Source organism: Peromyscus maniculatus, chromosome 15 (genome assembly GCF_049852395.1).
Source record: "Peromyscus maniculatus bairdii isolate BWxNUB_F1_BW_parent chromosome 15, HU_Pman_BW_mat_3.1, whole genome shotgun sequence".
Classification (NCBI taxonomy): domain Eukaryota; kingdom Metazoa; phylum Chordata; class Mammalia; order Rodentia; family Cricetidae; genus Peromyscus; species Peromyscus maniculatus.
Window position 1 is genome coordinate 39,558,803 of NC_134866.1, and position 72,089 is coordinate 39,630,891.

The following is a 72,089-nucleotide window of genomic DNA, read 5'->3' on the forward strand; positions in this document are numbered from 1 at the left end:
AGGAGGTGTAACTTTGCTGCAGAAAACAAATCACTGGGACTAGGCCTTCAGAGTTTATAGCCTTGTCACATTTTCAGTTGCCCTGCTTTGTAGGATGCTGCCATGCCTGAAGCTTGCTGCCATGACTCCCTGCCATCATGGCCTCATATCCCTCTGGAAATGTAAATCCAAATAAAATCTTTGCTTCCGGTTATGATATTTTATCACAGTTACCAAGTGTTAATCTAATTAATCTTTATCAATAAAAAATTAGGAGTCAAATATTGGGGTAGGAACCTGAAAGATCAGAGAAGCAGGGGAGCCTCTCTCTCAGCCCTACTTTACCACTTCCTGTCTTCTCTCTCTCTACAGTCCTCCAAATCTCTATGGTCAGCTAGTGGCTAGCTCCACCCTCTGACTCTAAGCAAGCTTTGGATTTGTAAGAACACAATCAAAATATCATGCAACACAACTACAGAAAATTAATTAACGCAGAAGTTGGTACAGGAGAGTGAGGTGAGCTATTGCTGTGAAGAACCAGACAATTTGTTTTGTTTTGTTTTTAATTTTTAAGCGGGGGAGCGTGTTGAAGACTTTGGACTGGGAAAATAAAAAGGAACAGCTGAAGTAGGTAGTGCTTAACAGAACATTCGAGTAGAAGCCTGAAAGAAATTAGTGCTGAGAGAAGAGAGAACCTAACACAAGATGTTTCAGAGGGAAGCAACTATTACTTTTCTGAATGTAGTTATGTTTGAGTTTTCTGGTGGAGTTTTTTATTCTCTAGAATTATATTCTCATAGAATCATATTACCTGCTATGAGGAGATTTTTAACTGCTTTTCCTGTTTGCATTCTCTCCTTCACTCAGCTTACTGTTTTAGCTAAGACTTCTCCCCCTACCCCTCCTGCTCTCCTGTGTAAATCTTGCCACTCTGTATTCTTTTCTCTATTTTCATATCACAGGTGTTTGTTCTACTATCATTGTTGGTTTAAGTAATCTCTCCACCGCCTACCCATGATCCCTTTGTTCCTTTCTGGTCTCTAAAGAGATTTTAAGGTAAACAAATATACCTCAAGGCTCAAAGCTATGATGTACGCAGGAGAGAGATCATGAGGAGCTTACATCACTAAGTGCAATACATTCCAGTGGCACCCTTTTCCCAGCAGATTTCATTTTTTCCTTACAGCAGAATAAAATTTCATTATTTCTGTATACCATGTTTCCTTATCCATTTATAACTATACTTCTTAGCTATCGCAAAGGGAGGAGGAATGAACTGGATGTGGAAGGATCTCTGTAGTAGGAAGAGACCACTGAGCCATCTCTCCAGCCCGCCCCCACCCTTAACGTGTAAACTGAGGGGTCATCTGGGAGTTCTAATTCTACTTCTTAAAGAGACTCCAGACTGATTAAAGGAAATGTTGCCTATTTATTTTTTATGCGATGTTATCAATTTTCTGATGTATTGTCTAATTAGTTCCAACAGTTTTTAAATTTAGGATGTAGAATTTTCTGGATAGTTTTATATCAGCAAAAGTTTTAATCCTCGTTTCTTTTGTTAGGTATCTCTATTGTGTTTTATATTTGTTGATGGACTAAAATATCTAAACTTGCAATACTCTTCTTAAATTTATTTATTCTTTAAAAACCTTTGTTATTTCTGTTTTATCATTAAACATAATATAAACTATTAGCTGAGGCTCTATGTGTGACTAAGGTAAGACACAACCATTTCTCTAAGGTTGCTAAAAGTTCCTATATTTTGTTCTTGGGCATAAAATGAAGGTAAATAAAACTTATTTTGAGTGGGTGGAGAGAGTGCTCAGTGATTAGAAGCCCTGGCTGCTCTTTTGAAGGACCCGAGTTTAATTCCCAGCACCCATGTGGCAGGTCATGACTGTCTGTAACTCCAGTTCCGTGGGAACCGACAAGGTCATGTAGACATAAACACAGGCAAAACACTGATACATATTAAATAAATAAATAAATCGCTTAAAAACTTTTTTGAATATTTATCAAGTTATTTTCCCCTATAACTCAACGATTCTATATACTACTTCCTGTCTCTGTTACCCAGCCTACTTAACTTGTGTGACTTGTTTAAAAGTTCATTCCTGTATTTAGTATAGAAAATTTCATGTGTGTAGGCAAAACGTAAGCGCAGCATGTAGCAGTTGTTACTCATCATCTCTGTTGCAGTACTTCCGTTAGCTGAAAGCTTTTTTTTTTTATCATGGGTGCATACGTGTTCTCTAGAAAAATGATTATTATAGCATAAATACACCTGATTAAAATTTGGAAAGAATTATCCTGAGAAACCATTTGGCAAATGCTTCTTTGCAAGCTAATTCTTCTACAATTTGTACACTTAAAATTTTCTTTTTCTTTACAGCAGACTCAGTAGAATAAGTAGAGGAAATGAACAGGGGTCAGGGAAAGAGTCTGTGGAATAATGTTTCAGTATTTTACTTAAAATTTTAAAGGCTGGTCAAGAAATTGCCTCAAGAGATCTCCAGGGAAGCAATAAATAAATAAATAAATAAATAAATAAATAAATAAATAAATAAATAAATAAGTAGATGAACAAACAAACAAACAAATAAATGCGTGCAGGGCAATTTATGCCATGAGTTCAGTCAAAGTTGAGTCCTTGCTTTTCCTTGTGATCTGGACAGTGGTGAGTTTGCGGAGCTGTAGTCATTGCTGAAATAGAAGGAGGCTGATGAGTAACTCAGGACAATAACAAAAGACACAGAAAAGCAAACAAATCACATTCGCACAAACAAACAACTCTCATGGGTCTCGCAGACTGAAGGTGAAGGCATTGGCTTGGTTTACCAGGTTCTGCATCCAAATTCTATGTTTTGAAGTGTCTTGCTGAGAACAGTAGGAAATATATCCAGCCATGCCCAGCTGTTGCCTGTAGCCAGATTTGCAAACCAGAGCCTGGGGTACTGCAGGAGCACCTTTGAACTTGGAGATCAGCAATAGCTCTGCTTATCAGATAAGCTCTGTTTGCAGGTACATTAGGAACATTACAATAGGAATTTTCAGTAAATGTCTGATGTTTTCCTAATTAAAAAGCAATTAAATTAAAAAAAAAAATCTCACTGGGCATTAAGAGTCCCTCATGTGCATTGACCTGGAAAATCTCTAAGGTTTTCAGTTTTATTATTCTCAAGAGCAAGTGTGATTGGCTACTGGCCAATCAGCGTTTTATTTATCAACCAATCAGAGCAATGCATTCACAGCACACAGAGCGACATCACCTGTCAGTCCTTGAATTTGATACATACATGTTAAAAGAATATTGTATTCATGCACTGCTACTGTTTTGGCCTCCATGGCATAGTACTGGAGTCTTTCCTGTGGAAACAGCTACCCTACTCTTTGCTGTCCAGACTTTTTTTGTGACTGATTTACATTTAATCTCGACCATTTAGAATTTTCAGTTGTGTATAATCATTTTATTTTTCAAGTTTCTGAAAAGTGATTTTTTTTTTGAGAAAAGATTATTAATCTTGTATTTAAAAGTAAGCTATGCTCCAGTGTAGCTATGGAGGTTTTATTAAGAAATTTTGTTGTGTACCATTTTTAGTAATTATTTTGTAAAGTGAATAATGCATATTTCCAATGTTTGACATTTCATGTACTACATTACAGACAATTTAATAATTGGTTTGTATATTATGTATGAAGGTCCTTGAATACAAAATAAAGATTTTAATGTCCATAATAACTTACTGATTGCTTGGTAGGAGAGTGAATGTAACAGATCTAGGATGATGTGATCAAAGATTTAGATGTTAATTTACAGTTTACCACAGTTCCACATACCATATGTGAAAAACCAATCTTATATTTTAGGCCACATGTATTTATGGTCAGAGGCAGGGACTTTACCTCAGCGTTGTTTCAGTCTGAAGAGAATAAACCATGAAATTGACAACTAAATGAAGTGGGTAGAAAAGGACACACATTGCATTTGTCTGTCTGAGACACTTGAGGGTAGCTGTGCAGGAAGTGTTAAAGTCAGTACATAAATATTTTTAGGAAATGGAGGCATTTATAGTAAAAATTATACAGAGTACTCAATGATGCTGTAAAATCATGACTCTTTAAAGAATATGATGTCTGTCCTACTACAACCCAAGAAAAACCATGACTTAATTGGCCGGATCCTCTTTTAGCTGAGTCACTGTTATTGTATAATGAATTATGACTTAAAATTTAAGCCACGCGAAATGTAAAAATTTAACCCTTCCAAGTTTTCTAACTATTTTCTGTAGAAATATAAATAGATGTTAAGTAAACACCAATACATGGTCCAGTAACTGATAAATAACAGCCTATCTACTGTAAAACTTAAGAAAAAGGAAATCAATGCCATGTATGACATGCTACTAAAAATGAATATTATAAGCTCAGGATATAATGATAAGCATTTTGTGCTTGTTGATTTTTAAAAATACTCTTCCAGATTTTGAATGCTCAAAAGACCAAATGGTTAGATATTATTATTTATCATAATAGTGAGTCAAATGTTTTTTAAAATCAGTATTTTTCATCACCTTTATCTACCCCTGCCTATCAAATTAAAAACAAATACATATTATTTTTATTACAGAAGATGATAAAAAATAAAACAACTCCATAGAACTCTTCAGTCTCAGTGTAGTCTCATTTTTGATATTTGAAACAGCATTAAGTGAAGAAATAACTTTTAATTTCTATTTACAATAGTCCTTAAAAACTCAAGCTTTAGTATTTTTTGAAAAAAAAATTATTATGTTACTGATATTAAATGAGCAAACATATAGTGTCTTCTGCTTTTGGGCTGGATTGCCTGGTTGTATTTTTTACTATTAATATGGGATTCAAACATTCTTTGCTTTTTATTTCATTCCATTTTTTATTATTTATCTGATTGTGATCTAGACTAAGATGACTAAATATCTTGGATTTAGAATTAAGGAAACTTAGGTGGGAGTATTATAAATATTTATAAGGGAAAATATTAAAGTTAATAAAAATGTGTAAGTGAACAGAAAATGTGATTTAATGTTCTATGTTATATGTTATGGCTTACTTTATATTTTACATTCAAAGATGAATAATAAAATAAAATTAAATAATTAAAAAATTATCGAAGTTACTTCTGAACTTCAAGCCTCATCTCTCAGTAATTGATTGATTGGGTTTTTCTACCTCCATTACTAAAAATAGCAATTGAAAAAGGATCAGTCTTTGAGACTCTGAAAAGGGATTTTTGTTTGTTTATGTTACTAAAGAATGGGAGAAAAGTGTGTACGTATATAAACAGCAAATACTCAAGCTGAACTTGAGGTCTTAGGTGAAATTTACAATGAGCATCATGATAAAGAGGCAAGCAGGAAAAAAAATACTTGGTGAGGAAAAAGTAGGAACTTTTATATTGCTGAAATTTTACAGAGTTTTCTGAGAAGATTGGGCTTATGAGGAAAAGTCTGGGTAAAATTTCAGGATTTAAGAGAATACCAATAAAGTGAAGATTGACATTAACCAGACCTGGCTATAAATACCACACAAAGAGACCAAACAAGTCCTCCCTTGACAGCCCCGACCACCTCTCCTTCAGACGGAACCTACAGGGAACAGCACTGCAATGAAACCCGTGTTCTTTTAGGAGCAGCGAAACTTAATATGCTAGCTAGTTGGAGACTCCAGTTTTGGGATGATTTCGATCTGTGTATTTATTATTGCCGTAAGTCTCTGAGACTGTACAGCATCATGGCACAGAGGGGAATCTTCCCTGCTGGCATTCACTCAGCTCCCCCACCTTCTTGTCTTATCAGTCAAACTGGTATCACTTCCTGCTTCTTAACTTCATTTTGATTGGAGGAGGAAGTCACTTTTATGCTTTAGAAAAACTTCTAGTTGTCTGTCCTGAGAAAAAGGAAAATACCAATGTGGATGTAAACATACTTCTTTTTTCCCTTTCTTTTTATACAGCTTGGAAAACAGTAGTAAACGGAGGTGGTTCTGCATTGCTGGCATTGACTTACATATTTCAGCTTTTCTTAATATTATAAAATATCATCATTCTAATTGAAATTTCATAATATGTAACTGTTACAAATACTGACAAATCGTTTATTATTGAATAATTAAATATTTTATTATTTACTGGTCAGTATTCCAACAATGATTTAAGAGTATCTGTTCTTAATTATTCTTTTTTTTTAAAAAAAGTAAAACAAACTTTTATTGTCAAAATTTGAAACTATCAAGTTGGAACAAAATATATTGGTTAATATACAAAAGTATATTATGATCCAGAAACTACACTAATTCAAATGAAGAACTGATAAGTACTTGAATGATAACAGATAGACTCTCATGGATATTTCTCAAGACTCCATATGGAAATTCCTCACTGGAGGATGTGATATATAGTTCTTCTAAAGATGTGTCATAAATAGAATTTTAATACCAAAATGCAGATTTTTCAGAACATTCTGAAACCTGTGGCTTTTTAAAAAAAATCAGTTCATAATAATTAAGAAAATAGAGTTAATTAAGTTTCCTGGATCTTACCTCTAAAATGTAGTAATTTCTCTCCTTTGTGTATTTGAATTATCCATCATTTATATAGCAAGATAGCAGAGTTCAACAGAATTATTAATTAAATCTTTGAGAATACTGTCTGTAAATGATCAGGATCAATATGATCAACTTATAACAGTAATACTTCAACATTTTTTTCCTTTTTTAAAGTTTATCTTTTTTTTTTTTTATTTTATTTTACAGTACAGTTCAGTTCTACATATCAGCCACGGATTCCCTTGTTCTCCCCCCTCCCCTTCCCCTCAGCCCACCCCACCCCCATTCCCACCTCCTCCAGGGCAAAACCTCCCCTGAGGACTGAGATCAACCTGGTAGACTCAGTCCAGGCAGGTCCAGTCCCCTCCTCCTAGGCTGAGCCAAGCGTCCCTGCATAAGCCCCAGGTTTATACTTCAACATTTTAGTTGAAAATAATTATCTATAATGTAGCCTGGTTAAAGTTTTAAATTTTATTTAAATTTTTTGATTTGGTTAAATAAATATTCAAATAATTGATCAAATACTTGCCATTTAAGAGGAAAATGCTTGTTACAAATGCTTTAAAAATCGTGTTAGAAGACACTGATACTATCATCTGTAACTTTTTAAATTACAATAATTTTCTGAAATGAACATTTTTTGGTAATGCATCAATGAGATGTGCCAATTTTATTAGTCCTTAAAAAGACAAATAGAGTTTTTTAAAGGAAAATATCCCATTATATTCAATTGATTAGTACATTTAAATTACCTTTAATACAACGTTTAACACTTTGTCCTTTGCACAGTACAGGGATGATGCACTGTATACACTATTTTTTAATGTTGTGTTCCAAGGAAAGCAACGATAATATGTCAGTAAGAATATTGAAAAGGGAGTTGTATAATAGAGAGTTTGAACCTCCCTTATAAAGATGAGCAAATATGTTTATCCAAATTGAAAGGAATTCACTATTCATCAATATTTCATTCTTTCCCTGGCAACTCACCCTCTCCTACTCTTTCTAGTTTCTCTGATTCACTTGCTGCCGAGGATATTCTTTTCCCCCCTATGAATCAAACTCTTTTTTTCCTGTCATCCTACAAAGTATCCCTGAGCCAGTTTGTCCAATTCATGATGGACTAGCAAATGCCTTCCTTTTGACCTTTATTAGCTCATATTAATTCCATCTTTTCTTTGACTCTTTTAAGTGACCTTGATCAGTAAGAGATGACAGCCTTTTTGTTTATTTACCCAGAACCTGCCTCACAACAAGTTTTCAGTTGTATATGAATCCACAAACAAACATGTTTGTGTTGCAGTGGTCTTAATTTCACAGAGGAATTTGCTGTTCTGCTCTGATTGTCATTGTTGTTCTGTTCACAAAACATCTGCCAGCATTCAAATTCAATGCAGAGAAGATGAGCTACCCAGAGTGGTGATGTTCAGCTTACTTACCTCCATGGAATGCCTAGAAGTATCAAACCATTGTTTTTGTGGGAAGAAGGAAGGTAAGATGCTAAGCAGATTAAGTGACACAACTGGAATCAGTAAAATATGTTTGAAGACAGGATTGTGCACTTAAGGCAAACTTGAAATTTGTGTACTCCAGTGGAGAATAGTCATTTGATTTAAATTAAAATCTTCGTGATGATAGAGCCATTTGCTTTCCTTGGTTCTCCAGTGTGTCACTATTACGATAGCTGCCTAGTTGGTATTTACTTAATGACAGATTGGCTAGTGGCTTATCCCAATGGCACAAAGCTTAGTCTTCCTTGCTTGATGTCTTATTTTAAGTTTCTGATTAGTTTTAAATTAGTAAACTTCCTGGGAGTTCCAGGTAAAGTGAATCAGCATGCCTTGAAACTTCATGTTTAAAATGTGGGTGGATAGAGAAGATACATGAGAGTTTTCATGCTCAAAATAAAAGTGACCTTTGGAACCATGTTTCTGCACATCACCTCCTCAGGTGGCTAATTGTCTTCTTTCCTTGGAAGCCTGCATCCAGAGAAAGCCACAGTCTGAAAAGTCACACAAAATGAAGGCCCAGAGCCATCCAGGATAACATTTTATAGGATAAAAATTACTGATGATCTCAATGAGTTGTTCAAATAAAACATTATATACAAACGTGTTTTCTGCTTCCTGCCAAATTATTTGAATCACAAAGAAGCACAAGAATGAGATTCTCCACTTCTGCATAAATAAAGCAACATGATGTCATAAAAGTTTATGTAGCAAAGTGTAGCTATGCTAATTAAAATGCATTTATTGAAGTATGATGACATTAATGTATGGGAATTTCACAGCAAGAGGCACTGTTTCATATTTTAATTGAAAATTAATGAGGCAAATAGAACCAATTAAAACACCTTTGTTATTTTTTTGAAAGAAGTGCATCAAATCCATGGAGAATTATGTCTGATTAGAAAAAAAAACGCTCATTAAATTTCCTGTGATGGACATTACAACAAGTGTGTAAAGGACACAGGGAGTGAGGAAAACATAGCTCAGTATTATTGGCTAACCGTGTAATACCATAGTATCCCAAGAGTGTATATTCCAGACTTGACTAAACTGAATTTTAACACGAAATCTTAGCCACCTAACCAGGCAAGGGCAAAGATGTTGAATGTATTTCCACATTTTTTGTTGTTGTTCAATCCATGACATGGGCCAATATGAAGAAATCCAATTATGTGTTGAGAGCATATATCACCCAAAATAGCTGGCAAAGTGTTTGCATTTCATTTCATAACTTGACTATGATCTAGTGCTGCCTATCATGCCCAAGAACAATGGCAAAAAATGCAGTAGTTGTGTTCACTTTCTCAATACTGCTGTGGGAAAACTATGTTGGGGTTTTATTTTATTCTATGGCACAGAAATAAATGTGGATATTCTTATATGAATATCCTATCAATCACAACTATGTTTATGGACTGATCTTTCAGCTGCTGACTATAATAATATTTGCAAAAATAGTGAGTTTTAAGGCTTCCAACACTTTTATGGTAGTTGACTCTTCCATGGCAAGATGTTAATATACATATTTCAAAAGGGAGAGAAGATTTTCCTTTTTCCTCTCTGAAACAGGGTTTCTCTGTGTAGTTTTTGGTGCCTATCCTGAATCTCTCTCTGTAGACCAGGGTAACCTCGAACTCACAGAGATCTGCCTGGCTTTGTCTCCCCAGTGCTGGGGTTAAAGGCGTGTGCCACCACTGCCTGGCTAGATTTTTCTGTTTTCAGATAACAATAATGTCTTTACCAACTTTAATCCTGACATGGTGTGGATTCCCCACTACATATAACATACTACTGTTTGGATTAAGTCAAAGATGAGCTTTTCAGTGTAATACTGACATAGTACAATTTTACTTGCTTAAAACTGTAGAAAAATGTCAGGATTCAAAACAGAGCTTTAAAATTTGTCTTGAAATAAATGGAACATATATTTACTGTTTTGATCCTTTGGTAGAGACAGGATGATTTGGCTAATTTTAGAAGTTGACATTGCTGAGCACAGAATGGATAAAACATATGTTTTAACACTATTTTCCAAAGAATGATAATTTGCAGTGGATGAGGAACTGTTCATCAACTAATTCCAACTTGAAAATTTAACAATTAAGGTTTGATAGCAGATGTTAGATAATGCTAGCAATTCAACCTTGAAACTGTTTTCTGCTTCTTCTCCTTTCGTCTTCCAGATAAGTTAAATTGAAGAGCATCATGAAATTGCAGGATGAGTTGTTTAAAAACTGTTATCATTTGCAATTGTTCTATGTAACACAGAATTGTTTTTATATCATGAAAGACAAAATAAAACATGTTCAAGCTTCTATACACTGCCATCTCTCATTTAAACATCTACTTAGAGATTTTCATTTTTAAAAATAACCATTCTATTTTCTTCCATTGCCTGGAAAGAAATATTAAGAAATAAATGCAAATAAATAAATTACTTCTTATGTGCTTAAGACTTACAGTTCTATGCCATTTTTTATTTAAAGGGAAGGTTTTAGCTGGTAAATATACTTGAAATGAAGGTTCTAGATGTTCTATTTTAAGTACCAATGTAAAGGATACACCTTTGATGTCCTTGTTTAAAATATGGTGATTATAGTAGCTGACTTCAAGAGTTGTTGTAACAATTAAGGACAATATGTGAAATGTTTACAGATAATTTATGAAGCCATGTTGAGATACTTAGCCAAGTGTTTGTGCTGGAATGATCATGCCATAAATTCCATCATTATTGCTTTAGGATGTGCCCTCTTCTTGAGCAAGAATTTCGTGAGCACAGAAGAGGGTCTGGCTGTCTCTGCTGTCATGGCTCCAATGCTGGTGTTGCTTAACTTACATTTGTGCTACAATTCCATCTGGGTACCTGCTATGGTGAGCTCTGGACCTAGGCTGTTCATGTAAACGTGGTTGAGATTTTCTTCCTTGTTCAGTTTCCTGTAGGGTCTAATCTACCAACAGACGTCAGACTAAGATCCTTTCTTCAGCTTAAAATAGTACAATCAACACACTCATCCCATTGCTTTAGTGTTTTGCTGCTTGTAAGGAACATTCCTGTGATCAATAAACTGACTTCCCAGTGATCCAAGTTCAGCTGTCAGCATCATCCTTTGTTGTAAAGGGGGAGATAGCTGTTAAAAAAGCACCTGACAGTTGACTTTTGTTCTTCTAGCAAGAAAAGTACAATTTAAAAATTTCCTTCTACAAGCCGTGTCTGATACCAGTAAGAGCAGAGGTATATATTATCATTAAGTAAACACTACATGAGGAATGAAAGGGAATGCAATGTGTGACTTGGAGGTGCTAGCTTGCATTTTTAAAATGATAAACTTTCTTAAATGAGCCACAGAGTATGAAATGGATTCTTTTTATATTTTGAATGTTTAAAACCGATTTGCAGATAAAAGGACTCTTCTTTCGTCTTTCCTTTAGAGAAAGAAAAGATGGGGTGGTTAATGTTACAGTACATCCGTGGGGGTCTCTGTTCTCTTCACAATATATCATATGTCAAAACTTCTCTCTTTAGAATAACAAGAGTGACCTTTCGGTGCCACAGGCTCCAACTGACCTTTTAGTAGCCATAACAGTGGCAAAGAAACAATAAAGATACATCAAGCAAGGGTTACTTTGTGCCACTGGGATGTTCAGGAAGTGAACCAAAATACTTTGCAGAATTTTCTCAACTGGTTTGTAAGTGCAGATTAACAAAGGGGCTTTCTATGAAAAGCAGCATTGTGACCTTGGAGTGGTATTTGACCATTCCAGTTGACAGAAAGCTTACAGAAGTCCATACTTTAGAGAGTGTCATTTTCAGAATACACTTGAGTGAGTGATGTAAATATCAACATTTGGAAGGCTACATTTATAGCTTTAAGTGAATTTATTAATGGAAAATAAAATTTAAACATAAGAGTACTGTGATTTAATTCAGATACATGCAATAGAGAATAATAGTTTTTTTATTTGACTTTCTCCCATTAATTAAAATGTTAACATCAGCTTGTCACAGAGGACCTATTTCTTTTCAAAGGATTTGGAACCACACACTGGCTGATGTTTGAAATCCTGTATCTATATGATTTATCTATAGGGCACCGTTTGAACATTTATTATCTTTGCTGTCCAGAGCTTCTAATTTTGTTTATGTTTTTCATGAAGTGTAGAATCACAATTATGAATTTATATAAACCCAGGCTCAGTAGTTAAATAAGATGAAAGACCTGAATTACTTCAGTACATTCCAGTGAGAGCAAATTGGGGTTCTGGTTACAGAGAGACTGCTCTGTGCAACAAAGTTGTTTCAGGGTCTGGGGAGGGGGCAGCTGGATCTGGGGAGGGGAATCCAGCCTACCAAAGAACAGTGAATTTCCTTTCTCAAAGTAAGCCTCAGAATTTCTTATTTATGTGTTGATATTAATTGATTGGTGGTTAGTGTTCCCTTAGTTATTTTGCTATGGTCTTTAAAACATGATTTTTATTCATTTTTCAGAGAACTTCATCCCATGTATTTTGATCATATTCACCACCAACTCCTCCCAAATCCCTCCTCTCCATTCTCTTCTCCCTATCCACTCAATTTCAAGTTTTCGTCTTCTACATTAAACAACAACAATAACAGCAACTCATTGAGTCTGATTTATGTTGACCAGCTTCTCTTTGGAGGCAGGGCTCTATCCTGGAGTGTGGTTGGTCTACCAGGGGTCACACCACTGAAGACAGGTTCTCCCTCTCACAGCAGCTATCCAATGCCAATAGGACCTCAGCCAGAAGGGAACTTTCACAGCCACCTCGCTCTCTTCAGTGTTGGGACCATGTTTGGCTTTAGCTTGTGCAGGCCTTGTCCATGCTATCATATAGGTTCATATGTGCACTTTCCCTGCTGTGTTGAGAACACCGGTTCCTTGAAGTTATCCACCACTGCCAGCACTTACAATCTTTCTTCGTTTAACACTGATGAGCCTTGTAGGGAGGAGTATGATGTGTACATCCCATTTAGTGTTGAAAACTCCATTTCTTATTGCCTACGTTGACCAGTTGAAGGTCCCTGTGTTAATTCTGTCTGCTTCAAGTAGAAGCTTCTCTAAAGAGATGGACTGATCAATGGGTATTTTGCTATAGTCTTTTATTGCTTTTTTTTCTTACACACACACACACACACACACACACACACACACACACACACACACATATATATTTTGGGTTTTTCAAGACAGAGTTTCTCTGTGTAGCTTTGGAGCCTGTCCTGGAACTCACTCTGTAGCCCAGGCTGGCCTCGTACTCAGAGATTCTCCTGCCTCTGCCTCTCGAGTGCTGGGATTAAAGGTGTGTGCCACCACCGCCTGGCTAGTTATGTATTTTTTAACATAACCAGTCTTAAAATCTATAACAAATTTTTTAGAATCCAAGTAATGAAATGATTTTCTAATGCTGAGGTTGTACTCATGCTGAGGTTGTACTCATGGTAAAGTTGTACTCATGGTGAGGTTGTGCTCATGCTGAGGTTGTACTCATGCTGAGGTTGTACTCACTCAGAGACCTAGGATAGAACCAAATATGACTGAAGGAAAAAGAATGGCAATGTAATGATGCCCAGTGATATTATACTATACTTATAGATTGGTGCTTAGCCCAATTGTCATCCGAAAGGCTTTGTCCAGCAATTGATGGAACAGATGCAGATCCACAGCCAAACATTAGGCAGGGGTTGGGGAATCCTGCAGAAGAGTGGAGAGAAAGGATTGTAGGAGCCAGAGGGGTCAAGGGCACCCCAAGAAAATTTACAAAATCAACTAAGCTGGGATCATAGGGGTTCACAGAGACAGAAATGACAGTCAGGGAACCTGCATGGGACTGACCTAGGCATTCTGCATATCTGTTACAGTTGTGTAGCTTGGTCCTCTTGTGGGACTCCTAACAGTGGGAAAAAGGGCTATTTCCAACTCTTTTCCTGGCTTTTGGGACCCTACTCCTCATACTGGGTCTCCTTGCCCAGCCTTAATATGTGGGGAGATCTTTCTGCAATTTGATATGCCATGTTTTTTTTGATATTCATGGGAGACCTGTCCTTTCCTGAATAGAAATAGAGGAGGAATGGATTAGGGGATGGGAACAGAGGGGTGGGGTAGGGGTAGGGACTAAAGGGAGACTAGGGAGGAGAAACTGTGGCTAGGATGTAAAATAAAAAAGTAAAAATGAATAAGTTGTACTCTTTTTTTGTATAGATAACTTGTCCTATTTTTTTTTTTTTTTTTTGGTTTTTCGAGACAGGGTTTCTCTGTGTAGCTTTGCGCCTTTCCTGGAACTCACTTGGTAGCCCAGGCTGGCCTCGAACTCACGGAGATCCGCCTGCCTCTGCCTCCCGAGTGCTGGGATTAAAGGCGTGCGCCACCACCGCCCGGCGATAACTTGTCCTATTTAAAGAACTGCTTATGCTAAAATGCATTTTAAAGTTGGTGTCCCCCCACCCCGTCTTGATGCTTAAGATTGAAACTAGTGTGTTGGTGTGTTGTGCACTCTGGGAAGTACCATAACAATGAGCTGAAGCCTTTCACAGTAACTATTAACCTAAAAAAATAGCTCTCATGAGAGTACAATGCATGCGATCAGAGGAGAGAAATGATAACCAGTTTTAACCAAATGTGACCCCTATGAACTACTATAATGATTGGACCAAGAATACATGCCACTAGTGCAATAGTGAGACAAAAATGATGGGAGTGAAAACTGCTTTCTGATTGGATTTAAGGTGATCTCCACGAGATGAAACCATGCCTGGTACCAATATTAGGCCAAGGAACTATAGATAGACAGGATATATGCCCTAGGAGTGACCCAATTACTATTATTCTCCAAAATAGCTATATTAAGCCAATCCCTAATGACTTATCATCACACCCATAGATTAAAGACCTTCTCAACCCTCATGAAAGATGTTTCTGTTTGCAGTAGATATGTTTAACACAGAGACCTACATCTGGCTAACGGGCAGAGCATGAGACTGCCTAGAGGGAGCATATAGAGCACATCCCCTCCTTCAAAGTTTCAGAAGTCAGTGTGGAAGAGGGGACAGAAAAAGTAGAAGAGCCAGAGATGGTGGGTGAATACAAGGACACAGTGTGTTCTGTGCATAGGAATTCACAGCAGTTGTGAGGGCATGCAGCCCAATCTGTGCAAGCCCAAGCCAGACCAAACCCCAGCACGAAGAGGGAATTTGGGCATGAAGTTCCACATCTTGCCAAGAAGCTACTGGCAATTGTTAGCTCCATGGAAAGGAAGGGCCAGTTTTCCCCAAGAGTGTAGCCCTCTATAAAGCCACTCTACTGCATCTAAGCCCCCACAACCAAGACTATTTGGTCAGTAAACATTGAGCTTGATGTACACAGAAAAATACACAGGTAGAGTGGGATGGGGAGGTGGGTGGGTCTGGGAACAGTTGGAGAAAATAGGGTGGATATGATCAAAACTCAATCTCAAAGAATTAATAAAAATAAAATTAGGTTTTTGTTACTTATACTTATTTATTATTATTTTTTAAAACAATGTCATCCTTTCTTAGGTCTTTACTTTTAGTAATTAATATTTGATTTTCAGTTAACAGCAAATTCCAATCAATTATTTTTGGCAACTAGCCTGTAGCTTCACTCACTTACTCATGACTATTCTATTAAATATACAGTATGTTCCAGGCACAGAGCTTTGTCTTAGAAACAACAATATCAACAAAATGAATAAATAGAGACAGCCTCCAGAAATAGCAAATCTTTTTGAATTGTGTTCCCACTTTTCCAGCTCTCTATGATCTGGTAGTGATTGGTGGCTTGAAACAACTTTTCATTAAAATACTTATTGCAGCTGGGGTAGGGTTTAGAGATGGGGACGATAAAGGCATAAAAGTTGAAAAGAACTAATTTTAAAGGCACCACTTGTCTCTCTCCCTCCAGGTTGCCTCTTCCATTATCACTCCAAAGAGCACCCCCCTCTTTCTTCTCCACTGGTCCTTTTAGGATTTAGATGTTGACACAACCTTATCCTAGCTGGATATTTTTCTTCTCAGTGAGTATAAGGTACTTTTAAGACACACACTGCAGCTATAACTCACCGAATGTTAGTAGTACATGCTACTATGGATTACTTATTGTTATTAAGTGTTTGCCCTAAATCTGCAATTAGGATTTAATCCTTCAAGTAAGGATTCTCTGTTTGGCATTTTGTATACCCAGGGAAGTCAAATGTTCGAGGTGTTATTGCAATGAGACTTTTCAATACACTTCTTCCACCCCCTTTCTAATATATATATATATATATATATATATATATATATATATATATATATATACTAGAAAATACTCTTGTATCTTTGAACAACACACATGATCATAAAAATGAGTTAAGTGAGTGAGTAGCAATATGTCAAAAAGCCTAAAGTGACAAAAATAAGGAAACCTTTCATATCAATGAAGATATGATGCATACAGCCAAGTAATGAATTCCTAATTTTAAGTGGCATGAAAAATGTAAACTACTTTCTTCCTAAAAATATCAGAAGGCCTGACAAGACACTCTTGCAACAAATGCAAACGCCTTTAAGAGCATAGTTTTCTAAATGGTGTTTCTTGGAAAGAAAACTCAATTGAAGAAGAATATACAATGTGAATAACAGAGATAAAGAATCATGAAGAAAGATAAATGGAGCCTCAGAGAAATAGGAGACCATTAAGCATGTCAACATCTATATTACATGATTATCAGAAGAGAAGGAGAGGCAAGAACATAAAAAGAAGACAAAGGGGGTTGGAGGCATGACTTAGTGGGTAAGAACACTTAGTACAAGCATGAGGACTTTAGTTCAGGTCCCAGCACCCATACTAAAATATGTGGATGTGGTTTTGTGGTTTTGTGCACTTATGTAACCTCAGCACTGCAAGGGCCAGAGATAGGAGACTCATGGGTATTTGTTGGCCATTGGCCTAGATTGGATTTAGGAACACTTTGTCTCAAAGGGGATAAGGCATAAAGTGATAGATCAGGACAACTGAACTCCTTCTCTGGCCTCCACATGCTCTCTCTCTCTCTCTCTCTCTCTCTCTCTCTCTCTCTCTCTCTCTCTCTCTCTCTCTCTCTCTCACACACACACACACACACACACACACACACACACACCTACAAACACATATGTACATATACTACACACATGCATACATACATTATACATATATCACACACATGTAAATGTACACACAGAGAGAAACAGACATGGAATTAATGACTTAAATGATTGTCCAACACTCACATACATAGCCAACAATCACAGCAAGCCCTAAAAGATGTTAAATGAAAACGAGTTTTAAAAATAGATCCACTGTAGTTAAGATACTAAAAGTCACAGATGAAAAGTAAATCATATATGCACCAAGAAATAAATCACCATATCAGAAATAATAATAAAATGTGAAGAGTCTAAGTAAACAATGGCAGGCAGATAGATGGGATAATAATCAAAAGCCTCAGAAGTAAGAAAGTAAATACAACCAAATAGAATGCCTTGTTGTTAAGGAAGATTCTTTTCTGTATTAGAGCTATCATACAAAATAATAGCAAGACAAGTATTCCACAATTAATAAAAACTGGGAGAACTAATTTTCAAAGAACCATTTATGAGAAATATTAGAGAGAGGTTTGAAGTTGAAAGTCAGTGATTTTATCAGGTACAAATTGATGCCCATACAAAATAGAAAGCATCAAAAAGCAAATAACACAATTATAAAACAGCTGAAGTATATTTTTTCCTTTATTCTCTTAATTTATTAAAAAAAATTTTGTAAGGCCAAGGCTGGAAGTACATGACTATGATCCAGCCATTCAGGATGCTGAGACATCAATATCTAAAGTTCAAGACCAATCCTACAAAACCCTGTCTTAAAAAAATAACATTTGTACAAGATAATCTGTCTAAGGTATACATCTGAGCATATAATATGTACAGATACTGCATATTTACAAAATGTTTGTCAATAGAGATAAGAAGATGGATGGAATTAAGCAAATTCTAACAATGTCATATTGGGTTTTTAGCACCATTACATGAAAGTATACATTGTTGGTTTTCTTATATAGAGAATATATATATATATATATATATATATATATATATATACACACATATATATATATGTGTGTGTGTGTGTGTGTGTGTGCATACAACATAATACTATAACAATATATTAGTATTATAACAATAATTTTACAAAAAATGACACAAAAATAGACAGAAATAATTTTAAAATTAAATATATCTTAAAAATTTCCCCACAGTGTATTTTGTTCATATTCTTTTCTCTCCATCATAAAAAAATCAAGTTAATGGAAATATGAATCTGATCCTGGTAATTGAAAATATGTATGCTAAGACTTAGAGCAACCGCTGGAAAATGGTTTTAAAATACAGTGAAAACAACCTTTAGCATTTTAAATGCTTGTTAGAAAACATTCTTGTAACACAAATGAAACAGTAACATATAAACGAAAAAGAATGAGATGTATTGAAAATAAGGCAACAATGGACAAAACAAACTCTCAAGAACTCTAGTTCAACACAGGTCTTCACATATTTACCTTCAAGTGACCAGGGCAGTCTCCAGCAGCACCCATCCCTGAACACTTCTAAGTCCTATAAAGCAGATTTGCATGCTGATGACGATCATTAGAACTTGCCAGAAATTCTACATTACAAAAATCACATCCCATTGCGAAACTCAGCAAAGCCACTGAAGAGGTCTCTGTTGAATTAACTTCTTATATGTCCATCCCATCACCATAGCATCATCAGGCTCTGAATTGGATATTGCACATTGCCTTTTCATGCCCAGTCCACTCTGGAAGGGTGGTCTTTGTATTGTCTTCTAGTTTTTGGTTTCATCTGCTCATGACCAAGGATCCTAAATGCTGGCATGAGTCAGTCAACCAGGGACTTGTTTCTCTCCCATGGTCTTAATCTATGCAGCTTTGGTGTCAAGGAGGGATGAATAATTACTTTTCTCAGTTTCTCAGCGCTCAGACTGGTTTTCTCTGCCTCAAAATCTCATCATCTAGAGTGTAAGGGACTCTTTCATTTTTTAGTTGAATGTCTTCTCCAATTCTAGTAGTTTAGATGAGACTATTTGGATTGTAGTAGTTTGCTGTATTGGGCCATTCTGAAGGCTCTCATCTATGTGTTTTCCCTCCATTTGCATTGAAAGTTGGGTGCAAGGAGTGTCTTTTAGCCTTCTGCTTCTATTGCTCGCTCCCTCCTCACTCTGATTCTCCCCATGAGTCCATGTTTTTGGATGCCAACTAAGGCCCCTTAACATAGAACTAATTTATACTCGCTTCCTGCTACAATTTGCGTGCTGTACAAAATGGCAGGCCAATAGCTCCATCTCATTTTCCCCTTTGCTCACTTTTTCTTCCTTATCAAGATGCTATCTCAGAGGCTAACATCCAGATGTCTCTTTCAATTTTGTGTCCTCTTTCATGTAGGCAAGTTCTGTCCAGGGAGATAGCTCAACCTCAATTGTGCATCTTATTACCCAGAGCTAAGGTCGTGCTATGGCTCACCATAGCTTGTTTACAATACTGTCCCTTGATGGGGGAATGTCTTTTTGTATGCTGTAAAAATATGTTGCTCTGATTTATTGATAAATAAAGCTGTTTGGCCAATGGTGAGACAGAATAGGGTTAGGTGGGACATTCTAACTAGAAAAGAGGAAGAAGAAAGACAGAACAGAGAGACACTGCTAGCCACCACCATGAGAAAAAAGATGTAAAGATACCGGTGAGCCACAAGCCACATGGCAAAGTATAGATTTATAGAAATGTGTTAATTTAAGATGTAAGATCTAGCTAGTGAAAAGCCTGAGCTAATAGGCCATACAGTTTGGAATTAATATAAGCCTCTGTGTGTTTATTTGGGTCTGATCGGCTGTAGGACCGTGAGGATATGGGAGTCGGGTAAGCACAGGAAAACTTTCAGTTACAGTCCCATGCAGGATTCTTTCAGCAATTGTAATATATTCCATAGTTCTTTAGCCTTTCTGTTCTGCTATTTCATTTGCTCTCTCTGTCTATCTACATCACTTCCTCTTCCCGCCCAGCTCTGTCTCTTCCTGTCTGTCTGTACAGACCTCCAAACCCTTATGGTTAACTAGTGTTGGAATTTAATGCATGTGCCACCACACCTGGCTCTATTTGTAGTATGGCCTTGAACACACGGAGATCCAGACAGATCCCTGCCTCCTAAATGATAGGATTAAAGGCGTTTGCTACCATTGCCTGACTTCTTCTATATTTAATATAGTAGCTGGCTTTTTCCTCTGATCCTCAGATAAACTTTATTGGGTTGCACAAATAAAATATTACTACATATCACCACAAACCACACATTGAATGGAAGTGCCTGTTTGATCACAGGCCGGCAAGCAGGTCATTACTGTGTTTTCTTTACAAGAAGAGGCTAAACTCCCTGAGAGGTATCAGGGAGTGCTAGGGAGTAGATAGTTCATTCCAAACAACCAAAACTTTGGGTCTAAAAGATCATTTGTTTCTAGTGGTATGCAAACACTGTAGAGGGAAGGAAGGAGAGAGAGGGGGAGGAGGGAGAGGAGGAGGGAGAGGGAGAAGAGGAGGAAGAGGGAGAGAAGGAAAGAGTGGAGGAGGGAGAGGAAGAGAGAGAGAGAGGGATAAAGAAGTGCTATTTTTATTTACATTTCACATGCAAATTTAATTTGGTTTGATGATTATTATAGGCTTATTCCAAATTTTTAGAATTTTTACCAGGATGTTTTTAGCAGTTGTTTGCTGTCTGGTTTTGTTTGTTTGTTTGTGTTTGTGGTTGTTTTTCTGTGTGAAGGAGCAGAGATATGTGGTATCTCCTATTTTTCTGTCCTTCAGATACCACTAGATACAAACTATTTACTAAGTTGAGGAAGTTTCTTCTGGGTTCTATTTTACTGAGAGCTGTTTAATCATGAACAGGGGTAGGTTTTGTTAAATGATTTTTATGCATCTATTGTTAGGTACATATATTTGTTTTCTTGGAATGTTAATGCTGTGGATTATATTAATTGATTTCAAATGTTGAAACAATCTTGCATACCTGGAATCCATCTCATTTTGTCCTGGTGTATAATTAATTTTATTTTTTGTTGGGTTCAATTTGCTAATATTTGTTGAGGTTTTACATCTATGTTCATAAGGTATATTGGTCTGTAGCTTTTCTTTCATTTAATGCTTTTATCTGGCTTTAGTATTAAGTGGCCTCATGGAATGAGTTAAGTACCGTTGGCTTTTATTCTGTTTTCTAGACAGCTTAAGCAGAATTGACATTTTTCTCCCAGAAATATTTAATGACTTCACTACCTACTGAACCTTTCTAGATCTAGTATTTACTGATTTTGAAACTTATTATTAACTTATTATTTCTTGTTAGATATCTATTTGAATTATATATTTAGGTTTGTGTTAATTTTGATAATTTTTATATTTTAAGGAATTGGTCCATTCTATATGTCACATGAAATATGTGAACATGAAATTGCTAATAATATTCATTCATTTACCCTTTTAATGTCTGAAGAATCAGTGATGAAAAAAAAAAAGAATCAGTGATGATCATTCATTTCAATATTTGCAGTGATTTATCTTTTTCTTCTTTCAGTATCTGTCAGATATAGTTTTATCAGCTCAACTTATTTTTTAAAGGATTGCCTCTTGATTTTACTGATTTTCTCTAATTGTATTCTTTTTAAAATTTCTTCCTTTTATTTTTAGATGTACTTTATTTTATTTATTTGTGTGTGTGTGTGTGTGTGTGTGTGTGTGTGTGTGTGTACGTGTGTGTCTTTATGTCTGTGTATACATGAGACCAGAATATATTGTCAACTAAAGTTGATGTACTCTGGAAGAACAGCATATGCTCTTCAAATCCAAGCTACATCTTTTCAGCTCTCTCTTCTGCCTATTATTGATTTAATTTAATTTTTCTTGTACTTTACTAAAGTACAAATCCAATGCTCTTGCATAAAATTCCTCTCTTGTATGTACATTTAAAATCTCTTGCAGTAGTGCTTTTATCTGGTTTATAGAATTTCGGAGCTTGTTTTTTCACTTAGTTTAAACTATTTTAAAATTTCCCTTGAGAAATTTTTTTTAACCAATTTATTATTTAGAATGTGTTGTTAGAGGTGACATGAAGGAGACAGAGTGAATGATGGGGAGGAAGGCTTGCGGGGGAAATAGGAGATTTGGATAAATGGAGAAGATGGGAGAAGGAAACGTAACCCTGAGAATATATGAAAAAGCTATAGGGAAGATTACTATTTCATTTTTCAACAAATCGTTCAATTGTAGTTATCTTACACAGGGGATAAGGCTCCTCCCAGAAGCCATTGCCATACATAGATTTGTCAAACAAAATTTCCCAGTGCCAGGTATTCCCATAGAGTTGTTAGTCAGGGATGTCCCAAAGAGTCTAAAATAATACAGCTTATTGCTATTGCTCTCAGCCCAGCTGCTCACCAGAACTTGATAGTAAGTCTTTATTGCACAAAACATTTCACAATTGACTCATAGGACATGTGGAAATCAAGTTGGTAATGACTCGAGAGTTTTCTCTCTACAGGCTAGCTTTCTTGGTATAAAGAGGTGCTATGGGGCAAAAAGTCATCAACAGTCTCACCCATCCTTGAACTCTGTGAATGACAAAAATGACTGGCATGGAAAGATATGTTCATTGGTATAACATTGGTATGAATGCTATGGGGTAGCTAAATGCTTTCTGACTTGATTTAAAGCCTGATAACAAGTCTGACACTAATTCTGGATAAGAATCCATGGTGGTGGTAGGGCCTAAAAGACCCTGCTGGTGAACTTACTACTATTATTCTGCTCCATGGACATAGTATAAAGCTACTTTAAATTATAACTCCACATGTAGATTATTGAACCTCTCAGACTTCATCAGAGCAGGTTCCTTGTGCAGTGTATAGTAGCTAATGCAGAAAATCACTTCTAGGTAAAGTGTAGAGAATAAGGGTCATTGGAGTGCTAGGTCACAAGTGTGACATTTGGATAGCTCTTCTCCCCCACAAGGCTTGGGAATCATCCCAGAAGAGGAAATGGAAGGGTTGTAAAAGCCAGAGGTCAGGGAGAACTGGAGCAAAAATGTGTCTTCTGGACATGACAGAACAGCTGTACACATGAATTCATAGAAGCTGTAGTTGCCTAAACAAGACATGTACAAGACCAAGCTAGTCAACATACCAGCATGGAAAGGGGGAGGAATCATGAGCTCCCACCCCTGACTGAGGAGCTATTGATAGTAAGTTGACTTCTAGGGGAAGAAGATTCAGTTTTCTTTAAGAGTGTGGCTTAGGTTGGCACACCTGTGAGTATATATGGGAAGCACAAATTAGCCTCCGTTGATTAAAAAAAAAAAAGAGATAGATAAAGTTGCAGGAAGGTAAGGGGTAGATTTACGAAGTGTTGTGGGTACTGGTGGGTTATTGTGATCAAAATACATTGTATGAAATTTCCAAAAACCTAATAAAAATATATTTTAAAAAGAAGTGTGTTTTTGACCTCTGAGTTTGTTATGATCTTCTAGTTAGTTTTTTTGGTTACTAATTTCTATTTTAATTCTGATATTGTCTAAGGATATACATTGCATGACTTATATTCTTTTAAACAGAAGATGTTTCATAAGGTCTATGTTATAGTCTATTTTAGAGAATAGTGCTTCCATGAGTCCTGCAGAAGAAAATATATCTAATGTTGTTGGATGAAGTTTTCTGTATTTATTACTTTGTTTGTTTTTTGTTTTTTGAGACAGGGTTTCTCTGTGCAGCTTTGTGCCTTTCCTGGAACTCGCTTTGGAGACCAAGCTGGCCTCGAACTCACAGAGATCCACTTGCCTCTGCCTCCCGAGTGCTGGGATTAAAGGTGTGCACCACCACTGCCCTGCTGTATTTATTGATTACATACAAATTACTTTTGGTATTTTTCTGTTCAACTTCATTCTTGAATTAATATAAACCCAAGAAGAAAAATATTCCACGTGGATGATTTCCTGCCACCCAGCTCTCAATGCCCTTATTTCACCTCATGGTCTTTTCCAATGATGATGAAGTGTAGCCAAAAGATTTTCTTGTGTCCCACCTGGCCCGTGGTCTGGACAAATCTCTCTCACTCACTGGTCCTGCAGCTGCTTGGACCCAAATAAACACACAGAGGCTTATATTAATTAAAACTCACCCATTAGCTCAGGCTTACTACTGACTAGCTCTTACACTTAAATTCAGCCAATTTCTGTTAATCTATATGTTGCACATGTTCCATGGCTTTACCTGTGTACTGTTGCATGTTGTCCCCTGGACAGTGCACTGGTATCTACTGACTCAGCCTTCCATTTCCCAGAATTCTCTTGTTTATATATTCCACCTATATTTCCTGCCTGGCTACTGGCTAATCATCATTTATTTATCAACCAATCAGAAGCAACACATATTCACAGCATAGAGAACATCTCACAGCAATGAAAATGTTCAAGCACATGCACATAATGCTTTACGCAACTTTTAAGTTTGCTTTGTAAAAAAATCCATCTATCTTAAAATGAAGAGTCCATCGGGGCATTGTATGGCACACCAAGGCAATTTGTAGCATCTTTTTGGAGCTAAAATTGATTATGTAAACATTTAATGAGATAACGTTAACAGAGCTCCTTGAATCCCATCTAGTGATTTTGAAAAATTCATTTGCAGCTGTCCCTTAGCAAAAAACTGTAAGAGAAGTGTGGTAAGGTAAAAATTTATTATAAATGAATAGAATAAGGTTGAAAATTTATGAGAAATTCTAAATGAAGTTCATCATTTTGCTCAGTACTTACAATGATTGCACAAAAACCAGAACAGGAAGAAACTGAACGTATTAAAAGAATCATTAAATAAAACACTAAACAACCCCAGCTTGCAAACTACTGTATCTAGATGGCTTTTTCCCCCGTGGGCACATAAAATACTTAGAAATGTTGATACAAACTTAAGAAACAAAATATTCTTTATGGAGCAATTTTCTTGACTCATTCGGCTTAGCTACCCTACTTTAAAGCAGTTTACATTATATTAATTGACCCAAGCAAGTATTTTAGGCTTCAGGACACATGCTACCCACATTTGAGCACAGATTGGAACATTTTTTAAGCAATTAGTTTTCCTGATTTCCTATTTTCATTTTCTTGATGACCTAAGTACTAGTAGCACACTTTATAAAAAGTACAACAGCACTCAGGTTTTATACAAAATTCTCAGAATTTTATTATGTATGTTTTTTTCATTAAAGCTAGATGTGTTTCTGATTTGAAACAAAGTTCTTCTAAGGGAAGGAACTTTGTGTTCCATTTCTCTCTCTCTCTCTCCCTCTCCCTCTGTCTGTCTCTGCCTGTCTCCATCTCTCTGTCTCTCTGTCTTTGTCTCTCTCTCATTCTCTCTCTCTCTCTCTCTCTCTCTCTCTCTCTCTCTCTCTCTCACACACACACACACACACACACACACACACACACACACACACACAAGATCTCAAGACTGTGCAAGATAATACTTAAGAAATTCATGAATTCAAGCTGGGCGGTCGTGGCACAAGCCTTTAATTCCAGCACTCAGAAGTTAGAGGCAGGCAGATCTTAGTGAGGTTGAGCCCAGCCTGGGCTACAGAGTTTCAGGAAAGGCACAAAACTACACAGAGAAACGCTGCCTCAAAAAAACCAAATAAATAAATAAATAAATAAATTCATTTCATGATTAATATCTGAATATCTCAGTTCATTTGGACTTAGATTTATAATTTCTCATAGTAACCAGGCATATGATATTCTGTCATACCAGCTCTTGATTTCTATTACTTTCTATTCAAACATTTATTCATTCATCAGCTTTTAAACAATGTATAACCAAACTAGATTTCTTCTCTACTTTAGTACAAGATTTAGAATATTTTTTAAAAAATGTCTTTTGTTTTCTGTAGAATTCTTGAAAGTAGCCTCCCTACTATCCCTGAAACTGTTATGGAATTCTGCATTGAATTAGCCAATGACACACAGATGAATGTTGGAGTTCCATGAAAACTTTATGCTTAACATCTAATCACTGGCTGAATTTGGCAATGGGTTGCAGTTTTCATATTTTTGTTCTTCAGTGCCTTTTTTTCCTTACTAACCCTCCACTTACACACTAGAATAGTGACAAGACAGTTGGTATTGCTCCCTTTCTGAAGCGTGTTCAATAGTGTTAGTGGCATTCTCCACCTGGGTTTAAAAACAAAACAGTCTTATTTGAATTTACCAAGTATCTACTACTCCCCATTGAGCCTGTCGGTTCTTCAGACTTCAAAGACATCTTCAGCCTCCTCAGCACATCTTGTACATCCACACCATTCAGTCTGTATTTTCAAGAACTATTTTTATCAGTTTCAGAAAGCTACTCTTTCCCTGATGACCTAGCAGAAAATTTTCTGCCTAGGATGTTCATTTATATAATTTTGAGGTAAGTATTATGCTGTTTATGCTAGATTCAAACTTGTTTTGTAGCAAAAATGTCCTTGAACATCTGATATATCTGCCTCTACCTCTGAAGGTTGGGATTATGGGTATGTGCCCTCACTCTTGGTTTATAGGTTGTTGGGTATTTAAAGATGGGGTTTGTAGACACAAGGCAAATATTCTAACATCTGAGCTATCACTCAGTAATTAAATTAACCATCTGCCTTTCCCTCAGTATTTTAGTTCATCCTTGGTTAAGCATAGTTTTAATTTAATCCTCTTATATTAGTTTTTGCTTAACATCTAATGTTTTTAACTAAAGCACAATCCTTGTGGAAAGAATTATGGTAAACTCAAGAATTTTTCCTCCTTCTACCTACACATTGACCAGGAAATAGATGCTTCGCATTGTATGAGCAGATAGAGGACTCTCGGCAGCATGTTCACTGAAATTTCTCAAGATGATATAAAAGATTGCAACTGATGATTGGTAAAACACTTTTACCTCAGAGAAGTAAAATGCTGCACCAAATATTTCTTCCCTGATTTCCTGGAGCCTACTCACCATTGGTGCAAACTCATTTTATGAAACTTTAAGCTAAAATAAACCTTTTACCAATGGTTCAAAATGTTACCTTTATTTTTTTGTCACAGCAACAGAAGTCTAAATAACAGTGCATATTTTATGAAAGTGTAATAGAAGAAAGAAATGCATGTCTACTGTGAAATTCCAATTCCAACAATATCTTATCCTGGTGTCCCTCTGTGCTATAGTTACATTCTGTTAGATGAATATCATGCATTTCCCTAGAATCATTGGTGTCTCATCTTTGCCTACACATTTTTGTGGGTGAAATTTTATCTGAAGATATTGTGAGCAGATGCATGACAGTCCTCTTCTCTGGTATAGTGCCTGGAATTTAGTAATGACTCATTAGATTTTAAAGTTTAATACATGCATACATGAAAAGACTAGGAGTTGAATTTGTCTTAAGTTGCATACGCTCTCTCAATTCTCCTTGCATATTTCCAAGAATCCATCCTATATTCACAGGACAAATAGAAGCAGAGAATGATACAGTAATGGTTTCTAAAAGACAAACATCCACTTTAAGTAAGGCAATATAATTAGTAAGGTTATTATCTTCAGAACGCATCTATTAATGTAAAACTTAGTGGGCATAAAATAATTGTTAGAAAGATGGTTGATTTTAAAAAAGATTCCTAACACTCTGCCTTAAATGCTATATTAGCTATCCATGGGCACTCTAACAAATGCCACAAATTAAATGGCTTAAAAACAACAGTAGAATTTGTCGTCTCACAATTCTTGCGATTAGAAGTCTGAAACCAAATTATTTTTTGTGGTTAATTCTTCCTTAGCACTACAGGGAAGAATCTAGTCCATGTTTTTCTCCTAGCTTCTGGGTACATTACCCAGCCCTTGACTTTCATTGGCTCTTAGACACAATGTACAGTAGTCAGCATGTGACTTTCATTGGCTCTTAGATACAATGTACAGTAGTCAGCCCTGACTTTCATTGGCTTTTAGATTCAATGCTAACCTCTGTCTACATCTATATGTGGTCTCTTTTCCTTTTAGAATACCAACCACTTCACAGTTTTAACTAGTGATATTAATGTTAAAGGTTTGATGTATGACAACTATTCTTCCTTAAGGTTGGGCATATTTTTGTTACACCGCATTTTTTTTTTTTTTGTAGTAAAGTTTACCTGTCTTTTCTGGAACCTAGGTAAGTGTTTTAGGGAATATATTCTTAGATGAGTGAAGTTATTGAAATATCTCAAACATGTTCAGAAGTGTAGATCAAAATATGAGCATTATTAGTGAAAGTTGGTGATTAAATTAGAGCAAGAATGTCCAGGTAGATTAGTTTCTTTCAGACAAACTCTAACCTTAGGAGGAGCTAGAAATACTGGATACAATACAGAAGTGATACACAAAGACAGTAAAGAGCAGGTTGTGCTCTAGGGAGAGGCACATGAGAAATGAGGTGCCAATTGGCTGCTGCTCTTTCTGGAGCTGTGGTCCACAGCCAGATTCTAGGCTCTCTTTCAGTAAAGGAACATGCTGAAAAGCAGAAGTCTTTTTCATGTAGAATAAACAAAAAAATGAACAAACAAACCTTAGGTTACCTTGTGAGGTTCCAATGAACAAAAGGAGACATTTCAGAGGTGAAAACCTACGGTGGGTTCTCAAACTTGTCGAGGTTTTACATGTGTTAATGCAGAAAACTAGGGAAAAAAAACTCACAAAATTTCTCAATGACTGAGCAGAATTCATCATGGCCCATGGAGTTGAGAAAACAAAGTTTGAGATTCAGGCCGTATTAGGGGCTAGGATCTCCATATATATGCTGAGCCTCTCAGAAGCCTGCTTAAAAAAAAAAAAAAAAGGAGGCTAAGTGTCAATCAAGCCTTTCTAAAATTGCAAGTTGGCCTGTGTTCAGTTTAGTTTCTATGTGAAAGGTTCATGTTCGGCTCCTTTCTTCTCTTTCTATCAGCCTAACATAGGGACAAGTTGAAATTCTCTTGGGACAGCAAAATCATCTGCAAATTAAAGTGTCATTAAGACTTATAACTGCCTTCCAAAATGGAAGGAAAAAAAAAAGCCTGAGAGTTTTGAGAAAAATGAGCGCTACTTTGGAAATAATCAAAGAAAATATTGTATTTTTTTCTCAAAATAAATGGAAAAGGAGACCCTTTTTACATACAGCCTTAAACAATTTGCCAGTAGATCTGTGATACTTAATGATAACCCTTTAAAGTAGAAGGAATAGGCTCATGGATAAAGCCAGATATAAAACTGTGAAGTCAGGAATAATAATAATGATATATTCATAAATATAAATTAATTTTACAGAAAAATAATAATTAAAATATTTTCTAGATTATGAAATGTAAGTGAAATTAAAGTTGATAACAATAGTTGGAATGTCAGAAGAAGGGGCTAGGAAAATGTGCAAAAAAAGAACTTGCATTAGAATATAAAAGATCAGGTTGCTATATTTTCCAGAATGCCCATAAAAGAATAGCAAAACAAAGCATAACCAATGCCTTTATAGAAGGGCAGGCAAAAAAATATGTTTAAATCTATTTTAACTGAGAATGGTAAGGGAAACAAAGTCTCACCCTTAACCAAGATATTATTTGCAATTGTTACTTTCTGGGAAAGTAAAATAAGTTTTATATAATAGCGTGTCTTAGGGAATACAGCCATACTCCAGGACAGGTTTCATGGCCAAGACTGGTTGGCCAATGAAAAACCAACTCCATATTGTGTGTGTTTGTGTGTGTGTGTGTGTGCTTTTGTTGTTGCTGGTATTTTTAAATTGATTTTCTTTTTTTAAAATTTGTCTGTTTTTATTTTTGTTTTATGTAATTTTTTGCTTTGTTTTATGTAAAAAGAAAAAATGAATTTGAGTGGAGAGTATCTTTGAGGAGTCCGGGGAGTGGGAAAGAATATGATCAAAATATATTGTATGAATAGCATTTTTAATAAAAAAAAGTTTAAAAAGATATTTAAAAATATATTTAAGGCTGGGGATGTAACTCAGTCTCAGAACACTTACTTGATACATGTGAGGAGTGTGGATCAGATTCTCATCCCAGCCTAAACAATAAATAAACAATTAAAAATAAATATTTTTAGAAAAAAAGGTAAATAAAGAAGAGAAAGAAGAACAAAATAGATCAGGTAAACCGAAAATAGTAGAATGGCAATTCAAAGACATCAATATGAATGCAAATTTAAAAAACATTTCAGTTAAAATTTGTAACTATTAGACATACATATGCTTCTAGCAAGAGGTATACATACATTATGCAAATATTAATTAAAAGAATGTTTGTATAGGTATATTAGTATCTGTCACATTTGATTTTTAGAAATGTAAACTATTAAATCTGATAGAACTTTGCATCAATTGTCAAAGCTTCAAGAAGAAATATTACACTGGTATGCACCAAGGGCTCTCAATGAGTACTTGACAAACTGAAAATTCAAGGAAGAAATCGATGGTATTACTGCTTACACTGATAAAACTGAATAGCAGATACCACCGTCAGTTTACAGTAAGAAACTCCCTACTTACAGAGCAAGTAGTTGCTAAAAATTACTAATTTCTCTTAAGTAATAAGTGTGTACAGAATTCACATCTACATTTGTTGATATTATATTTCTATTTTCAAATACACAAGTAAGAGAAGCAGGACTGAGGATGTTATAGATGAGGAGGCAAGGATAAACATGATTTTGTGTATGTGAAATTAGGAAAGACCTTAAGATTAAATCCTGTCTTTGTCCCTTTAAATTATAGCTCAGATGATAATATATATAATTCACGCTAATAGCAGTTATTAAAACCTGAAATTGTACTAGTGCTCAAGGGACATCATAAGAAATGTCCTTGAATTGTAATTGTACTAGTTTTCAAGGGACATCATAAGAAATGTCCATGAATTGTGAGGCTTAATACAAAATAAGGATTATCTCACAGTCCTGTTTACTGAAGTTTGCGATTAAGGTATCAATAGAATTGTGCTCACACTGAAGACCCCAGGGGAGAGTTATACTTTGCTAGGACATAGCTTCTAATTGTTGGCAGTGATCCTTAGTTTTCCATGACTTACAGCCTCATCTTTAATTATTGTCATTGTGCTCCTATCACCTACTTCTCTCGTTGTGTGTCCATGGCCTTGCTATCAATCAACATAGGCATCCAGTGGACACTTCCAGGGTTACATATTTGTGTGTCACAGAAAAGGAATTGAACATATAGTAGCAGAAGCAGAGACAGTTTATTAGATACAAGTACAGTTCCTTGGAGGAAGCATGAGTCAGTGTGGTCTGGGGTGGAGTGGGGGAGCTCAAATGGCAAATCATGGAAAGAGTTGGGGCTGTTGTCTCATATATCAAGGGCTTTTTGGTTCATTGGCAGTTAGAGTTTTATTGTACATACTCTGTGTGTTAGATGTAGTTCTATATATCCATGCATACATTAAGTATCTCATTAGATATCTAAATATCTCACTAGATAGCTTAAATATCTACCAAGAGTATGTATTTTATTATTCTAATGATCTACAGGGCACCTTCAGACATTCTGGAGAGCCTCTGCTCCCATGCTACATTGCTTGGGAAACCCCAATCTTCCTCCTTGCCAGCTAGTTGCCTTCATCTGCTAATTTAGTAAGGAGGCCTGCACGCCTCTCTGTCATACTCTTTGTTTACCATCAAATCCCTTTTTTAAATAACAGCAATTATTAGTTTTAAGATCATCCCAATGTAGTGTGACCTGATCTTATGCCTCTTTTGAACTTTTATTGCCAATCTTTTACACCTGTAGCTACCACATTTTCAACTAAGTTCACCTTCACAAGTACTGCAGTTAGGAATTGATCTCTGGAGATGGAATGATGAATGGGATTCCACCTGCAAGGGTGAAGAAAGTGAAAAACTAGGGGGCAAGCACTATGTCTGAAGGGGCCACCCTAACTCAGTGTAACAATTTGCTGTTCCCTCTGCACATTCCAGGAATGCCTCAATTGAACAGTAGGCTGCCAGTTTGCTTTCAGGAAAAGATTTGCTTTTAGGAGTGTTGTTGTTACTGGAGAAGAGATGATTTCACATGTATGCACAGAGCTCCTAAGGAAAGCTGGCTTTGAAAGCCTTCAGGAAACACTTTATAGTGAGTAACAGACAAAATGTTTGGAGGAATGTCAAGATCAGCAAAAATTAATATGATGTGTGGAATGTCAAAAAGATCTATGGTAAATTCTAGGGATCATCATTCAACTCATATCCAGATGACACAACAAGCAGATTCATGTACAATGTGCAGCATTATAAGCAAGTTTCCACTTCCATGTACCTTAATCCATCGTTATTGGGTTCATTTCCTTTTCTATGAGCATATGCATTAGCTTCTATGAAGGCAATTTAGCTTGAACCATCTCCAAAATCATAGGATGAATCTGTAGACTGTTTTGATTTATGGTCACTCGGATAGAGTCTGAAATACATCCTTTCATAAATACTATGTGTTAGTAGCCACAGTGTATAAATTATCTGTCTTGAAATACTTCCTATAATTTGTATTGATCAGGGAGTTATGAGAATATATTTACAATTCAATGAGACTATGTTTGCAATATGTTACAATTGGTAATACAGGAAGACTTGAAATCTAGAGACATTGTAAGCAAAATCATTGTTTAATGTGGAATCTCACAAATGGCATGCAGAATTAAATAGAAAAATTCAACTCAAGTACCTCTTCTAGGAGCCAAATTAAACAACTTCCTTCTCTGTCATACATGTATGTGTCTGTGTGTGATGCTGTGAGTGCAACCTATAGCCTCCTACACGTTAAGCAATTGCTTTATCAAGGAGATCTACCTCAAGCTCCAAATGAGTTTTGCTTTAGGACCAGGCAGATAATTTGTTCTTGGCATAGATAATGTATATAGTAAATGGTTCTTTGTTTCGTTTCCAGAAGCAATTGGCCACTGTAATGGCTGACTTAATTGTTAAACTAATTGACTTTAAGTACTGAGAATTGGAACTCTATTTCTCTAAGAAGGTGTTTACAAAGTAGAGGGTCATATCGGCCAGTGACATGGGTGAATTATCACCTCTAATGTGGTGACACACTTCAACAGGCTGGTGGCCCAGATAAGAATGAGTTGGAGAACAGTAGCATGCCCAGGTGTATGAGCCCCACTCTTTTCTAAGTGATTGTGTATCTTTCTGGTGCCATTACACACTGACATGTGATTCTAAGTTCTTTAATCTTTCAACATGAACTATAATCTATCAACAATTCTCCAGTATCTTCTAGTTCTTCAAGAACAGATCAGTATTGTTGATGCTACTGAGATCTTGTTCTGGCTTCTCAACCTCACATTCCTTGTGTTATTTTCATTGAATGAATTCAGATGAGACCCAGAGTATAAGGTAGAAGAAAGAGTTTATAACAAGACAACATGAAATATTCTCAATGGTGAGAGTGGGCGATGACTAAATAGGCCCTTGCCCTTGCCGAGGAAAACAGTCTTATTGAGGGTGAGGGTGGATGATAGCCAGAAAGACATACATGGTTAGACAGGCATTTTTACTGTTTTCTGAAGTACCTGAAACAGACAAATTCCTAAGGAATATTTTCCTAACAAGATCATTGACAAGCCTATTTGTACTGTTGGAACTCTCATTATTCTATCACATAAACCAATCCAAGGCTCTTTTACAACATATGTATATGCTCTTTAGGGTCTGTCCATTTAGAGAAATCCTGACTAATAAGATCTTATTATCAGAAATGGTTCTAGAGAAAAGGAGATCTAAGGATGAATATTTCTAATGGGTTTGCTGATTCTGGAGCTGGATCACTAGTACAACTGTATCTAAAATGGTTAAAGACTCATAGAAAACACTGATAATCTACGACATGACCTGCTGAAAAATACATAAAGTGCATTTGGAATTCCTGATTTAAGTCTTGTGAATGTTGTGACTCAAAATTAGTGACTTCAACAGGTTGGTGGCCTGGATGAAAGTAACATTTTTGAACATTTCTGGAAAACTAAAGACTATAATTATGTTGAGCAGTTCTTTTGGATCTCTGGGAAAAGAAAAAAGAAAGAAAGAAAGAAAGAAAGAAAGAAAGAAAGAAAGAAAGAAAGAAAGAAAGGAAGGAAGGAAGGAAGGAAGGAAGGAAGGAAGGAAGGAAGGAAGGAAGGAAAGAAAGAAAGAAAGAAAGAAAGAAAGAAAGAAAGAAAGAAAGAAAGGAAGAAAGAAAGAAAGAAAGAGGAACATGAACTCTGCTTTAGCTGGAGGGAATTAGTGTTGTGTTTGACAAATAACCTGCTGTTTTCAGCCTCTGTCCAAGCCTGAATGCGGATGAATTCAAAAGTAAAGGATGACTTTTTTGGGAGGAGGTGGAAGAAACTTTGAAAGAAGATTACTTTCGGTCTGTGTAGCAACTGTTGCTGACTGCTGTCATTCAGATCTATGATAAGTGGCAGCCAATGTATGTGAAAAATACCAGATTTGATTAGGAAAGGCAAGTAAGCAAGCTTAAAGTTATAGACAAGAAGTGTCGACAAAGAATCTCTGTTAAAAGAGATTAGAGATAAATTTTTGTCAGAGGGATTAGAAGACTTTCCCTCCTTAGCGAGGTAGTAGAAAGCATTGCAAGCAAGATCTCTTGCAGGCGCCAACATATGTAAATGAAAATTCATTCCAAAGAAGAAAATCTGAACTGATAATTCAGCTGATGCTACCCCCTGCTCAAAAACAACCTCCTCAGGGTCTAGGAAGATGGTTCAGTTGGTAATGCATTTGTTTGACAGGCATGAGTCACCGTGTTTAGATCCCCTGCAACCACATACAAAACGCTGGGTGTAGTTATACACATCTACAACACCAGTACTGTTGGGGGTCAAGTCAGGTGATGCATCCCTGAAGCTCACTGCCCAGACAGTCTGTCTGAGTTGATGGGCTTAATGAGCACTGAGAAACTCAGTCTCAAAAAAAATAACTCAAGAAACAATCAAGACTCCGTGAGCTCCCACTAGCTTGGGTTGGCTGTCTCTGTGGTTTTCCCTGTCATGATCTTGACCTCCTTGACTGACAGCTGGGGAACCTGCGGGGGACCAAATGAGGTCCTCTGAATGTGGGTAACAGTTATGTGACTTGATCGGTTTGTGAGGCCCTGGCAATAGGACCAGGATTTATGCCTGGTGCATGAACTGGCTTTTTGGAGCCCATTCCCTATGGTGGGATACCTTGCTCAGCCTTGATGCAGTGGGGAGGGGCTTGGCCCTGCCTCAATTTGATATATCAGACTTTGTTGACTACCAAAGGGAGGCCTCACCCCCTCTGAGGAGAGGATGGGGGTGGCATTTGAGGGAGGTGACAGGGAGCAGGAGAAGGGGAGGGAGAGGGAACTGTGGTTGAGATGTAAAAATGATTAAAAAAAAAAAAAAGAAACAATCAAGGATGACCCCTAACCTCAACCAGTCAGTTTTAATGCATGGGTAATTATTATTAATCATCTAGTAAACTATAATATCAAGAAACTGAAGTCTTGTATTCAGGGTGAATTTTAAAGGGAATACTCAATTGATTGGTAAATTTTCACTTGACTTTATGAAGTACGGAGTTGAGTTTACTTTAAAATTTAAGAAAGCTTTTATTTTCTTAAAAGTTGTAAGATCAATTTTTTATACTTATGCCATAGAAAAAATAAGACATAGATTTTGGAAAAAAAATTTAGCTCTTTGGGGACTGCAATATCTCAATGGCACTCTTTCACATCTCTTAAATCCTACTTCTTTGCTCAAAATTCTATTATCATAAATTTATTCTTTTGTGTTAGGAGAACTCTAAACTCACAAAGTGAAGTGGAAAATGGAACCAACTACTCGGATAATTGTACTGAGATACCTTTTATCCCTCATTGCTGTGGGCTATAGACAGAATAATTTTTAGAGCTGATCACATGTTGAATTAGATTAGTTCGTAAACTAACAGTGCACAAAGCTAGGTAATACTATTTATTTTTCTAAATCTCATACACTTTTTTTTGATACTGATACTTGGTCTGTGAAAGTCATTATCTCCTTGTCAGGGTTAATACACCTGAAGAACTGACTCAAAAGTAAAGTATTAAGCTTTGTTTAACATATTTAAGATATTATAAATTTTATACAAATATAAAAACAAAATGTCTTTCTTGAAGTCTTGTTGTATATAAGTAAAATAAGAACTAAATTACTTACAAATTATACAAAAATAGAGTTTTAAAAATCTTCTTTGCTGGAATAATTCATATTTGCCACTCATGAGGCAAAAAAAAAACTCATTTTTTTTTTTTTGCCTCGTGGCAAAAAAAATGGATGGTCTTTTCTGGAATGGCATAGAGAAGAAAGAAGTTAAGCATTTGCTTCTTACAGCACAGATTTATCTGCTAACTATTCTGAAAATTATCAACCACATTTGCCCTTACCTAACTAAAGCAACTCTAATATATTAATTTCAGTGCTGCTTCTAAAATATTCCTTAGCTCCCATTTCTCTGTGTTACCGTGTAATTGAAGTATATCTGACGATTGTAGGATAGCTAGTTCATCATGCAGAAAAAAAAATTGCTAAACCTAGAAGAAGGCATATTTAAGGTGAGTTCAATGTTGTGAATGACTAGAACATTGTGGAGAATTTGTTTTGTTTTATTTGTTTGATTTTTTACATGACGAATTATGGGCACAACATATTAAAACCAGAACAGCAGTTAATACAGTGCAGAGAACCTTAGTTTGTTCCCAGAACCCGTGTCAGTTGCCTCAAAACCACCTGGAACTCTAGTTCCAGGGTATGCAGCAACCTCTTCTGTATTCTACAGGAGTATGCGCATAAACACACACACTTTGAAAAATAGCAAATGAATGACTAGGCTTGCGTATTTACTATCATACAATTTTGTGATTAGAGTATACTCCTGTGAAACAAATGCAGTATTGAGCATATGACTGACACTAATAATAAAACATTCACATTTGTCTATACCTTAAATTATAGTTGTTTAATACCCATATATAACTCACATAAATTAATACAAAAGAAACTTGAAGAAGAGTAAAAAATTTGTCAGGAGAAGAAAAATTAAAATAGCTTATAAATACATCAGAAGATTAATCTCAGTTTTAATGAGATGAAAATTAGCAATGTATTTAGATATTTATATTCATCTAATTATTTAAAATTAACTCAGTATTAATAATGTTCCAGACATGAGAAAGGACTATATCTTATTTACCATCCATGGCAGTATATACTGATAAATTTGTCATTAATAAATGGTGTGCATTTTGATAAAATGAAGAATTCAATTAATCCCTGATCGCACCTATGGTGTAAAAACTGTAAATACCTTCACTGCCTGAAAGAAATTTTTGCAAATGTAGTTGTTGCTTTTTTTGGAGTAACAAGTGTACAGGAACAAATGATGTCACTGTGACAGATAAGAAGTAGATCCCTCACATCTGAACACCTCTGTTGAGTAATGGGTCTTAAGAGAGCAAGGAGGAGTGCCATAGAATATACAACAAAGCAAATGAGGCCAATTTCGGCTTCTGATTCCTTTAGGATTGGCTGTTATCACTTAAAATACGAATGCTTCTTTAGGTCAGGCCTAGACACGTACGTCTAACTCCAAATGAGTCAGGGTAGGACATTGCCAGTGGAGAACACATACTGATCTTTAGCTTCTACCATCAATGGAGGGTAAGAAACCATGACACTCTCTCTTCACTGCTGTAGAATTCCCTGATGGATGGTCAGGAGTTTCAGTTCTACTCAACAAGAATGTTGGCATTCACTATGGTGTCAGCGGAAGCTGCATGAGAATTAATGGAATCCTGTTCCTTTTGCCAGATAGACTAACTTCAGTGAAGGCTTACTCAGGAGTCAGGTAGTCTCACTCCTTTTATGGATAACAACAATAGCTGAAAAGAGGTCTTGAATTTCCATGACACCCATCAACAACTCTCCTACTCCTCATTTTCCATGCCAGAATCCTGTCAAGTGTGGTATAAAGTAAATATGTAAATATGACTCAGAGGGTTATAATATACCCCAAATTTGCAGATTTCAATTGCAAATCATCTATCATATCATAAGCAAGAAAAATATAAACAGAAAAAAAAATCACTAGATGTCAGAACTAAGACAAAACAAATGTCAGAATTATCTGGAATGCATTTTAAAGCACTCTTGAAAAAAATTAGTTGTTTGTAATAGATAAAACAAACATTTTAAGAAATAGAAAGAAAATCTGATAAACTAAATGGAAATTTTCACAGTAAAAAAAATACAATCAAATGAAAATTTCAACAAATGAGTTGCTGCAAGAATACAAGGGGAGGGCCGGGGAAAAGAACAATGAGGAACGTAAAGACAGAATAGATTCTTCATTTAAATATTGAAGAAAATGGGCCTAAATACAACATATAGGTCTTCAAGAATCTGTCAGACTGTTGGACAAGATGTAGTGTTCTTGTCATTGGAGTCCCAAGAGATGTGAAAAGGGGATGGAAAAGCATACAAATTAACAAAAATGTCCAAATTTACTATTAGACAGACATCTACAGGTACCATAAACCGAGCATACAGATAACAAGGTATAGGGAAACCTATGCAAATAAATACACCCTGACTAACCATCTGCAAAATATTAAAAAGATTATACCTTAAAAGTAGCAAAAGAAAAATGACTACTTCCACGAATGGGGAATGATGGGAAGTTTCTTTCTTGTCAGAAACCATGAATGTTCAAGTAATGAAAGCTAAAAATCTAACAGAAGAAAATCTCTAGGATGCTCATGGAGAAGTCTTAGATGTGACACCTGAGTCACTAATTTCTAAAAGAAAGACAATAACAAACAGGGTTTCATCAAAATGTCGAACTGTTCATATGTAAAATACCATAGAGGACGAGAAGGTAACCCACAGACTAGGAGATATTTTCAAACTGAATATAAACAGTGAACTCTTTTCTAGAATGGACAAATAGTCACAATGTTCATATATCAACAAACAATGCAGTTAGAAAATGAGAGAAATTAGGTCATTTTATCAAAAAAGCAATGAACATATACAAAATAAGCACACAAAATATCTTAAAATAGTGTCTTTAGCAAAAAGCAAGGTAACAGTACAATGATAATTATAATATAACTATTGAATCAATTAACAACAGTTTTATAAAGATATAAATATTAAAAGCTGATGAGCACATAGAGAAATTGGGCTTCTCCAGTATGAATTGCTGGGGGATTTTTAACATCATATATAAACCCTGGAAAACAGTTTGGCAGTCTCTCAATACCTCAAAAATGTACACCAATTAAATTCTGAGTCATTTACTCCAGGAAATTTAAAACATGTCTCTATAAACACCACATATATAGATTCTCATTTAAGAGATACCTAGAAAAAAATGCAACATGCTTTCATGTGTAAGTTCTTGAATGGTTACCTGCTGCATATCATGCAACAATTTGGTTTTCAACTGAAAACAACATGAATCTCAAAATATCAGACTGTATAATTGCATTTGTATAACGTCCTAGAGCTAGAAGATTACTGATCACAACAGTTAACAGCTGATGGAGATCGAAAGGACAGAAGTGGGTGTGAATGTACATGGTGGGGGGGAACTTCGTGCAGATACAATTGTTAGTACTTTATTACTATTTCCGTTATTTTACTATTATATTTAGTTCTGAGTACCGAGCACAGGGCCTCACACAAGCTGAGCCTGAGCCTGACTTCTGAGCTTCGTCACCTGCCTTGTCCCTGCAGCTCGACTGTATGTTTATAGGAGTTTCAGCACGTAATAAAATGCCATAAACGGTATATACATTTTCCCAATGTTAACTTCCTGGTTTTCACATTGTACACAAGGATTAACCACCCTTTACTATTTAAAAATTTGCCAAGATGGGTCTGAAAAAATGGCTCCGTGACAATAGTGCTTGCCATACGCGTATGAGGAATTGAGTTTGGACCTCCAGCAACTAAGTCAACAGCCAGGAATGATTTTTTTAATGCTCCTTTCAACCCAGCATTGAGAGTCCCTGGGATTTACTTCCCCTCTAGTGAAATTGCCAAATTGGTGAATTCCAGATTCAGAGACTGTCTCAAGAGATAAAGTGGAAATCAATAGACAAAGACATTTCACATCAACCTCTGGTCTCTAGATACATATGCACACACGAGTGTATAAACTCCTACACATGTACACATACATACACGCAGAGAACAAGGCAACAGTAAATCAACATGACACACTTCCTTTTAGGTTTCAGATGCTATATCACCCTTGCCTCTACAGAAGACCTCGTACATGAACATTGTCACCTTCTTCCCCACAGATACCTATGGCCACATGGTTGACTATAAAAAAAGTCGTAGGATGAAGAGTGCTGTTTAATAGGCATGGGGAGACTCTCTTACTCCCTTGTCAAAGAATCAGCTTAGTCTAAACTAATGGTGTTTAGAAATCTGTTTGTCTTGCCGATATTTGGAAGTGTTCTGTTTAAAATAAGGTTTAGCACAGCTTGAAGGATAGCATTCTTTATTTAATAAATATAAATATTTATATCTATCTATTTGATTATTTATGTGTAGGGGGGGGGTGAGGGTCATGATGCTCACTTGGAAGGCAGAGGACAACTTCCTGGAATCACTTTTTCTCCAGTTTGCCAACTGGATCCCTGAGATGGAACACAGGTTTAGCCTAGCGGCAACTGCCTTCACCAACTGAGTCTCTCGCTGGCCCAAGAGTAGTTCTTCTTAAGTGTGTACTTGCTTTAGTTTTTCTCATTAAAGCAACAATTCTTTTGTAGTTAAATAAATAAACAGTGCAAGAAGTTCCCTTATATTAGCATATGGAATCATTCATCAGAATCAGTCACTATAGGATGAAAACAAACAGACATTTTAAAATTTGAGCCTGCGCAGGAGAAAGCTCAAACCTGCAGCCCCTTTTGTGGAACTGCATTTACACACAGTTGCTCCTACTTCTCCAAGTAATCAGTTCTAACAAAGTATTGTTTATACATCTCATGCAAATTGGCATGGAGTGTTGCTTAGACGATCTTATATTTAAGGAGGAAAAAAAAAAGGAACTTCCATCAAGAAATTGTACAAAAGAAAATGGACACACCAGCTGGATAAATCTATCATATGTAGGGGGTGGAGGAGGTAGGCACTTTTAATTAGCTGAGTGAATGCAGTTTGCTGCACATAGAAAGCCCAGCCCCAGTCATATTAAAATGTGCCTAATTTTCTGTGAAAAAGTTCCATCTGAAAAGGCCTGACCACAGTCAATCATACTAAAAGCCACTGGTGCTTAATTTGATTTACCAATATAAAATGCAAATTAGGTTATTAAGTGGAGTGGCAGACAGAGTAGGGCCCCTTTCAAACCATCAAGTTAAATGCAAGCAGACAGCAAACTGGCTGTGCAAAGAAAATTTTAGCATATTCGTTTGATTAGTGCTACAAAAATTTAATTAGGTTGGCTAATTACTTGACAAATTGCTCTACACTGGAGAAAAGGCAGAGGAGGTTTTTCCCCCCTTTTTCATTGCAAATATCCTGTGTGTATTTTAGCCCAAATGTTATCTGCCAATTTGCAAAAGCCTTATTAAATGAATAGAAGATGGTTTCCAACAATAGCAAATCGTATAATGCATATAATTAGGCAAGACCCACACCGCTGTACCCATATGTCCATACTCTCTTATGATTAAAAATATTTAACACAGTATTTATATGTAACTAGTGTCAAAATAGATTATTAGGAAACAGCCTATGGTTAAGAAAGAAAGTAGTGTGCCTAATACAGAAAATAAATGTTTGTGAAAATCCTACCTCCAAGAGGTACTTGTTTGTAACAGTTAAATGCAGCCAGGGTGATATGCTGAGGTCTATAGTCTCAGAATAGGCCAGTCAGCCAAACTGTAGCTGATCGAGTTTAGAGATAAGATGTAGTAAAAAAAAAATAGTTCTGTTGTGATGCATTTAAAGAGTATAAAACATTAACTTCCAATAACAGTTTACTGCCCTTTGTAAAGCAAAATTTATTTTCTCCAAATGCTATTTGTTTGTCTTTGTCCATTTTCCTCTGTTTTTCCTCAAATTCAGTGTGAGAGAGAGGAGAAATCAAACAAATCAAATCTCAAAAGAGATTTTACTTTGGTTTGGGAAAGGGAGGCACAGGTATGATCATAAAATGAAAAGATGTTCTTTTCTTGTCAAGATTTTAAAGAGGGTTTAGGAATGGCTTTGAGAGGACTGTTCTCTATCCACAGGCAAATGTGATACTTAGCAGAAAATACACTCTTATAACAACATCCAGAGGAAGCAGAAAGAGGTTTTTATGTAATCACAGCATTCTTTGCAATATTCTGATTGTTTTCAGATATTTCACTATATTTTTTAAAATTTTGATTGTCAGAATATCTTATGAGCCTGTATCAACTGAAGCACTATAATTTTATAATCGATAATCACAATGTCTGTTCTATTTTATGAACACACATTACAATTTGTAATTAATGCTTGTATGTAACTCACCTAGGGCAGGGCAAGCTGTAAGAAACTGTTGTGAAACAACATGTAGGCTATTCATTATTTTTAATGTTAGTAATTTTTGAATGAATTTTAGGACACAGATTCATTAACCCGCTAAAGATACACAGGTTTATGGATTTAAGTATCATAGCTTTATAGTTCCCCTTTTTCCTTTCAACTTTTGCCACTTTTAGATTTTTATCCACTGCCAAAACTTAGTAAAATTATCTGTAGTATGTTGACTACGAAGACAATTTTGTTAATATGAAATGAAATTCTAGGGGAAAACTATGGTCCCTGATTATGCATTTGGATGTAACATTGTACTTATAATTCCTGAGGGTGCTGTTTCCTAAAAAACAGTTTCTATAAGACACAGCTCAGAAGTGCAAAGTCAGCAGTGAAACAAATTTATCTCCTAAAAATAGGAAGGATGTATCAATGGAGATCTTTTTCCTTCATTTATTTGATGGTTTTTATTAATTTATCTCTATTGTTATTTTTATATGATAGGCTGACTGATATTTTAGAAACATCTATCAAAGATAATTTATTAAGTGAATGAGCTACAAGTATGTTCAAAGTTTTTAAAAAAATGTGTTTACATTGCCTGCTGTCTTTGACTGTCTAGCGACTTCTGCTGTATTAATTGCAAAGGAAACAAGCAAACAAACAAATCATTGACTTAAAGTTTTGTTTTGCTTGGAATAAATTATATGCATGTATAAAAATAGTACCTATTATTTCCAGATCCTGTGTTATGTGAATGTGGAGGCTTTGGTGTTTACTTAGATTTTGTTATTCAGTTTTTTCAACAAAGTAAAAATGTAACTATTATTTATAAAGGGTAATATTGAGATCATTGAAATGATTGAAGATTAAAGATAAATATGTACAGCTGAGTAGTGGTGGCACAAGCCTTTAATCCCAGCACTCAGGAGGCACAGTCAGGCAGATCTCTGGAGTTTGAGGCTAGTCTGGTCTACAGAGCAAGGTCCAGGATAGGCACCAAAACTACACAGAGAAACCTTGTCTCAAAAAAAGATAAATATATACATATATAAAAAGGAGCTTAAATGGAGTTACCCTATAATAGGCAACAGTCCCCCAACTAGGCACCACAGGCTAACAAATAAAAGCCTAATGTCAGAAATGGACTACATCTACTTGAGCTGTTAGCCAATGCGGCCCCATACACCCTCAAATATTACTCTCCAGAACTTTATGATAAGCACTTATTGCTGAAAATCTCAAATTCTTGAGTCATAGATCAAGAAGAAATCATACTGGTGGTAACATGGAAGCTCTGTTACGATTGGTTAGACCTTACAGTTCTGGAAGTCACAATGCACGCTACTAGAGAAGAAATGTAATCATCACATCCTACCATATGTGAATCCTTTTAGCTTCAATAACTACTACCAGGTCAGAATATGTCCTGAGTAAGAGTAAGAACCAGACATAGTGAATAAATACAAGGAGATAGTATTTTTTAGACAAACTGGTGCAATTTCGCCTATGAACTCATAGCACTTGTGACAGCATGCATATCCTGGATTTGAACTTAATCTGTCTAAGTGTTCTTTAGGAGTGTTCTTTCCTAATGCCATGAAAAAAATGAATATGGGTTTATAATTTGATTTTTGTATATCTGTGTATATAACATATAATCATTATGTTTTATATAGTTTGAGAATGACTTTATTGTACAATTATATACTGTTGAAACTTAACCATTATGATAATAAATTATACAGGCACCATGTTAACTAATATGATAAATATATGTTCAATTTGTTCCTGCTTCATTATCAAGTAGCATTTCATAAAATATGATCAATCAGGATCATTGATATTTTTCTAAACAATTCAATTTTTATGCTTTTCTTTACTCTTTGAGAATTTCTTTCATTATATTTTGATCATGTTATTTTCCTTCCAACTTCTCCTAGATCCTATGCTGTCTAGGATTGAGCCTCATAAGACTTTTTTGTTTTGTTTTTTACTAATTGGTTATGAATAGTCAGATTCAAAGTTTACAGATTTCAGTATTCCATGTAAACTATGGTAATTTGGGACCTTAAGACATTTGCCAACACCTCACATACCCTCTAATGTAGGATAAAGAGAATAACATCACTTGCTGAATTGCACACATGAAAAAAATAAAGGAAGGAAACCACACATAAAAGGAAGATAAGGGCTTGGAAAAGGCTTAATGGGTAATAGTACTTGCTGTGAAAGCAAGACAGCCTGAGTTCAAAACTTCAGCATCCTTATAAAAGCCATGTATGACAGCTGTGGAGAGACACTGAATAGTAGAAAAAAATCTGCTGAATTAAATCAGCCTGTATACTTTAAAGATATGTTATATTCAGAATGGAAACCAGAATATGTGTTATGTTGGGGAAGAGATTTTACTTTCATTTTTCACAGAAGAAAAGCTATAGATACCATCAAAACTGATAGAGATTGGATTCCAACAAAAAAGACCTCTTGATCAGGAGAGGTGATAGTTCATCAAACAGCATGGCATTTCAACCTAAACTGATTTATAAGACTAACAACTGCCTTTCATTTGATCAGTTATAACCTGCCAAAAGGGAAACTCCCCCAATTTAGGCTTGGAACAGGGTTTTATTTATTTATTATTTCAGGATAATAAAAGCATCCAACTAAGGCAGCTGAAGACTACTAAACAAATGAGACATCAGAAGAAAGAGGAGGAGGAGGAAGAGGAGAAGGAGGAGGAGGAGGAGGAGGAGGAGGAGGAGGAGGAGGAGGAGGAGGAGAAACCATCTAGAGAAACTGTCCCAAGAAAAAGAATAAATTGGCCTAATAGTATTTAGCACAATTCCAACAGGATAACATTTCATAAATCTTCCTAAATGTTTCTCTACAGATATACAAGGCAAATGATCTTTTTATAGTCCCATTCAATTAAAAATTAAAGCTAGCTTTGGAGTTGGAGTGTGGCTCTCCCTTCTCTAACCCGAAGCCTGCTTATTAAAGGAAAACACAAAATCTCTGTCTCATGTCAGAAGAGCCACCTAGTATACGATAGGAGAAAAACCAAAATTAAGGAACTAATTTAATGCCACTGATCTCATAATCCTTTGGTTTTATTTTGATTATTTAAAAATTTTTGGAAGTTATAAAATTATCTCAAAATTTAAAGTTAATATGCATACACATATACATATATATTTAATCTTTCTGCTGTAATATTAACGGTCATATAGAGTACTAACTAATTCTAGAAATAGGCTTTATCTAGCTTCTTGTACATGATTTTGGGCTTGAGTCTGAATCAGGTTAACTAGGAATTAAGCTTGTCTACCCCAGATGTATTTAATAGATTGTGATCCTTTAACCTCTCTGAGATCTGCTGAATATGGCATTTAAAATGTTTAAGTTTTCTGCAATGAACTGAGACCATTCATACCAGCCACCTTTGAAGTCTCCAAAAGGATGATGGGGCCACCAAACAATGAATCCACCTGGATTGTGTTAATGAAATTAAGCTGACAAATATCACCCAAAGATCAGCTTTCGATTACAAATTGCTCAGGACAATTTCAAGGTGATTAACTGAGATGGTCTAGCTTCAAAGACTACTCCAGCATGATTTCAGATAGGCCCTGCACTTTCCTATCACACCAAGACCAGACAACAGCTGACTCTCCCAGGACTTAAACATAATCTCAATTTTCTCAGGGTCCCCTAAAGATGGCATCACAGAAGTAATTTTAAGAACATGATGCCATATTCTCAAGAGGTGGAGTGAATGGTTTTTGGTCATTCCGTGGATTATGGATGTTTACCATTGTTTAGGGGTGTTGGTTGTAAGTTGTTATTGTTAATAGTCAGGGAGCTCAGTTTCAAGACTCAAATATTTAATTCATAGGATTAAAATGTTTATTTTTAATCATAAAGAATCTTTTGGGAAAATCACCTGCTTTATTTGTAGGTGCCTTGGGAGGAGAGTCTATGAGAAAGAGACAGAGTTTAGAGATTTTGTAATGAAACAGTTTATATTTTTCCAATCTAGGAAACTCTATTTTAATGTTTTTAAGAGGTTTACTACCGGGTGGTGGTGGCACATGCCTTTAATCCCAGCACTTGGGAGGCAGAGGCAAGCGTATCTCTGTGAGTTCTAGGCCAGCTTGGGCTACAGAGTGAGTTCCAGGGAAGGCGCAAAGTTACACAGAGAAACCCTGTCTAGAAACCCCCCCCCCAAAAGGGAGTTTTACAAAGCCAAATACTTTGAATAATGATTAGCACATCATTTCTAAGTGATTTTCCTTAAAACATCTGAAGCAACATGATTTTTAAGATATTCTTAGGAGACAATAGTTGCCTTTAGGATTAATATCTGAGGTGACATTTTCATTGGGTGTCCATAGAGATAGAATGCAAATAGTAATCATTTAATCTAATAAGCTGTAGTTTTAGAATAACATTTAGGCTGGCTTATGTGCTACAACAATGGCCCATATAGTCCTTTTTTAACTTTTTAATCTTCCACATGTTATGCTCTAAAAATGTCTGAAACTGTATTGTCACTGGGCCCCATGGGTTTGGCATCGAATTGCAGTTACTTCTGTCTTACCTGATGGATCCCACCCTTTACCGTTTAGAGTGACTCAGATATCAAGCAAGGAAGCCATTGAATTAAATTTTTCTAGATGGACTCCTAAGCATCTCCTTTAGGAGCTTTGTTAGTTGTCCCTTTGGTAGCAAAAACCATGGCTTTAGCTTAAGGAGCTGCTGTGTAACTTGTCCAGAGGAACTGAAGTGCTCTGAGCAGTATTCAATGGGTTTCACTTTATGGTGACATAACATTGCACTAATATAATTATCACTAATTCATAGCATGAGCTAGTAGGTAAAAATTATGATGGCACCAAAAAGGATCTTCTGTTAAAAATGTAATTGCTGCAACATCTGTTGAAAAGAAACACATTTTGCTTTTTCTCCCTCCTTCTCCATTTTTTTAAAACAATTCTTCCTACATAGTGATTTATTTTTTCCCCTTGATGACAGAGAAATGATTACGTAAGCTTAACTAAGGTAGTCTGTTCATTTGAAAGGTTTAATTTTTTTGTGTGAAGATCCAAATACTTTGGAGTTTTAGCAAATTTATAGATTCCCAAATAGATTTTGGCTGCTTTATGGCTTATTTTGTCTTTGTTCTTCCAACGAGTTAAAAGCACTTGGCACAAGTCACAGTAACAAAGCCCTGTCTGTGCTGAGATCCTGAGGTGAGATCCAGCCAGGCTGACTGTTATCTGTAGACATGCATCAATCAGTGTGATCCTTTCCTGGCTTGTGAGAACAGCTTTACTTTTATTTTTCTATTAAAGGTCATAATTAAGGACCCATTCATTTCAATGTGCGCTATAGAATACCCTTCTTAGGACCAAAATATACATCATAAACAGCAAATTGTCTATTTTACTATTAGAGTTAAGCTTTAAAAGAAATGCATGAGAACAATGCTTTCTATACAATGAGCCTTCTAAAACTCAATCAATTGCTTACTTCTAAAATGTCTGATAGGCTCCTTGCCTGATAAAGCTCTAGCTTCTTTTATTTCCTAATATTCTTTAAAGTATTAGTTACACATATGTGAAACATTCTTAGTTTATCGTGATACTCCAAGTCTAATATTACAAACTGTGAATATGTTATAGACACCTGAGAAAATGGGAACAGTGTCCCAAGTGACCATTAGGCCATCTTGGTCCCAGTGTGAATTCTTAGTGAAGTAGATTAACAGTGAATCTGTAAGGAAAGCCACCCACTTTCTCTTCTTCTTTATACAAGAAAGTTTAATTGAATATTAACATAAACTAGTTGAATAATAATACCAAGCTAAAAAACAAAACAAAACAAAACACTTCTCTGATTTGTGACAACTTAAAGCTATTTGATTATAAAGATATTTTCAAAAGTAAAAAAAAAAAAAAGATGAGCTGTGATATCAAATTAATTTGGAAGTTTAGCTCTGCTCTTTATGAGCTGATTAGAAATAACTACAAGCACTAAAGTTTTTAAATCTCAAAATAAAATTCTAACCTTCAATATTAACTGTATTTTCTTTATAGCAAAAGAGAAGTCATTCAAAAATACAAATATTATGTTAACAGAGAATTTTTTTATAATGTTCCTATTATTTGAACAGGTTACAATTTTTTTCTTTTAACGATTTCTCACCCGCGTTTGCTATTAGAGAGATTTTTCTCAACTGTTACTCGTGATTTATTATAATGTATGACAAATTAACACAAATGTTAAATATTAAAAGCTTACTGGCTTTAAATATGGTGAGTCTAGTTTAGCTATAAGGATACTGTCATATGAAGTTACAACAAGCACATAGGAACAGGAAGGAAACTCGTGTCATCAAAATGGTTTCAGTAGTCAAGAAGAAGCTGTCATGCTTTGATTTGATTTTGACTTATACTTAAAAATATTTACCTTTCAAATGTTCCTTCCAATTAAAAGTAATGATCTCTGTAGAATTACTGGTATATAGCTATAGGCAAAAAAGCTTTTGCGTTAGTTTAAAGCACTTGTCTAACTAAATAGTTAAGCACGGTGCCATGAAGTACTGAATAAAAATAAAATAAATAAATGTTCTCAATAACAGTAAGAGTATTTAAGGATGACTTAAAAGGACACATTCCTTCTACATGTCAGTTTAAAACTCTTCTAAACTCGTTTCAGTCTTGTGAAGTAACCCAATAGTACCTCCTTAATAAACATTCAATTTTAGAAAGAAAAGTCAAGAAATTTAGCGATGTCATTATTTTCTGCTTAGTTATGGGTATGTAGAAACACACAAACACACATGAATTTCCTACAGTTACAGTGTAGCATGTCTGTTTTTCTTTACTACAGCCTCACTCAACATAGGTTACTATCAATAACAGTCTTCTACTGTCCTTAAGTATTCAGTCATTCATATTTAATTTAGTAGTTCATCTATCAGACACATAGTTATTTACGCGTTCATCCACTCCATGAATTTTTCGGCTATTGGGGCAACAAGAAACTACATTGGTGACTATAATCATGAAATATAGAATGGATATACACAATTAGGTTATTTCAAATATTTGAGATTAGCCAAAAGCAGATAATGCAAAAGGCCAAACTAAATAACTTGTTCAACTTCTGCAGGTTGTGTTTTGCAAAATCTAGGGATCCATGACCATGTAAAATTTGAGGAACACATAAGAAATAAGTTGTTTCCATGTTTCCAAATAAATTCCATTAAGCTTTAGTGTTGAACTGGAAAATGTGAGTTTTGGATGCAGGCACATCTGAGAGAGAGATTACCTTGTTAAGGGCTAGAGAAACCTGTACTTCAACAGCAAATAACTTGGGTTGGGATTCATCCAAGTCTGCTCATCCCTAAGACTTGCTACTTTAAATGCTCCTTGGGCCCTTATCGTACTGAAGTTTTTTTTCCTATGTGGATATCTGCTTATTGTCTTCAAACTTCCCTGAAGCAGGTAATGAGTATTAATCTTCAAACAATTTTTGTGCTTCCAAGCAATTGAGCTGTCACAAAGCTGAGATTAATGATATTTCAGATGAAAATAACTACATGCAATTAAAAATAGCAAAGAAGAGAATTTTTTGGGGGCACATAAAATTACATATGCTTAGTTATAGATGAGAAAAAACATTAGACATCTGTTTAAAAATAATTAACAAGTCAAATTTTGCTATAGGGTGCTTATTACACCTTATGGTGAGATCTAATGAATGTAGTAGAACATTTTTGTTTTAGAAGAGTCTATTTCTGATAAAGTGGGAAGAAGAGGATGAGAAGGGGGAAGAAAGAGAGAGGAGAGAGGAAGCAAGAGAAAGAAAGGATATATATGGTTGACTACTTTGTATGACTATATTATTCAATTAGACTTCCAGAGCTTGTACTATTTCAGAAAGAAGATGTTCCATGTAAAACTTTTATGTGCACCATTGTACAGTCCTCTAACTGCTTCATTATGACTGTTTTATGAGTTAAATTATATTTTTTAGCTAATTTTTCTTTTGACTCCCCTTTATGTTTCATTTACTACTTCATCATTTATGGTTCAAAGTACATATAGTCTTAACATGCACTGAAGGAAATAAAAGACTAGTTTTTTTTTCCCTTGGAGGGGGATTGACTGAAGTCACCAGATATCTTATTGGAAACAACCTTCTAGAACATGCAGTAATATACTAGGATCCTTAGTTCAATAAGGAAATATGGTCTTTTACTTTCCTGCTTTGACTGAATATTTCTTAGGACCCTTACATACATACAGTAGATATCCAGAATTTAGAAGCAGCAAGGATAGATTTTAACAAATCCCCTTCACATGCACATAAATTCTTCTAACCCTGGATGTATAATATAATCTCTCCAACTACCTCATATATCTGAAGCCCTTGTTTAGTCTTGTAACCATGAAACAAGCATGATATTTGTATAAAAATCATAGTGCTGGGACTGCACAATATCCACTTGCAAAAGAATGAAGAATGGGCCTAACTTCATATACAAAATTAACTCAAAATGATTAGAATACCTAAAGATAAGGACAAAAGTCACATATTGTTTCAAAAACCATAGGGTGGATTAATGGGACTTTGATACAATAACATAAAGGCAACAATTGGAAAGAAGGGTTAAGCTCTTCTGTGAAAATGCCATTCTCAAGACAGTAAAAGGAGAGCTCAGATAACTATAGCCTTTCCAAAATCATGTATATAGTTTTTGATTCACCTTCCCGAGCAGAGAGCACACAGTTGTCCACATACCTTATCACGTTACTATTTTAAAGCTACATCCTCATTCTTAGAAATCACCTTTATTGATTAGTCTCTTCCATTCACATCAGCGCCTCACACGTGTCCCTCTGTGGGCTCATTCTGAACCCTGACTAGTTTCCTGAGGTTATTAATACAGTGACAAGTGAATCACGATTCCAATTAGATAGCCATCCTAGTTCCCAGGCCCTGCCTTCTGGTCTACCTGAGCTTGCATATAAGTAGGTCTGGATAAGAGACTTCTGTAACTGCTTTTTGTTCTTTTGCTATTTTTATGCATTTTTATAAAGACTAAAAGGACAAAAAAAGCAATACATTTTAGGGAAAGGAATAGAGCACTTTATTAGGCTTTATATTGAAATTTGTATGTAAACACACTGCTACTGCTGTGTTGTTTACTACAGTCTTTGAAAACTTGGGAAATTACTAAAAAACAAACATAAGCATAGCTGAAGTTAATAACATTTTAAGATAACTTATCAATTATGATGTATGTGTATATAATTCTCTCTTGTCTAAGACCGAAATAATATTATATATATAAATGTATGTATATATATATATATAATTTTCACATTTTATCACATACCTTTTCCATCTTACTAAGTACTGCTAAGACATGCTTACTTGAAAAGCAAGAATTACAGAAGATGAACAAGTATTACAATTTACTTTAGCTTTCCTTTTGATGTTATTATTTTAAAATTATGCTGAACATCAATGTACACAAATTTAATATAAATTTCTGATTTTTGTTCTAATGTATATTTATTTTATATTTAACATATGTATGTAACACAAAACATTTCACAAAGTATAGACAGGTCATAGTGATAGTGTTCTTTCTCCTATTAGTTGCCTGGTTTAACTGGTGGATATGTATTTTTTAAGATTTACTTTATTTCTAGTTATATGTATGAGCCTTTGTTAGTATATGTGAGTACTGAAGCCCATAGAAGACAGAAGAATCTACTTATTTAGAAATGGAGTTAAAGGTGTTTGGAGGCTACACAATATGGGTGTTGGGATTCTAACACAGGTCCTCTGGAAGAGCAAAATATGCTCCAGGGCTCTGTTATTTTGAATATGAAAAGTTCTTTTTCTGTATCTTTTCAGAATATTTTTAAATAAAGCCATTTAGTTTATCTATGTTTCCTGGTTTTTAAAACCCTTAACATTTCACATTGGAACACAAATATATGAGGTAATTTCTAGATATGTTTTCATAAAGAGTACTGCAATAGACTTTTTACCTGACTCATTTATGTGCTTCCTAATAAACACTGATATACATTTATTCTTATGCACATACCTTTGAGACAGATTTTGCAAGTACAGAAGCTTAGTACTATCTCAGTGTACTTTACAATTTGATAATTATTTGAAGTTTCATTAGTTAGACTTTATACGATGCTTATATCTGAAATAAGAAATAATGAAACTATTTTCCAATTTAAAAAATCTTGGCTTTTTATTCTTTATATAGACACATTTAATTGTACTTTAAGAATGAGAAAAAACTTAATCCCAGCACTCAGAAGGCAGAGGCAGGCAGATCTCTGTGAGTTCGAGGCCAACCTGGGCTACAGAGTGAGTTCCAGGAAAGGTGCAAAGGTACACAGAGAATCCTTGTCTCAAAAAACTCCCCCCAAAAATGAGAAAAACTAAACATTTCAGTCATAATTTGTTGAATTGTCTTTCATTTTTTTCTTTAGTCTATGCAACTATGAAATTATTATCCACAAGCACTTCATTTTAAGTACTTTATGTACATACATGTAATTTATGTGTATGCACATGCTAATATAAATGTTCATGTAGAAATGAATCTGAAAAGGTCTGCATTATAAATTTCATAGTAAAAAGTAGTTTATTAAATCCTCCTTTTCGAAGTTTGTGGTGGAGAAATTTTAAAATTTATAAGAAATCAAATTTATCAGTTATTTTCTTTGATGGTAGCCATGCTTTAGGTTATGAATAAAAAATACCCCTTTTCCCAGATAGTTTTTGTGTCTGTGTGTATATTTATGTGTGAGTATATGTATGTGTGCAGGTATATGAACATGTATGTACTGTAGATGAATTTCTAAATGGTCTTAATAAATAAAAAACACAGAGCCAGAAATTTGGGTTAAAGCCTGAGAGAAAGATCAGGGGAATACAACAAACCACAAGCTAACCTTATGTCACCAACACTACAGCTTCCAAAAAGAGCGACTTCCTGTCTACCCAGGCTTCTATGCCTTGCTGTTCTGCCATCTGATTTGCTCTGTCTAGCTACATCACTTCCTCTTCCTGGCTCTGTCACTTCCTGTCTGTACAGGCCTTCAGAACTCTATGGTTGATACTGGGTTTAGGGGTGTGTGTCACCATGCTTGCCTCTGTTCCCTAGTATGGCCTTGAACACACAGAGATCCGGCTTGCTAAGGGATAGGGTTAAGGGCATGTGTGACCCCTGCCCGACTTCTTCATTTACTTAAAGTGTCTTGCTATTTCCTCTGATCTCCAGGCAAACTTTACTTATTAAAGCACAAATAAAATATCACCACAGTGTACAGACGAACTTTGTCATTATCCATAGGTTTGCTCATTAGGGTAGGATGGCTAGCCAGTGAACCCAAGAGTTTCCTGTCTCTACTTTCCAAGTGTTGAGGTTGCAGGTTCTTTCACATGGTCAGCTTTTTATGTGGGCACTTGGGATTCAACTCAAGTCCTCATGCTTTGTGACAAACAGTTTGACAACTGAACTTTTGTCTCAACCCTAAGATAATTTTTTAAAACTCCACAGGCATTTGAACAAATTTCTTCCTATGAAAACTGTGAAATATGATGGCCATTGTGTTATTGAAAGTATTCTTACAAGCATCGAATTAATAAATACATTAAAAAGATGCAAGTAGGTCAAAATGTGCAAGGGAAAGAAAATTCACCAGGAGTGAGAATGCTTTACTCCTGTGTATAATGTCTCAGAAGAAGGTGAGAAGTTAGAATGTATTTCCCAAGGCCTTGTAGGAAAACGAAGACAAGAAACAGAAGCCTAACCACACTCAAGGTGGTGGTTAATTTCCCTGCTTAAGACAGGCCCAGGAAGGCCATCTCCTCCTTGCGATTGTGAAGGCAAGGTGAGGTCTTCTCACCTCTCTGTGTAGTAAACTTTATTAGTTTCTGAGCAGAGAGAGGAGGAAGAGAATTACACATGAAGCTCTAACATTTACCCAGATGTTGTGTGGATATGCACCCCAAACTTCTCTCATGTGTGTGGTTAACAAAATACCTCAAGACATACATTTACAAGTGTTTCTGCATATTAGTGGCTCCAAGGGACTGGAAAGTCAAACTCAAATGTCTTTGTGAGCAAAAAACTCTGTCTGAAGAAAATGTGATTCTTAAAGTCTCTCAACAGCTCAAAATAGGATACATCTCTAAATTCAGATTTGGTAGAAAGAAGAGTTCTACAAGTAAACCTGTATATTCTTTTTAGGTGGTGGATTCTTTAAACTATTATTTTGCTATGATGACTCTATTAGGAAATTCAGACAAACTAGAAATTATATCCATGTAGCAAGACATGGGAAGATAGCCACTGAGAAATTATAAAAACAGTTTAAAGGAATTCTAGAAATTGTAAGAATGAGATAACTGAAATAAATATGATAACTGTTAAACAGTAGATTGGATGTTTTAGACATTGAGCTAATTGCACATGAATGAGAATGTAGCAGAAAAAAATAAATATAGAGTCTATAGGAAAGAGAGTCATAGAGCAGGGCAACAAAGGAATATTATCTAATCAGAACTTTAGAGGAAATAAGATTTTGGTACTTATCATATATGAAGTGATAATAATTCAGTGTAATCTACATTAAAAAAGCAAAAGTATGTAGTATCAGTCCTTACCTTGATATGTAAATGTCATGTTGTAGATTATGAAAGACAAAGATATTGAAAGCAATTATGAAAGATAAATGAACTCCCAAGAAGCAAATTAGACAACTAATTTATTTGCCACCACACATAATATGTGAGGAGTATATGCCAATCTCAATAAGTCACAATATCCCACAAGAAATAAAAATGTATTTTAAGAATAAAAGTAAGGTAAAAATTAGTCTACCAATGAAACTTTTTGAGGAACATTGTCAAGATGGATTCCAAGTATGAGAAGTATAACTCCAGATAAAAGAGACATGAATGAATTTAAAAGGTAAACAAATATCTCTATACCTAAATAAATCTGAAAGTATAAAATATGAGTAATACAATATGAGAAAATATAAAATATAAAATACTGGGGGCTCATGTCTGTAATCCAGCACTCAGGAGGTTTAGGAGGCAAGATTGACAAGAAGAGTGCTATGAGTTCAAGACCAACCTAGAGTTCCCAGCTAGCCTTAACTACAATGTGATACTATCTTAAATGTATACGTGTGTATTTGTATATGTATATAAAATATATATGCAACTAATTTATTGAAGGGTTAAAACATCACTGTATATAAGAATGACTAATGCAGTTTTGTTTAACATGTGTGCTTGTCTCTATGTGAGCATGCATATGTGTACAGGTACATATCCATCTGTCTTCAGGAGGACAGCCCAGGTGTCATCCTTATGACACTACCTTCATCTTGGAGGTTTATGAAACATGAAATCTGTTTAGATGCAGACATTCAGGCCAACGCCTGTGCATTAGAGAGGTATTTATGTGTGTCCATGCTGCAAAACTCGAAAGGAGAGATTCAGTAATCCTCACTCTCAAGAGGGTAGACAATAACTTCAGGAGATAGAGAGAAGTGCACTGGGCCCTTGGTGTGATTATAACAGTCTATTTCTATACTTAATAGTAACTAATTATACTTTCAATCTCTAACTAGACTGAAATACATTTCTAATTGCTCTTCTGTTTCTACTATATCTTAAAAGAATACGACACTGTTTCTTTTAACAATTTAATGTTAATCTATTTTGTGTTTTAGTATGAAGAATAAAACATGAAATAACTTCAGGGTCTTAAAAAATTGGTCTGAGGTCAAACCTAGATTCATATACATTGTTATCTAGCTCAAAGATTCTGACCTGTGTTCTTTGGAAGCTGCCTCCGATATGGTTGTGGTTTTAGCAGTTGCTATTGATCTGTAGTGTCTTGCTGAAGTATTTCAAGGAGGGGCTGCTTGACAGTATGTATTAACTTTTGAGGCACAATAAGATCAAAGAGATGACATTCTTTTGGCAGTCAAGTAGTGGAGCAGATTCCAACATTGTTCCACAAGTATTCCTGGATGATTTATTCCTTTCAACTTAAATTAGCTTAAGCAATTCAATGGCATTATTACAAGAAAGGGAAGAGAGATGGATGCACAAGTGAACACATGCTCTGTCAATATACTCATTGGACCATACGTTCTAAATGCTTTCTTCAAGAGTTCTGAAAAGAGTTCCCTGAGTTACAGCACCTTAGATTAGTATAATATTTTGCTTAATCTTACATACTAGAGACAGGTGTAATATAATTACAAATCATTTTATTGTGCTATAATTTGCATTTTATTTACTTCCAAATCAAACAGCATACTTGTGGTCCTAGGACTTAGTTGATTTTCATGTCTGAATAACTGTGCTTTCACTCGAAAGCGTCTCCTGAGTACCAAGGATGCAAGCTCAATAAGAAAATCAAGTTGACTCCAGTCAGGGATGCAGATCTTCATCTTTCCTCTCCTCCAAGGCCAGTTCCCCAGTCTCATTCTCAGCTCTGTAGCAGACCACCTAATGTGGCCTCTGTTTTCTTTCTGCGCCCATTTCTGGTGGATGACACAGATCTTCCCCTTCAAACTTCCCTTTCCCCACTTACTGCTTTATCCAAGCCTCCAACCATAGCAGGTATTCCCTGGAACCTACAGGGCACTCTGGCCAGGGAAACAGGCAAACTGTAGATCTTCACCTATCCCTCAGCTCCTCCAAAACCAGTCCCCCAGTCTCATCCCTAGCGCTCTAGCAGACCATCTACTTCAGCCCCAGCCCACATGCCTACTTCTCCAGTGGTTCAGGGGGATCTATCCTTCCAAATTTCCTTCCAGGCACCCATTATTTTATCCTAGTAACTAACTTCAACAAGCGTAACCTGACAACCTTCAGGGCATTTCAGTCAGCAAAGCAGGGGAGTTAACTGCCCATCTTCACCTCTCTTTCCATCCCACCAAGTCCAATTCCCAACTCTCATCTCCAACTCTGTAGCAGAACACCTTCTGAAGTCTTTCCTCACTCTCTACAAATTACAGGGGAAGACCCTGATTTCATCCCTCCTATGTATCTCCTCCCCCCATCCCTAAGTTTCAGTTCCCAATTCCTTGAAACACATTTTATCTGAAATTCCCAGTACCCACATCTATCAGAATTGCTGAAGGTCTTTTCCTAAAAGGCAAGACACAGCCACTATACTGTCCTAAGAACCAGAGAAGGCAAGACACCAAGCAACAAAACAACCACACAATATGACAAGAAGAGATATCAGCACCTAGAAATACAATCTTCCCAAACCCAAATGCCTTCATAACAGTATAAAATCACAGTCGATGACAACCAGAATAATATATCTCCACCAGAGCCCAGCAACCCTACCACAGCAGACCCCAAGTATTGCAATATAGCTGAAGCACAAGAAGAAGACATTAAAATAGTCTCTATGAATATGATAAAGGTCCTTAAAGATCAAGTGAGCCGGGCGGTGGTGGCGCACGCCTTTAATCCCAGCACTCGGGAGGCAGAGCCAGGCGGATCTCTGTGAGTTCGAGGCCAGCCTGGGCTACCAAGTGAGCTCCAGGAAAGGCGCAAAGCTACACAGAGAAACCCTGTCTCGAAAAACCAAAAAAAAAAAAAAAAAAAAAAAGATCAAGTGAATAATTCTATTTTTAAAAAATATATGAAAATACAAGAAATAAGTAAACAGCTCAAGGTCTGCAAAAGGAAATAAAATCAATCAATAAAACCCCAAATAAAGGAAATATGGAACTATAAAAACTATGAACTCAAACTGGAACCTCCAAGGTAAGCCTCACCAACACAGTACAGGAGATGGAAGAGCACTGTAGACAAAATAGAAGAAACGAATACCGTAGTCGAAGAAGATGTTAAATCTAAAAAAACTGCTGGAACAAAACATCCAGGAAATGTGGAACACTGTGAAAAGACAAAACTCTAAGAAAATAAGAGAAATAGAAGAATGAGAAGATTCCCAGGTCAAAAGCACAGAAAAAAAATAATATTAAGAAAATCACAGAAGAAAATTTCCCAAACTTAATGAAGGAGATGCCCATCAAAGCACAAGAAGCTTACAGAACACTGAATAGAATGTACCACCAAAGAAAGTCCCCTCAGCAACAATAACCTAAACACTAAATGTACACAACAACAACAAAAGAATATTAAATGCTGCAAGGAAATAGACCAAGTAACATACGAAGGCACACCTATTAAAATGACACCTGACTTCTCAATGGAGACTCTAAAAGGCAGAAGGTCCTGTACAGATGTGCTGCAGACTCTAAGAGACAACAGATGCCAGCCCAGTCTACGATATCCTGCAAAACTTTCAGTCACAATAGATGGAGAAAAGTAAAACATTCCATGATAAAATCAAATTTAATCAATTAATTGACAATTCCAGCCCAACAGAAGTTTCTAGAGGGAAAATTCCAACCTAAAGAAGTTAACCACAACCATCAAATCAAAGATAGGAAACAACCACACAAACACACACACACACACACACACACACACACACACACACACACAGGCAAAGCAATACCAACAAAACAAGAGGAATAATTCGTCATTGATATCTCTCAACAACAATGGTCTAAATTCCCCAATAAAAAGACACAGACTAACAGAATGAAGGCAAAAATAGGATTCATCTGCATCCTAGACACACACCTTAACATCAAGGTTACACATCACCTCAGGGTAAAGGGTTGGATAAAGGTACTCCAAGCCAATGAGCCTAAGAAGCAACCACTGTAGCTATTTAATGTTTCACAAAATATAATTCTAATCAAAAAAATTCAGAAGAGATAGGGAAGACACTACACACACATCAAAGGAAAAAACCCACAGGGAGGACCTTGCAATTCTTATTATCTATGCTCCAAACACAGGGTACTCAAGTTAGTAAGATAAACACTGCTTCAGTTTAAATCACATATCAACCTTACACACTGATAGGGGGAGACTTCAATATTCAACTCTCACCAATAGGCTGGTCATCCAGACAAAAAATAAATGGAAAAAATGGAGTTAACTAATATTATAAAGCAAATAGATCTAAGAGATATTACCAAACATTTCACCCAAACTCAAAATAATATAGCTCCTTCTTAATATCTCATAGAAATTTTTCCAAAATTGACTGCATGCTCAGACATAAAGCAAATCTCAACAGATAATAAAAAAATTGAAATAACACCCTGCATCCCATCTGTCCACCATGGATTAAAGATGGATATCAACAACATAAATATCAGAAAGCTTACAAACTCATGGAAACTGAACAACTCACAGAATGAAAAATGGATCAAGTCAGAAATTAAGAAATTAAAGGGTTTCTACATTTGAATGAAAATGAATTCACAACATATCCTAATTTATGTGACATAATGAAAGTGCTTCTACAAGTAAAGTTTATAACACCAAGTGCCTACAAAAGAAAACAAAACAAAACAAAACAAAAAACAAAAAAACAAAACAAAACAAAACAAAAAAAAACCCTGGGAGGGATATCATACTAGTAACTCAATAGAACACCAGATGAAATCACTCCAAAAAGGAGCAGATGGTAAGTGTGGTAGTATTTTATTTGTTCTGAAATGTGGTGATATTTTATTTGTGGTTTAATAAATAAAGTTTGCCTGGAGATCAGAGGAAATAGCAAGCCATTTTAAGTAAACAAAGAAGTCAGGCAGCAGTAGCACACACCCTTAATCCTATCCCTTAGCAGACAGGATCTCTGTGTTTTCAAGGCCACACTAGGGAACAGAACAAAAAGTGGTGACACACGCCTTTAATTCCTGTACCAACCATAGAGGCCTGGAGCTCTGTACAGACAGACAGACAGAAAGTGACAGAACTGTGTAGGAAGAGGAAGTGAGATAGCTGGGCTAAGAGAGCCAATGAGAGGGCTGAACAGCAAGGCAATAAGGGCATGAGTAGACAGGAAGTAACTTGCATTTGGAAGCTGCAGAGTTGGGCAGCTTTCCCTATTTCCTTGATCTAAGGCTTTCACTCCCATATTTGGCTCCATGTTTTTTATTTAATAAGATCATTTTAGAAATTTATCCACAGGTAAGAAACAAACTCATTGCTGAAATCAATAAAAATCAAAACAAATTATAAAAAATATCAATGAAAAAGGAGATGTTTCTTTGAGAAAAATCAGTAATATTGAGAAACCTTTATCCAAATTAACTAAAAGGTGGAGAGAAAAATATCCAAATTAACAACATTGGAAATGAAAAGCTAGACCAAAGAACAGACAATGATGAGATCCATAGAATCTTAAGGACATATTTTAAAAACCTGTACTTCACCAAATTGGAAATCTAAAAGAAATGGATAACTTTCACAATACAAATCATTTACCAAAGTTAAATTCATGTCAGATAATCAACTTTAAAAGACTTATAACCCTTAGTGAAATTGATTTACATTTGTTGATCTATCTCTACATCTCTGGGATGAAGCCTACTTGACCACGGTGGAAGATTTTTTTTTTTTTATATATATTCTGGGATTCAGCTTATAAATATTTTACTGAGAATTTATACATCTATGTCCACTAGGCAAAGAGGTAAGTAATTTTCCTTCTTTGTTATATTTTTATGTGGTTTGAGTATCAAGACCTTATAAAATGTAAATCAATAAATATAATCCACCATAGGTACAACTGAAAGATGAAAACCACAGGATCATTTCATTAGATGCAGAAAAGACCTGTGACAAAATCCAACTCCCCTTCATGATAAAAGTTCTGCAGATATCAAGGATACAAAAACATTACCTCAATACATTAAAGGCAGTTTACAGAAAGCTCATAGCCTACATCAAATTAAATGGAGAGAAACAGAGAAAAATCAAAGCAATTCCTTAAAATCTGGAATAATTCAAGCTTGCCAATTCTCTCCATACCTATTCATTATAGTACTCGAAGTCTTAGTTAGAGCAATAAGAAAACTACAGAATATCAAGGAGTTATAAATTGGAAAGGAAGAAGTCAAAGTATCTTTATTTATAGATGACATGATGGTATATGTAAGTGACCTTAAATATTCCACCCACAAACTCCTACAACTGATAAGCTTTCAGCAGTATAGCTGAATACAAAATTAACTCACAAAATCGATAGTCCTCCTATATACAAATGACAAAATGACTGAGAAAGAAATCAGGGAAACAAACTTTCACAGTATCCTCAAGTAATATAAAACACTTTTGTGTAACTCTAACCAAGCAAATGAAGACTTATATGATAAAAAATTTAAGACACTAAAGAAGGTAATTGAAGAAGATATCAGAATATAGAAATATCTCTCATGCTCATGAATCTATTGGATGAATATAGCAAAAATAGTCACCCTACCAAAAGAAATCTACAGATTCAATGCAATCCCCATCAAAATTCCAATACAATTCTTCATAGATCTAGAAAGGACAATTTTCAGCTTAATACAGAAGCATGATAAAATATAGGATAGTTGAAATAACCTTGAATTATTAAAGAATTGATGGAGGTATCAGCATCTCTAACCTCAAAATGTACTACAGCATGATACTGGTACAAACCAGACACTTCTTTGATTGAAGGAATCAAATTGAAGACCCAGACATAAATCCATACACAAACAGGCACCTGATTTTTGGTTAATAAATCATAAAAACACACTGAAAAAAGATAGCATTTTCAATAAATGATGCTGGTCAAACTGGATGTCTGCATGCAGAGTAATCAATCAGATCCATACTTATCATTCTGTACAAAGTGTCACTCCAATTGAATCATACACCTTAACATGAAAAACAGATATGCCAAACCTGAAAGAAGAGAAAGTGGGGAATAGCCTTGAACTCATTGGCACAGAAAAAGTTTTCTGAAACAGAACCGCATTAGCACAAGAGTTAAGATGAATGAATAGTAAATGGAACCTCATGAATTGAGAAGCTTCCTTATGGCAAGAGACACAGTCATTCTAAACAAGCAGCAGCCTACTGAATAGGAAAAGACTATTAGCAGCTACACATCAGATATTGGGCAAATATTCCAAAGATATAAAGAACTCAAAAATTAGGTATCAAGAAAACAAATATGCAGTGGATAATGCTTTTGTACACTGGTTTAATAAAATGCTGATGGGCCAGTAACCAAGCAGGAAGTATAGGTGAGATAAGCAGACAAGGAGAATTCTGGGAAGAGGAAGTCTGAGTGAGGAGATACTAGCCTGTTGTCCAGGGAGCAGCATATAATTGGCACACAGGTAAAGCCACAGAATACATGGCAACATATAGATTAACAGAAATGGGTTAGTTTAAGTGTAAGAGCTAGTCAATAGTAGGCCTGAGCTAATGGCCAAGCAGTTTTAATTAACCTAAGCTTCTGTGTGTTTACTTGGGTCTGAGCAGCTGTGAACCAGGCAGGACACAGGAAAACTTTCAGCTACACAAATAACCTAAATAAAAATGGAGTACAAATCCAAATAGAATTCTCAAAAGAGGAAACTCAAAGGGGTGAGAAACACTTTCCTAACCTATCCATCTGATTCTCAACTTCTCCAATGATCCACTGTTTCCTCAGGAATTTTCCTTCTTGTGGATGTTGACATTAGTTTTACTGTACAATGTGAAGTTGGCTATATATATATGTCTAGAATTCTAAATTCTAGATGTTTAAGATGAATTGTGTTAATACCACAAAAATGGCTTCCAGGTAACTTTAAATATGCATTCTCATTACATGTTTATCTCCAGTGTTTCCTACAGAATCATTGTGAAAGCCACTAATTTTCCTTCTTTCAAGAATTTGGGTGGAAGATGAAGGAGACAAGTGAATACAAGGGAACAGACTAAGAGAAATCTTTGATGAATTTCATTTCATTCTCAGCTGTTTGACTTACCCAGTTTCACAAATCATTGAAATTTAAATGTATTCTACAGTATTTTCTAGCACCATGAGAAAAGCATTTGTACTTGAGGTTACTCATCTCTTTTCATGGTTGATAGTAAATACATTCCAAAAGAGTGAGTCTTTTAAGGAAACAATCAATAAACCTTGAAGCATTTGAATGGAAGAAAATGCCTTCAGTTGTTGCTTTAAAATATTTAAATATTTGTGAGAAAAATGTATACTAAAATACCTGTCATGAAACACACATAAATAAGAACATAGCTTTTCCTTTTGGATGTTTTTCAAGGATATTTGCTGTCCAAAATAAATAAAAAAGAAGCTAGGTATAAAATTATATATTGAGCCTATTACTAACCAGTCTAAGCACATGTCTAAATCTAGAGGATAGCAGGGACACACCTACTCAACATAAATTTAGTAATACCTAAGTGGAATGATAAGAAGTCTGTGAAGATATACAATGCTCCAGATGACTTGGAATATGATTCACTACAATTTGTGTTACTGAGTGACCTTGATCTCAGCAACTACTTGGAACAACTAATGATATAATAAATTTATCAGGAATAACATATTTTAGCCAGAAGGTTTCTATGGTCCTGCCTGGCCCCATAGTCCCACAGCCGCTTGTAAAATAATCATTCATAGACTTAATATTATTTAAAAACTGTATGGCCTATGGCAGGCTTCTTGCTAGCTATCTCTTTCATCTTAAATTAATCCATTTCTATTTATCTATGTTTTGTCACATGTTCTGTGGCCTTACCAGTCTGCTGGCATCTTATTGCTCCTTGGGCAGTGGCTGGCATATCTTCATACTCTGCTTTTCTCTTTCCTGTCTCTCTCCTTGGATTTCCCACTTGCTTCTGAATGGATATTTTATAAGCAGCTGAGGGACTGAGAGTCTAGGCAGGAACCAGAGGAATGTGGGACCACTGGGTGTGGTGGGACCAGAGAAAATTTTGACTACAAAAATTTATTATATATTATGTATTTTAAGAGATATTCTGTATTTTACTTACATGTTAAACCTATGAGCAGAGTAGAATACATAGATTTAAAAAAATAACAAATTTTCTGGGCGTACATATATTTACTCACATAGTTCTTTATTTAAAAACAATTGCTGATTTAGTAATGTTGCAGTTGTAGGTTCTCCTCCAATCACGAACTCATTAAAGACAGTAACAATAGCCACACTAATGTAGACTGGAAAGCTTAGGAGATGCCAATCCTATGCAAAGAACTACAGGAAGCTAAAGAATGCTGAGAGCAGCAGATATCGTCTTCTTCGGGGAAGAACACAAGAATTGGTTCCAAGAATGGGTACCTGGGAGATGAGGCTGTGTGTGGTGTAGGAAGTCAAATCACCAAATGGCAATGATTCTCCAGTGAAGTTTTATTTAAAAAGTGAGAAGAAAGAAAAGTATGAGAGCTGTAAGCACCGCTTGGGTGAGAGCACAGACTAGGGAACACAAACTAGGGAATCAAAGGATAAGAAAGGAGATAGATATGGAGACCCCTGGCTAGGTGCTCTGATGGTTTCACTCTTTTGAAACAGAAGGAAAGTAAACCATGCACTTGCAGACTGAAGAGCCTCAGGATCAGTTTACTTCAGAATTTTGTGAATCCTGAGCACTGAATTGCACTGACATTTAATTTCCTAGGCAAAATACCATGCGTTGGAGTACTTCTTGGTACTGTTGGCTGTGAATCATAACATTTTTTTCACAATTTATTAATTTTAGTAATTTAGTCGATTGATTAGCAGGAGAGGTAATCAATTATATCAATTAAATACATAAATAAAAATAAAAAATTAAATGTTTACCTGTATTAGTCCATCTAGAATTTCAGTATGAAATTATAGTATTTCAGATAAATTAAGTATTACAGAAAGACAGGACCTACATATATTCTTCATTTTAATTTTAAGAGTAGAAATATATTCATCTGATATTGATATTTAATTATTAACATTTTACTAGAAAAAAAGGCTACCAATAGACTTACCAATTTAATTGTTTTTAATGGATCATTTTAGATGAAAAATCCATAAAGAGTTTACTTCATGGAGAATTTACTGAAATTTACTCAAATACAATTTCCATGGGAATGTTTAGATAATTGTCTAGGAGTTAATGTTTTAAGGATTTTGATGGAATGATGGACTATTGTTGGTAATAATGAACACTTTATAAAGCCTCCCTGCAGCAACCACTAATTAGCTTCATTAGAGCTTAGAGTTAATTCTCACGAATAACTTATGTAAATGGTGAAAGTCACACAGCTTTACTAAATTTCATGACAATGGGATTTTGAGCATAATAGGCGTGGTAAATTTCTGAAAGCAGACACATTTCTTTTCTGCTTTTTGAAAAATGAAACAATCCAAACACTAGAATTTATTTAGCTGTGCAGGTTTTTCCTTTTGCAAAAGGTTTCAAAATGTAAATGGAAAAAAGCAGTCTAAAAAGACTTCTTCATTGATTTGCATGTGAAGAACAAAGAAATAAATGAAAATGTGACTATTGTCTTTATCTTTACTGTGATCGTGAGCGCTATCCTTCTATAATCTTTTCTTGTAATGAGGCTTAATAGCTGCCTTTGAGATATTAATGGAAATTGTCACAGACAAGGGAGATATTACTGCATCTAACGAACTAAAGTAAGACTAAAAGGAGAGGAACAATACGTAGAATCTGCACAAATAGAAAGAATTTAACTAGTTTCTAAAATTTAACCCCATGTTTGACTCTTCCAGGAAATCTGATGATGGAAATGCATTCCTAGTCAGCTTTCTCAATATCTGGGTGCATATATAATTGGCAGTGTTTAACTAACATCAAAAAAACCTCTTGATTTTAGTTTACACAGTATCTAAAAGAAGAAACATTATATGCTACAAAGGGCCAGTTAGGGCATGGCCTTCATTATGGCAAACAGAAAGACAGTTTCCATGCAAGAAACCCAAGTATTCAGGTAAAATAATGGATAATTGAAACAACAATATAATAATTACAATAGAGGTAACTACAAATTTAACAATTGTTTAGAAAATGTCACGTTGCAATTAGATTTTCAGAGCTATTAAACTCTGCTTTTTTTTTTTTTTAAAAAAAAAAATCAGGGTTCATCTTCAGAAGAGTTGATGCTTCAATAGCATGATTTCCCAAATGTAGCCTCTTTCCCATGTTTCTTGAAAGCAGAGTCATGAGAGGCTGCCATTCAAGCAGCAGTGTATTGCCATCTAATTAAATGAGGGATGTACAATTGAGCTGTCAGGTAGAGAATTATGAGGTTAGTACATAAGTTATGATGGCAAGCAGACTTTTTTTTTTTAAGGGCATTCCCTGAGGAACAAATTGTAAATAACGTCATCTAAACTTCCTGAGAACAAGATGCATGCCAGGTTTCTGCCAGGGTAGCAGTTGATGCTTAATTGAGCCTGGGATTGTTAAAACGTCTCCTTTTTATAGTCCTGAATAATGTAGAGCTAATGAACAGATTCAATTTTAGATCTGAAGTATCAGCCACCCTAGCAAAGATTCTTTTACAATTTGGCTTACAAAAAAAAAAAAAATAGCAAAGAAAAACATAGAGGCTATTCTTAGCACAATCCCTGTCTACATATAGACACAAAATAGTCATTAAAATTCACATGTAAATTGTTCACAGCACATATTCAGCCATTTTAATGCGATTGGACTGCTAAATTGATCGACCCTGAAAACCACATTCTATTTTAATCATGTAGTTTGGTGTAAGAGTGGCAAAAAAACAAACCAAAACCAAAACCAAAAACCCCAAACCGACTCCCTATCCGTTGCTGTCTTCTTTCTCCTCTGACTTTCAGACATATAGAACATTCCTGGAAGTTTTAGACAATTAATGCTTACCCCATGCTTAAGACAAAATACTTATTCCTCCACACCCCCCCCCCCGACTGGGAATATTACAAACAGAGATTAACAGCTACTCCCTTTAGGGCTGTCAAGGTGGAGGTGACACTAGCTATTACTTTCTGTTGTAAGAGGTCAGGAGCTCCCTTGACACTTCTGTCAAAAGGACACTAAACTCGCCAGTGTGTGCTGCCTTCTCTTTGGGTAATCCAGTCCGGTATCTTTGATTGGTTGGTGCCACTCAGTGTAGATGCAGTAATGTTGCTATATATGCTGAATTTCTCCTGCTTCAAAGATAATAAAAACTTAAACTGGCCTGTACTCATAAGGATAATCTGATTTGCCTTCAACAAAAAATGCTTTATTATAAAAAATATACACTATAGTGAATAATAGTTTATTGTAGAAAATATGCAATAAGATCCGTTTGTTAATCAATTATGAGTCAATATTGTGCTACCTCAGTACTAAAGTTCTATTTAAATTAGAAATTTATTTATGTATTTTTTTTTTAAGGCATAAGTGCTCTGTCTGCATGTAGGCCAAAGAGAGCTTCAGATCCCATTACGGATGGTTGTGAGCCACCATGTGGTTGCTGAGAATTGAACTCAGGACCTTTGAAAGAGCAGCTAGTGCTCTTAACCACCAAGTCATCTCTCCAGGCCTTAAATTAGAACTTTTAAGATGTAATTACTATGAAAATTGTACAGAGCAACCAGAATCTAGATCTTGCTGTATGGCTGTATTTGACTTTATTCTTTGTGTATATTTTTTATTCAGGATCCCAAGCTGGCCTTGACCTCATAGCAGCTCCTAGGAATTAAAAGACAAAATGATGCTTTGTATTTTGAATATTAAACTTTCACATGACCTCAAACTGGTGAGGAAACATGATAATTACTTTCACCTGCATTCAATGATAGGCACTGTTTTAAGATTTCTGAGATAGAACAGTGAGGAAGTAGTAAACAGATTAAATGTAGTCTATTGGAAGAGAATGAGTGTTGGGGTGAATGAAAGAAGAAAGGTAGATCTGTTGTACCAGGGACAGGGCAGTGTTAGTGATGGAGCTCTGCAGCTTACATAGTTGAAGACACAAAGCGGGGAATTTCTATTTGGATTCACACATATTCTATTAAATTCTTCATTTTAGTAACATTGATTCTTTAGATGTGTGATGTTAAGTTGCATTTTTAAAACCAAATTCGATGTTTTATTTCCACCATTCTTTCAAGCTTTACATGTACTAGGTATTTAAACCACAACCTAAACTTTCTACTTTTTTAGGTTGCTAACATAGTGATGTGGATTTAGTAAATGGAATTCTATAGTTTCTACTAGGAAAAAAAAAACTATTGGAAAACAAGTGATATTTTACTGACATTTATTTGAGTTTATTACTCTGAGTTACAATGTTCTGTAAATGCCTTTTGGTTCTTTTAGTTTAGGATACATGAAAACAGGGGGGTGGACTGAGAAAGAGAGGATCCTTTATTTGATTACTAACTATGTCCTTTAAAATATTATATTCTAGTTAAAATGCTATGCTAGCCTCCATGACCAAAACTTTCTATTTAGCGCTCTACTAAAACAACTCTGATGAAATAAATTCTACTTTCGATTTGATTCACTGTGAGCAGGAAGGGCTAGCTTTGTGAACTTTGGGGTGCCAGGGTAATTGCGAATCAATTAGAACAGGGTGACTTTGCCTTTGTTAAATGGCATCCAAGGTGAAATTCAGAGAACGTAGATCAACCGCATGCTTCAGTGAGAGCTACTTAACTCTGTAGACTATAAATTTGTTCCCATAAAGGGACTAGATAGTGGGACAACCAAGATCATCATTCTAGAATACAGTGATTGCTTTAAATTTTTAATTAATCATTTTATAAGTCCTGTATGATTTCTCTTTAAAGGGTAAATGACTTCTCAATAATCTTGTAGACATTGTCCTGCATAAATAATAAGGAATATTTGTCTTTTAAATAAGATGTACTCTTAAAGATATTTAAACTTATTTACTTATTCTTTTTTGATTTTATAATATTCAGTTATTTCTGGGTGATACTTTTTCATTAGTTTATATTTTTTATGGTAATGAGCTTCATAAGGACAATTTTATGTAACTTATAAGGCACCTTGAGCATATTTCCTCTACCCTCTTCTATCATCACTTTCATACCCCCTCCCCCTAAATACTTTCCTCCTACTTTCTTGTCATATGTACATATATTTCCTAAATATTTTTGTAAATTATTAAAAAGGAGGAGTCCATGAAGTTTTCCTAGTTATAAAGAGCAGGTTGCTCTAGAAATCTAATCTGGACACCTTGGAAGATGGTCTACAGTATCTCAGAATGAGGAGCAAGCATCACTTTGTGAAGAGCCCAACAGTGGGGCATGATCTAGCACTAGCAGAGGCAGAGGCATTTGAAATTCTGAGAGTATCATCTATGAAATAAATGGATGCCACTAGAAAACTGAAGCCATGGAGCAAGACAGAGTTCAGTCAAGTAATAAGTGTCCTCAACTATCTTATGGAATCCCGAAGGAATGCCATTGGGAGTGAAGACATTAAGTGGTTTTGGTATTTAAAAAGGGCCACCATGTTTGTGTTTAAGCTTGTATGTGTAGCCACAGTGTTTTTACTGTACTGAGCGAGAGAGGTGGAAGAGATTGGTATAGGACTGTAGGAGCAATGTTTACTACTGTTGCAACCATCCACAAACTGAGTAGGTTCTCCATACATTTTTTATTGAAATAAGGGAAACCAAAAACATTATTTATGAGATGATACGGGCAGTATACAATAATAATAGCTATAAATGTAGGGAATATTCTAGGAGTGAAGAGGAGAAAAACTTGGTAATTGACTTTAAAAAGAAGGAAGAAAAAGATAATTGTCAAAGGATGGAGAAATATTTATATATTCGGTTATGTTGGTTTTCAAAGCATTATTGTTTATTAAATATTAATTTACTTTTTTTTGGTTCTCATACCCAATATTAGCAGGATTCCCTAAGAGTTAGAGCTTAACATCTGTTTTTCAGAATACATGCATCACAAGTCCGGTTGAATCACAAGACTTGTGTAGGCAGCAAGAGACCTTCTTCACACAATGCACAGCATAGGTTTTATTAAGCAGCTATCAGTCAATTGACATTATTCACTCAGTTCAAGTAAAAAAATTTAAGTAGTAGACTTTTAAAAATCCTATAATTTTATTGTAGGTGAAATGATGTATTCTCACAGTATCTCGAAAACACTGTCTTCCCCATTCATCACATAGGAACCCAACATGATTGAGACTTATAATTAATTTCATTTGATACTTCATCTTCCTGGGTTAGTCTTTGGATAGATCAGTTTTATAATATAAACACAGGTACATAGGAATAATGACAGATGAGCCTTATCTATTCTAGTTTGCACTTGGAAATGCCAGTTTTGGTGTCTACTCTGGCCCTTCCTGCTCACTCTTTTCCTCCCCCCCCCCCACCTCTTCTTATTGTGTTATTCCGGTTCTTGGTCTTTAGCTTTTCATTGTGTCTTGACATTCTCTCTGGACTCTTGTTCTTATTTTATAATGATATTCTTTCAATATATGTTCAGTGCATTTTAAAGAGCTTATTATTAATTTATTTATGTATACATGATTTGTTAGAAACACTTGCTATTACAGAAATAACCATTTATTTTTTTCTTAAAAGGAATTAGGAGAAAATATGATCAGGAAAGCAGTTCTTTGCATTCTCCTTTTTCCCAACATGATATTTTTATTAATTATTTGGGAATTTCATACAATGCACCCCGTTACACTCACTTCTTATTTTTCCCTGGTCCACACTCCCATCTGGTGCCCTCCCTCACCCCACCCCCAAGAAAAAGAAAAGAAAAACAAGTCAAATTTGTGTTGGCCATACATTTTGCACAGGCAAAGTCCCTCCCAGTGGCCAAACTCTTAAAGAAAACTGAGTCTCCTCCAGCACCCTGATCCCACGAGAAACCATCAACTCTGAAGAACTAGACTGCAGTATCATTATCACAATTCCCCACCCCCCACCCCTGGAGCTGAGGACCAAACCCAGGGCCTGGCGCTTGTGAGGCAAGCACTCCACCACTGAGCTAAATCCCCAACCCCTCATTATCACAATTTTAAGGACTCTTTTCAACAGCTTCCTGTTTGGACTCTTTCTTTCTCTCTCTTCTCTCTGTCTCTCTTTCTCTGTCTCTCTCTCTCATTCTTTCTTTCTCTTTTGGAGGTGATTAGGGGAGAGGTTGTCACAGAAGGCTTCAATATCTCTCATTTTCAGTTATGAGTCTGCAATCATCAATACCACTACAAAGAACTCTTCCTTGCCCACAGCAGACAGGAGCAATACAGACCTCACACATCAA